Below are 72089 nucleotides of genomic sequence, written 5' to 3'. Positions count from 1 at the left end.
GACAACATTTTGGCCATGTGGCGAAATTCTCTGGGCATTACGCCTGTGTCTGTGTTGAGAGCTGCAGTAACTTGAAAAAGCCAAGAGCATGCCATGTCATGTTCACCTGGTTTGAGAGTGTTGAGCTTTATCTTATTTAAGGGGCTCCTTCACACACAGTACAAATAAGTACAAATCAGAGGGAATCGTGGCAGAACAGCTTGTATGAGTGAACCATGAAAACATCGAGCCAACTTTCATCTCATGAAATATTTGTATCATTGAACTCATAAACATTTAGATAGATAGAAAGATAGATAGACAGGACAGACAGACATACATACACAGTCTACAGGAATACCCAGATGTTTACAATTACCTCATCAAGTCTCCACGTAAGTATATTATACATTTTCATCAATAGTACTTTATTTCACCCTTTCAGCTAGTCAAATATGACTGTTGTTATGCAGGTCACATGATCACTGTCCAATTTCAAGAATGCTGCAGTACAGGAACAAAAACCTGAAAAAGGTAATTATGCATTTAAAGGTAAACACTCCTTTTGCTTATTCTAATTTATCGTCACTCACTCATCTACAACCGCTTAGTCTAATTAAGGGTTGCAGGGGGCTGGAGCCTATCCTAGCAGCCACAAAGCGTGAGGCAGGGTACACCCTAGTCAGGACGCCAGTCTGTCGCAGGGCCACATATAGACAAACAAACACATTCATATCCACACGCACATGTTCGGACAATTTTAAAGTTTCCAATCCACCTAATCTGCATGTTTTTGGATGTGGGAGGAAGCCGGAGCACCTGGAGAGAACCCGCACAAACTCCACACAGAAAGGTCACAGGTGGGAAACGAAACCCTGACCTTCTTGCTGTGAGTCAGTGCTAACCACTAAGCCACCGTGCTGCCCCTAATTTATCATGAAAAATGCAATAATAATAATAATAATAGCATCCGACTGTTCCCATTTTTTGTTTGGGGTCACCGCAGCGGATACAGACAGATCTGCATTGGTATTTGGTAGAAGTTTTATGCCAGATGCCCTTCCTGACGCAACTCCAGTGCAACCTGGAGAAACACACAGCCACTGGTGTCCCAAAGAGGTCTCCCATCCAAGTACTAACCAGGTCCCCCACTACTTAGCTTCTGAGACCTGACGGGATCAGGCTGACACAGAGCAGAACGGCTTCCAACTCACATTTACATGTTAATGGTACGAAATTAGTACTCAGGTCCCGGTTATTCAAAAAAAAAAAAAAAAAAAAAAAAAACTTCTAAAAAGATAGAAATAAAATAAAAGCTCAAATTAACTATGTTTAATACCAAATATATCACACAGAGGCCAATAATACCATAAGAAGAAGCATGTTTCCTGAGTGGTAGGGCTGCAACAACGAATTGATAAAATCGATAAAATTCGATGACAACAGGTGTTGGCAACACACTGCGTTGCGTCATTGATGCGTTGTGTCGAGCGATTATGGCGCTAGTAGCTGCTGGCCGCTTCTGACGCCAGTAGCGACCAGTGCACAGAGCAGATCAGACGCTGTTTCGTAGAACTACACAGTTAGAATATGGCAGATGCAAGTAGACAAAAGAAAGTTAAGACTTCAAAAGTGTGGGAGCATTTTACATTAAACAACGCAAAGACGCTTGTTAACTGCAACATTTGCAAGTCGGACCTCGCATGGCATGGGAGTACGATGGTAATGATGCAGCATCTCAAATGAAATCATATCGGAGTCATCAACGAGGAAGGGGAGAGCTCAGTGTCTGGGCAAGTTAACAAATGTTTGTTTATTTTTGTGTAAGCAGTCGTAACGTCTCAGTATGACAAGTCAGGCAGTGATATGAAGCCTGACGGTTGGATCTAGTCAGGACCAGGCTGTCTGCACGTCTCCCAGAGCAGTGAGGTGAGGGGCAGAGAGTGAGAGAAAAAGAAAAAGAATAGTAACAACACCGACAGTTTTTTTTTTTATTAATGTTGTCAAAGTCCTACCAACGACATTAACGCTTGTCCGATTGTCCGGGACAAGTGTAAAATGTGATCGGACAAGTAATAGCTCTAAATCGTTGTCCGACCGGACAAGTGGCATTTTTTATTTATTTATTTATTTTTCTAAAATCCAGCCAGGCTGTGCAGAACTGGCCGCTCCCCCTCCCCCACAGACACAGAGCCGAGCAGTGCTGCAGCGGAAAAAACTGTCAAAGTCTTCACATAAAACGAGCTGCTTCTGCTTGTATAGCTCCAGAAATTAATTTATAGGCTTTATTTTACTGTTGAAAGCCTTCATGTTTCCAAAGTTTGCTCAAATACGGTATGAGAGTGGAGTCTCTCGTTCCCTCACACACAGACAGACAGACAGAGATGTGGGATGAGTCACGTGTGTCATTGTGAAATGACCACCTAGTTTACAAGTTATACAGAGAATGTTGCACATATAATGAGTCAGGCTACAGTTTTTGATTTAGGTTTTATGGTTAACTGGTTATGCTAATTGCTCATTTGCAGCAATAAAAATACCTTTTTTTTCACCATATATTTTATAACATTTATATGTTTCAATGTTGTTTTATGGCAACTCAGCACTTTGATAAAGCAATGCCATTTTAAATAATTATTTTTGTTCTTTATTATAAACTGTTTCTTTATTATTTTATATTTCAACAGCCAAGGGACATTTGACAATTTGTTGATTTTCAAGTATTTTAAGTTTTCAAATAATGTTCTGTTGTTAAAGTGATGGAAGGAGAGAAAAATTGTTTCCCTGGCACATTTTTAAAAAATTCCCCGCTAATCCCATTAATCGTGTCGAAACCCCATCAGATTAATCGATTACCCAAATAATCCTTTGTTGCAGTCCTACTGAGTGGTATGATAGTTCATACATTTATTTCACAAGGAACAAATGCACAGGCCTAACTGTTCTCTGTGTGTATTGTCCACAACAAAAGCAACATACTTCCAACTCACAAAAGTGTGTCTTAACCAGATAGTGCTGAACTACAAAAGCTCTATGTGGAACCAAGAGCAATAAAAGCAGACAATCCATACAACACAAGACAAGAAGAACATTCACCCTCCCGATGTATCCAGAGATTATAAAACTCAATCACAAATACTGTACTATTGACAGCTACTTACTCACTGCTTAGGACTACACAACAGTTTGGTATCTGGCAGATTTAGGAGCCAATGTGTGGATTATTTAAAACATAAATACAGTATAAACACTGCTGAAAAAAGCCCGTAAACAGGACCTGACAGTCATGTTTCCACAAAGAAATTTGAAAATGTGCGTTTCTAATTTCAAGTTATTTGTGGTAAGGTCAAGAAGCATGAAGTCAAAAAAAAAAAAAAAAAAAAAAAAAGTGACAGTCGTGACTCGGTACAGACTGACAACTGAACAAACAACAGATAAACAGTAACGCGGACAGAAAAGTGAACTTATTTAACCATAACCCATTTAAACCAAACACTGCAACCCCAAAACATCACCACTTTAAGATGGTTTAAATCAAAGCGGCTTTAATTTAGGCTTCAATTTTTTTTTAATGCGTTTGATTCGACGTAACCGCTTCAATCTCACAAGCGCACAGACACACAAATCGCATTTCTTACTGTAGTGGAGTCTGTGAGACGAACACAGTCTGCTCCTTCTGGTCAGCTTCGTTTCAAGCAAGAAAATAAATAAATACAGACACATATACGAGGTCTATTAGAAAAGTATCCGACCTTATTTTTTTCAAAATCCATATGGATTTGAATCACGTGTGATTACATCAGACATACTTGAACCCTCGTGGGCATGCAAGAGTTTTTTCACGCCTGTCGGTTACGTCATTCGCCTGTGGGCAGTCTTTGAGTGAGGAGTCACCCACCCTCTCGTCGATTTTTTTCATTGTTTAGGAATGGCTCAGAGACTGCTGCTTTGTTTGATCAAAATTTTTTCAAAACTGTAAGGCACAACTGAGTGGACACCATTCGATAAATTCAGCTGGTTTTCAGTAAAAATTTTAACGGCTGATGAGAGATTTTTGTCTAACTGTCGCTTTAAGGACGGCCCACGGCGCCTGACGGCGATCTGCGCTTCGAGGCGGCAGTGTCTCACCGTTTCAAGTTGAAAACTTCCACATTTCAGGCTCTGTTAACCCATTAAGTCGTCAGAGAACAGAGAACTTTCAGAAGAACTCGGCATGAGGTGTTTATTCGAACATTCCATTGTTAACGGACATTTTGTAATGAAAGAACGTGCGGGCAGAGTCGCATGTCGGGCCGGACCCGACCGCGGGGGGTCGCGACAGGAAAAACACCTCCGTTGGAAACCTTAAAGGGCAAGTTGGAACATGCCCAAGCTGTTAAACAATTTCTCAGTTACTCACTTGTTGAAAGCCATCAAAAGCCACCTGAATTTTACAAATGGTTTTCAACACGGAGCTGTTTTTCCTGTCGCGGCGCACACAGATTCACGGAGTCATCACGGAAACGACTCGGCGAATTTGCGCGCACGTCTTTCATTAAAAAATGTCCTTAAACAGTGGAATGTCCACATAAAGTCCTCATGCCGGTCTCTCCTGAATCTTCTCTGTTCTCTCACGACGTCCTGGGTGAATTAAGCCTTAAATTAGGATGTTTTCAGGTCGAAACAGGCCGACAACGGCGCCTGGAAGCGCTGCAGGACGTCCCGGTCCGTGGGAAGTCCTTACACCGACAGAAACACCCCATAATCTCTCATCAGCCGTTAAACTTTTCACCGAAAACCAGCTTAATTTCTCGAATAGTATCCACTCGGATATTCCTCACAGATCCAGAAAAAATTTTGATAAAGCAACGCGCGCCATCTGGAGCAGCGTGTGAAACAAAGGAATTCAGCCAAGAGGGCGGGACCACATCTCACTCAAGGCCTGCCCACAGGGAAATGACGTCACCGACACGCGTGAAAAAACTCACGCATGCGCACGAGGGTTCAAGCATGATTGGTGTAATTGCATGTCAATGAAATCCATATAGTTTTTTTTTTTTATAAAACTGCTGGTTAGTTTTATAAGATACCTCGTACATATACTGTAACGGTAAAATATATACTGAGACGCCGCACAGCCGAGTTTTGACAGAGTCGGATTTGTCGCGAGCTGTCTGGAGCCACACCTCCTCATTGACGCCTCCTCAGGTCGGCGCAGAACACAGAAGTCAAACCGATTTCTAAGATCATCTAAACACGTCTGCACTGACAGAATATTCATAAACTATTCTGCTGAAAAAGTTGAAACTGCGGAATTATACCTTCTTTCTTTTTCTTTTCTTTTTTTGCGCAATCCTAAAGGGCCACCGCAGCTCCAGAGGAACATGAAACGGTTATATAAAGAAAAAAAAAAAAAGTCGAAAAATATTTCAGGTCCAACGTCACCTTGTGGTTCATGCCATAGGCGTAGCTACGGCAGTGGGTTTGGGGGCTTAAACTCACCCCGAAATATTCAACATACAGTGAGCTCGTCTTAATAATTAAATATAAATATTTGGGTGTACAGTGGGCAACGAGAACACATTCAATATTTAAACTTCACAAAATGTACTATTTTTCAGTTAATCCTATGACAGACAGACAAATAGATAGATGAGCCCATCCACTCCAGTTATTAACACAATAGCTCAAAAACAACAAATAAAATCATGTCAAATTAAAATGTAATGAACAGATCATTTACACACGTGGACAAAATTGTTGGCACCCCTATATTTTAGGTACACATTTTAATATATGATTGGAAATAATAAACAAAGCAATTTTGTTTAATTATTTTTTTTTAAATATCCAACGTTATTTGGCAACAAGAACAAAACAAAATATTTTCATGAAGTGAAACAAACAAACAAAAAAATACTAAAACTCCTTTCACACCGGACCAACGCAGAGTTGTGTAATGCAGCGTACCTACGCCAAGCTACACAGAGTTTATGCAGCCCTACGGGGGCAATATGCTGAGGGACACAAAGGAGTTTTCGAAATGGACCCAAAAATTTTCAACAATTTTCAATTTTTTTTTCATGGACTTTCCGCATAGAGCCCGGACACAGTGTTCCAGGCAAGTCTACGCAACAATCAGCTACTGTATGTAAATCTAGACAACACTCCGCAATTGTACACAATCCTACACCAGGTCGAAAAATCCTTTTAGGTTTTTTAATCAGTACATATATCTGCATTGATAGATTTCATTCATCCTGCTGGACTTTGCTGGCAGTGAAGCTTCAAAACCATGGAAGAAGAAGAAGTGGGCCAGCCAAGCTTCCACATTCACTAACTCCTCATGGACAGATCGCCAGCAAGAGGACATGTCCATGTCCATTCCTCATGGACGGATTGCCAGTGAGAGGACATGTCCACCATCCACACCCCATAGACAGAATGCCCGCACAATCGCTCACTGCAGCTCTCTTTTACCTCTTTTACCTCTTCAAGTTCTATTACGATTGTGGCACGTTAAATAAAGTCCATTAACTCCTGCTCACGGGTGGATCGCCAGTGAGAGGACATGTCCACTGTCCACTCCTCATGGACAGATCGTGTGTGCGATCATCTCCTCAAGTTCACTTGTGGCACATTAAGTAAAGTCCATTAACGTCTGGAAATAATGTATTCTGACTTTTTCCAATATATCAAATCCATCTGTGTGTCCAGGGAGTCTGTAAAAACAGTGTCATGGAACCAAGCTTCTCCCACCCTGCCAGCAAGGTTTTTCTTTTTTCCCTGCACGCAACTTACACAGTCTTTCCTGCATACTAGATACACAACTCTACGCAAGCATAGTGTGAAATGGGTTTAACATAAAATGTATGTTGGACACAGTTCTTAGCACCCTTCTTCACACCTTTTGATGAAGCTACAGTACATAATCACTTTTACAGCCAGTTTTCTTTAACGCCTTAAGCCCTAGAGCCTATTTCACCAAAATCACATACCCATACATTATGATTTATTTCTCAGCTTGTACAAGGTCAAAAATGCAAAAGTTTGGATCAGCTAAAAGACAGGTCCTAGGGGACGTTGTAGATGCAAAACAATTGAAAGTAAATAATACTTGGTAGGAGTAAATGAGGGTTTTTTTCCAAAAAAATGAATTCCGATTTATGTCTTTATTTGCTTTCAGCTGTGGTTAGCTGATATGTGATTGAAGTGGATACTTTTGTAGAGGAGACTTCGCTTGACATTATGATGTATAATAAGTGTATGTTGGTGTCAGCATTGGTCAGTTATGAGTATTCAAATGTTCCAAAACAAGGCAAGTCCCCAAATTTGGGGACTCTAGCCAAATGGCCTCTATGTGCATGCGTGGGTATGGCTTCAATCAGACAAAAATCAGGGAGAGCTGACATTTGCCATTTGGTATGCTTATGTATTTTGGGTCAAGGATGAAAGCTGCAAAAATGGAAAGTTGATAGGACAAATGTTTTTGGAGAAATTGGGAATTTTATCTAACTAGTAAACGACATTATACTCCAATGTACCACGGGAGGTCAGGGTTTTGAGGTTTTAAATAATATTATTGTGGTTCATGATAGTTTAACAGTGTTATTGGTGTTATTGATTTATTGTGTTTTTGTCGTTCAATTGGTTTAGTCAGTTTAGTTAAGTGTTTTGTTGCTCTTACCATTACTTAAGTCTTGTGTTGGTAGCATGAGTGAAAATTGTAGTGGTTTTAATGTCTTCAGCAGCTGTGCGTGCATGCAAGCAACTTCGATCACAGAGAAATTGTGGAGAGCTGACATTTGCCTTTTGGTATGCTTATGTATTTTCAGTCAAGGATGAATACTGCCAAAATGGAATGTTGATAGGACAAATATTTTTGGAGAAGCTATGGATTTTAGCTAACAACACTGAACAATGGGCGTTGCCAACTACATTATGGACGCCATTCCAGTAGGGGGGCGGTAACTCATATTAAAAGCGTGAGTGCGGTGAGGGATTTTACTTAGTAAGTTCAATGTAAGTACATATATAAATGTAAATACATTAAAAATACATGGATAACACAAGAAAGTGAAAACACTTATTTCCATTGTGGCCCATTTAAAAATCAAATAACAAAATAGAAGTAAAAATAAAATAGTAATAATAATAAGAAGAAGAAGAACAAAAATAACAGTGTGTTTATAATAACAAGAACCTAAACAATTTAGAAATACATCAAAACAGTAAATTAACATAAAGAATTACATAATTAACAGGAAATAAAAGGGTCAAGTTCCTCTTCTAAAAACTGTTGAGGTCTTAGGTTCTACAAACATTCTGGACTCACACACCATTCCAACTCATTATACAAGTTTTGCTTAATTTATTACTACCCTTGATAAAATGTCAGCTACCTATTTTATAAATACTACCCAATCTAGAGTCTGTGGATCCCCACGGGCAACATTCTAGTAAATATATATAAAACACCTAAATAGATCCTTGTCATTTGATTTGTGAGTTATATGTTACATGATACTGATCATTTCTCCCATTTGTAATTTTGCTCCATTTACGGTGCAATTTTGGTTCCATACATTTTGCACCATTGAGCGCCGGCACCACCTTAACCCAAAAACATGACTTATTGCGTTCGCAACCTTTGACAGGGTGACGAAACCTTAGTTTAAAAACAAATAGGGTGGGGTTTGTTTTGGTGACAGACAACAATTTGAACAAGCTTACTGACAGTGCTTATTCTTCTAAAAAAGCAAACAAAAAACCCCAAAACAAATCCAGTACGCCGTAAGCCGTCTGGAGTCACTTGCAGTATTCGCTGGAATGTCTCTAGCTGAAGTACAATGTTGTTAGAAGGAAAGGTGATGTAACACAGTGGTAAACATACCACTGTCCCAGCTTTTTTGAAACGTGTTGCAGGCATCAATTTCAAAATGAGCAAATATTTGCACAGAAACAATAAAGTTTATCAGTTTGAACATTAAATATCTTGTCTTTGTGGTGTATTCAATTGAATATAGGTTGAAGAGGATTTGCAAATCATTGTATTCTGTTTTTATTTACATTTTACAAGATGTCCCAACTTCACTGGAATTGGGGTTGTAGAAGCGTTGTTGGATGATGAGCTCGACAAACAAACAATTTTGAATTGGATTGTTATCTGTTTTTGCAAGTTGACTGAGAACAATTTTGGATTGGATTGCTATTTATTTACCCCCCGTCTGCATATATAGTAATGGTAAATACAACACTGGCAGAACCATTTATGAACATTAATATACATATATGCAATTTATTTTTGCAGGACAGAAGGTATGTAGTGCGTGAGTGAATGCGGTGTGTGTGTGACCCCCATCCGCCCTTCCCGATCAGCCTACAACATCCTATTCAAAGCTAGATATTAAATGGAGGTCTCCGTAAGTGGTCAAATTCCACGATATCACAGAGGGTTCAAACGAGACAGCGGTCTCCTATACCTGTAAATCAAATCAACTCAATTTTATTTATATAGCGCCAAATCACAACAAACAGTTGCCCCAAGGCACTTTATATTGTAAGGCAAAGCCATACAATAATTACGGAAAAACCGTAAATGCATAGAGGGTGATCTACAAATATTCCTTGAGTTGCACAATTTCCATTTCTTCTCAAAGACTCATATATGCACACACGCAAAGCCTCCTGGCAGATGCTATTAAAACATAAATATTGTTTTTGATTGATTGATTGATAGATAGAGGGGCTTTACTGAACATGTACAAATTGTACGTAAGACCATAGGATCTTAATAATTAACTAAACAACTGCAAATTATAAAGAACACAATGCTTATATGGCCGAGGGTATTTTAGCATTGTGTTATATTTAAAAAAAAAATTATATTACAGATGAAAACACAACATCATGGTTACCCATCCCTTTGACTGCACTATGTGTACTAGCAAGGTCATACGAAACGCTACTTCATGAAACACTGCTTCATGACACAGTTGGGGTGCATGTCTTAAACACTGTTTGATGAAGGTAAGTCGTAATTTGCACTAGCAAGGTCATACGAACCGCTACTTCATGAAACATTGCTTCATGACACAGTTGGGGTGCATGTCTTAAACACTGTTTGAAGAAGGTAAGTCGGAATTTGTTTCAGGAGATGTGCATCAACTTTGCCTACACAAATGTCTGGAGAGTTGATGCATCCTAGGATGCTATGGGTATGTAAAATCCATGAACCGTGTGACGCTCTGCCAGATGTACAAGAACATGTACTATTTGAACCAGAAAAAAAACTTACTGTTTGAACTGACAAATTTATATTTTGCTCCCCATGTTTTGACGTTTTGTGCTGCACTAATAAATTCAGCTACCTGCATCAGCTGGCAGCAGAATCTCATAGAGAAATTCTGCAGATATGTATGCTGATCAAATAAATGCGTGTGTGTGTGCAACAATGTCAAAGCCACGAAACAACAAAAATGCCATTGAACAATAAGGAAGACTAAATTATTTGTACCCGATGTGGAAAACGTCAGCAATATTTGCCTGAACCTTTACTTCGGGCAAAGCCCACTGTCGAAGCCAGCCTGAGCCTGTTGCAGCACAAAATGTTAATACAGGATGGCACCCCACATTTCCCTATGCATGAAAAACCCTCATGAACAAACAAGTTAAAACACATTAAAAATGCACCTAACGATTAAGACATCACGTAAAAAGGAAACAATATCTTCTTTTTTTTTGGAATGAATTTTCTAACCGAGCATACTGACGGCTCCCACTCATAACGGATAAAAAGTAGAATAGACCAAGAATGGCTGTGGTAAATGCTGGTGTGAATAAATGGACTGTTGTGACATTAATAAAATAATTGCAGAAATGACTTTCAGCTTTTACATTTTTTTTTCTTCTTGTTGGTAGACGGACAAGCAGCTGATATTTCTGGCTCATGCTGAGAAATACACCTGGAGCAGACAAACACTGAGGTACTTCTTTCAAAACACCTCCACTCTGTGCTTATTCACAAGCAATTTCCACAATAAGTAATTAAAGCATTTCCACACATCGTCTTCTACAACAAGGGTGTCTTATGTGGATACGTTTTCAGCAGGCTGTGATGATGAATCTGACTGAAAGGACAGAACAGGTCAGATTAAAAGACTTTATATTTAATCATTGTACTGCTTTGTAAAGTTCTCACTTCTGCTGCTACATTGATGAGTTCCTTACACCGGTAATGCATATGCTTCACATTTTTTCTTAATTTTTTGTGAAAGTGTTGCAGCGCCACATACAGGCCTGGCATATATACTACACCATTTTTAGTGATGCAGATAATTCTTTAAACAGTGCCATTTTTATGGAACATTTTTAGAAAACAATAAATTTGGTATCCGTTTCCGTGCAGACAGGTCCTTACTTTATCATTTTAGGTAAGATGTAAAGCTGAAGTTGCAGGAAATGGTGTCCACTGGTATTAAAACGGCAAAATGCTAGATTATGTTCCTGACAATGGGGGGGGGGGGGCTACTCCCTACAGACCACCCCTGGCGCCTGACCTCTAGCGTCATCATGCTCTAAATTTCTGGAGAGAGCCCTGACTAAACATACATGTGCAAGGTGAAAAGCCTCACTCACACAGAAGGCAGATGCATGGCCTGTTAATGGCATCCACTGGCGTGCTACACCCACTGGTATTCACCACCAGTACCACCAACTGCCGGCACGTGATCGCTGCCTGTGCCCACAGTTCAGAGGTGTGTAATGCAACATGTAAAGCCTGTGCATTGCCTGTTGCTTCATGGGCAGTGTCTTATCAACCTTGTCCCCGCCCCCCATTTTAACACAGATTTGGAGTTTCTGAACAACCTGGTGCTTTCCTGCCTCTCACATTTATGGCATGTACATTCCAGGTGCATATCCAGCCAGTTGGTGGTGTCTTAAGGGATGACTTCATGATGAGTGAATATGACCAAAACACTCATCACACCCTGGTAAGTGTTGGCAACTGTGTGGCATTGTGTGACATGTTTATGGTGAGAAGTGGTGTGTTTGTGGCGAATACTGACCAATCAGGTGGGGTGTGTTACACACACCTCAAAATGCCACAAGCACAGTTTGTGTAAGAGTGGCTAAAATGTCAAACCTGTCTGGCCAGTGACATTCAAATTTATGGGTCCTCAGTCTTTAAGCTCCAAAAATACTTGGAAAGAGCTTACAGACTCATGAAGTCCTTTGACCGAGATAGGTCAGGTACAAGTCTTCAAAATCCTGGTGCTTTCTGTCTTGCTGTATGGTTACAAGACTTGGACACAAACTAGTGACCTAAAGTGAAGGCTGCAAGCCTTTAGTACAAGGTCTCCTTGAAGAATCCTTGGGAAATTATTTTATATATAAATAGCTGGAATAACTTTCTATCAAACAAACAGTTACTTAGGGGGACTCAGATTCAGAATATTATTTGCATCATGAGGGTACGTCAGTGACAACATTTTGGCCATGTGGCGAAATTCTCTGGGCATGCTCCATTACGCCTGTGTCTGTGTTGAGAGCTGCAGTAACTTGAAAAAGCCAAGAGCATGCCATGTCATGTTCACCTGGTTTGAGAGTGTTGAGCTTTATCTTATTTAAGGGGCTCCTTCACACACAGTACAAATAAGTACAAATCAGAGGGAATCGTGGCAAAACAGCTCGTATGAGTGAACCATGAAAACATCGAGCCAACTTTCATCTCATGAAATATTTGTATCATTGAACTCATAAACATTTAGATAGATAGACAGACAGACATACACACAGACAGGACAGACAGGACAGACATACATACACACAGACAGGACAGACAGGACAGACATACATACACACAGACAGACAGACAGGACAGACATACATACACAGTCTACAGTAATACCCAGATGTTTACAATTACCTCATCAAGTCTCCACGTAAGTATATTATACATTTACATCAATAGTACTTTATTTCACCCTTTCAGCTAGTCAAATATGACTGTTATGCAGGTCACATGATCACTGTCCAAGTTCAAGAATGCTGCAGTACAGGAACAAAAACCTGATAAAGGTAATTATGCTTATCTTCGGACAATTTTAAAGTTTCCAATCCACCTAATCTGCATGTTTTTGGATGTGGGAGGAAGCCGGAGCACCTGGAGAGAACCCACACAAACTCCACAGAGAAAGGTCACAGGTGGGAAACGAAACCCTGACCTTCTTGCTGTGAGTCAACAGTGCTAACTGCTAAGCCACCGTGCTGCCCCTAATTTATCATGAAAAATGCAATAATAATAATAATAATAATCATAATAATAATAATAGCATCCGACTGTTCCCATTTTTTTGTTTGGGGTCACCGCAGCGGATACAGACAGATCCGCATTGGTATTTGGCAGACGTTTTACGCCAGATGCCCTTGCTGACGCAACTTCAGTGCAACCTGGAGAAACACAGCCACCGGTGTCCCAAAGAGGTCTCCCATCCAAGTACTAACCAGGTCCCCCACTACTTAGCTTCTGAGACTTGATGGGATCAGGCTGACACAGAGCAGAACGGCTGCCAACTCAAAGTCCTACCATCGACATTAACGCTTGTCCGATTGTCCGGGACAAGTGTAAAATGTGATCGGACAAGTAATAGCTCTAAATCGTTGTCCGACCAGACAAGTGGCAATTTTTATTTATTTATTTTTGGTTTAAAACGTTCAACTTCTTCTCACACCTCGCGAGAAAGCGTCTTCGGTTTTTCCTGCCACTCTCCACGCAGCGGACAATTGGAAAACATGATATCACAGGGTTCTCCCCAGACAATGGAACAACGACGCTGCGCCACAGTGTTCTGACAGCACCGTCACAGGTAGTTTGGTAGTGCTATCAGGTAGTTTTTCTAAAATCCAGCCAGGCTGTGCAGAACTGGCCGCTCCCCCTCCCCCGCAGACACAGAGCCGAGCAGCGCTGCAGCAGAAAAAAACTGTCAAAAGTCTTTACATAAAACGAGCTGCTTCTGCTTGTATAGCTCCAGAAATTAATTTATAGGCTTTATTTTACTGTTGAAAGCCTTCATGTTTCCAAAGTTTGCTAAAATACGGTATGAGAGTGGAGTCTCTCGTTCCCTCACACACAGACAGACAGACAGAGATGTGGGATGAGTCACGTGTGTCCTTGTGAAATGACCACCTAGTTTACAAGTTATACAGAGAATGTTGCACATATAATGAGTCAGGCTACAGTTTTTGATTTAGGTTTTATGGTTAACTGGTTATGCTAATTGCTCATTTGCAGCAATAAAAATACCTTTTTTTTCACCATATATTTTATAACATTTATATGTTTCAATGTTGTTTTATGGCAACTCAGCACTTTGATAAAGCAATGCCATTTGAAATAATTATTTTTGTTCTTTATTATAAACTGTTTCTTTATTATTTTATATTTCAACAGCCAAGGGACATTTGACAATTTGTTGATTTTCAAGTATTTTAAGTTTTCAAATAATGTTCTGTTGTTAAATAAAGTGATGGAAGGAGAGAAAAATTGTTTCCCTGGCACATTTTTAAAAAAATTCCCTGCTAATCCCATTAATCGTGTCGAAACCCCATCAGATTAATCGATTACCCAAATAATCCTTTGTTGCAGTCCTACTGAGTGGTATGATAGTTCATACATTTATTTCACAAGGAACAAATGCACAGGCCTAACTGTTCTCTGTGTGCATTGTCCACAACAAAAGCAACATACTTCCAACTCACAAAAGTGTGTCATAACCAGATAGTGCTGAACTACAAAAGCTCTATGTGGAACCAAGAGCAATAAAAGCAGACAATCCATACAACACAAGACAAGAAGAACATTCACCCTCCCGATGTATCCAGAGATTATAAAACTCAATCACAAATACTGTACTATTGACAGCTACTTACTCACTGCTTAGGACTACACAACAGTTTGGTATCTGGCAGATTTAGGAGCCAATGTGTGGATTATTTAAAACATAAATACAGTATAAACACTGCTGAAAAAAGCCCGTAAACAGGATCTGACAGTCATGTTTCCACAAAGAAATTTGAAAATGTGTGTTTCTAATTTCAAGTTATTTGTGGTAAGGTAAAGAAGCATGAAGTCTAAAAAAAAAAAAAAATGACAGTCGTTGTGACTCGGCACAGACTGACAACTGAACAAACAACAGATAACAAACAGTAACGCGGACAGAGAAGTGAACTTATTTAACCATAACCCATTTAAACCAAACACTGCAACCCCAAAACATCACCACTTTAAGATGGTTTAAATCAAAGCGGCTTTAGTTTAGGCTTCTATTTTTTTTTTTTTTATGCGTTTGATTCGACGTAACCGCTTCAATCTCACAAGCGCACAGACACACAAATCGCATTTCTTACTGTTGTAGAGTATGTGAGACGAACACAGTCTGCTCCTTCTGGTCAGCTTCGTTTCAAGCAAGAAAATAAATAAATACAGACACATATACTGTAACGGTAAAATATATACTGAGACGCCGCACAGCCGAGTTTTGACAGAGTCGAATTTGTCGCGAGCTGTCTGGAGCCACACCTCCTCATCGACGCCTCCTCAGGTCGGCGCAGAACACAGAAGTCAAACCGATTTTTAAGATCATCTAAACACGTCTGCACTGACAGAATATTCATAAACTACTCTGCCGAAAAAGTTGAAACTGCGGAATTATTCCTTCTTTCTTTTTCTTTTCTTTTTTTTTGTTGCGCAATCCTAAAGGGCCACCGCAGCTCCAGAGGAACATGAAACGGTTATATAAAGAAAAAAAAAAAAAGTCGGAAAATATTTCAGGTCCAACGTCACCTTGTGGTTCATGCCATAGGCGTAGCTACGGCAGTGGGTTTGGGGGCTTAAACACCCCCCGAAATATTCAACATACAGTGAGCTCGTCTTAATAATTAAATATAAATATTTGGGTGTACAGTGGGCGATGAGAACACATTCAATATTTAAACTTCACAAAATGTACTATTTTTCAGTTAATCCTATGACAGACAGACAAATAGATAGATGAGCCCATCCACTCCAGTTATTAACACAATAGCTCAAAAACAACAAATTAAAATGTAATGAACAGATCATTTACACACGTGGACAAAATTGTTGGCACCCCTATATTTTAGGTACACATTTTAATATATGTTTGGAAATAATAAACAAAGCAATTTTGTTTAATGAATTTTTTTAAATATCCAACGTTATTTGGCAACAAGAACAAAACAAAATATTTTCATGAAGTGAAACAAACAAACAAAAAAATACTAAAACTCCTTTCACACCGGACCAACGCAGAGTTGCGTAATGCAGCGTACCTACGCCAAGCTACACAGAGTTTATGCAGCCCTACGGGGGCAATATGCTGAGGGACACAAAGGAGTTTTCGAAATGGACCCAAAAATTTTCAACAATTTTCAATTTTTTTAGGTTTTTTAATCAGTACATATATCTGCATTGATAGATTTCATTCATCCTGCTGGACTTTGCTGGCAGTGAAGCTTCAAAACCATGGAAGAAGAAGAGGTGGGCCAGCCAAGCTTCCACATTCACTAACTCCTCATGGACAGATCACCAGCAAGAGGACATGTCCATGTCCATTCCTCATGGACAGATTGCCAGTGAGAGGACATGTCCACCATCCACACCCCATGGACAGAATGCCCGCACAATCGCTCTTCAAGTTCTATTACGATTGTGGCACGTTAAATAAAGTCCATTAACTCCTGCTCACGGGTGGATCGCCAGTGAGAGGACATGTCCACTGTCCACTCCTCATGGACAGATCGTGTGTGCGATCATCTCCTCAAGTTCTCTGGTGGCACATTAAGTAAAGTCCATTAACGTCTGGAAATAATGTATTCTGACTTTTTCCAATATATCAAATCCATCTGTGTGTCCAGGGAGTCTGTAAAAACAGTGTCATGGAACCAAGCTTCTCCCACCCTGCCAGCAAGGTTTTTCTTTTTTCCCTGCACGCAACTTACACAGTCTTTCCTGCATACTAGATACACAACTCTAGGCAAGCATAGTGTGAAATGGGTTTAACATAAAATGTATGCTGGACACAGTTCTTAGCACCCTTCTTCACACCTTTTGATGAAGCTACAGTACATCATCACTTTTACAGCCAGTTTTCTTTAACCCCTTAAGCCCTAGAGCCTATTTCACCAAAATCATATACCCATACATTATGATTTATTTCTCAGCTTGTACAAGGTCAAAAATGCAAAAGTTTGGATCAGCTAAAAGACGGGTCCTAGGGGACGTTGTAGATGCAAAAAAATTGAAAGTAAATAATACTTGGTAGGAGTAAATTAGGTTTTTTTCCTAAAAAATGAATTCCGATTTATGTCTTTATTTGCTTTCAGCTGTGGTTAGCTGATATGTGATTGAAGTGGATACTTTTGTAGAGGAGACTTCGCTTGACATTATGATGTATAATAAGTGTATGTTGGTGTCAGCATTGGTTAGTTATGAGTATTCAAATGTTCCAAAACAGGGCAAGTCCCCAAATTTGGGGACTCTAGCCAAATGGCCTCTATGTGCATGCGTGGGTAGGGCTTCAATCAGACAAAAATCAGGGAGAGCTGACATTTGCCATTTGGTATGGTTATGTATTTTGGGTCAAGGATGAAAGCTGTGAAAAGAGAAAGTTGATAGGACAAATGTTTTTGGAGAAATTGGGAATTTTATCTAACTAGTAAACGACATTATACTCCAATGTACCACGGGAGGTCAGGGTTTTGAGGTTTTAAATAATATTATTGTGGTTCATGATAGTTTAACAGTGTTATTGATTTATTGTGTTTTTGTCGTTCAATTGGTTTAGTCAGTTTAGTTAAGTGTTATGTTGCTCTTACCATTACTTAAGTCTTGTGTTGGTAGCATGAGTGAAAATTGTAGTGGTTTTAATGTCTTCAGCAGCTGTGCGTGCATGCAAGCAACTTCGATCACAGAGAAACTGTGGAGAGCTGACATTTGCCATTTGGTATGCTTATGTATTTTCAGTCAAGGATGAACACTGCCAAAATGGAATGTTGATAGGACAAATATTTTTGGAGAAGCTATGGATTTTAGCTAACAACACTGAACAATGGGCGTTGCCAACTACATTATGGACTACATTATGGACGCCATTCCAGTAGGGGGGCGGTAAGTCATATTAAAAGCATGAGTGCGGTGAGGGATTTTACTTAGTAAGTTCAATGTAAGTACATATATAAATGTAAATACATGAAAAATGCATGGATAACACAAGAAAGTGAAAACACTTATTTCCATTGTGGCCCATTTAAAAATCAAATAACAAAATAGAAGTAAAAATAAAATAGTAATAATAATAAGAAGAAGAAGAACAAAAATAACAGTGTGTTTATAATAACAAGAACCTAAACAATTTAGAAATACATCAAAACAGTAAATTAACATAAAAAATTACATAATTAACAGGAAATAAAAGGGTCAAGTTCCTCTTCTAAAAACTGTTGAGGTCTTAGGTTCTACAAACATTCTGGACTCACACACCATTCCAACTCATTATACAAGTTTTGCTTAATTTATTACTACCCTTGATAAAATGTCAGCTACCTATTTTATAAATACTACCCAATCTAGAGTCTGTGGATCCCCACGGGCAACATTCTAGTAAATATATATAAAACACCTAAATAGATCCTTGTCATTTGATTTGTGAGTTATATGTTACATGATACTGATCATTTCTCCCATTTGTAATTTTGCTCCATTTACGGTGCAATTTTGGTTCCATACATTTTGCACCATTGAGCGCCGGCACCACCTTAACCCAAAAACATGACTTATTGCGTTCGCAACCTTTGACACGGCGACGAAACCTTAGTTTAAAAACAAATAGGGTGGGGTTTGTTTTGGTGATAGACAACAATTTGAACAAGCTTACTGACAGTGCTTATTCTTCTAAAAAACAAAACAAAAAAACCCCAAACAAATACAGTACGCCGTAAGCCGTCTGGAGTCACTTGCAGTATTCGCTGGAATGTCTCTAGCTGATGTACAATGTTGTTAGAAGGAAAGGTGATGTAACACAGTGGTAAACATACCACTGTCCCAGCTTTTTTGAAACGTGTTGCAGGCATCAATTTCAAAATGAGCAAATATTTGCACAGAAACAATAAAGTTTATCAGTTTGAACATTAAATATCTTGTCTTTGTGGTGTATTCAGTTGAATATAGGTTGAAGAGGATTTGCAAATCATTGTATTCTGTTTTTATTTACATTTTACACGATGTCCCAACTTCACTGGAATTGGGGTTGTAGAAGCGTTGTTGGATAATGAGCTCGACAAACAAACAATTTTGAATTGGATTGTTATCTGTTTTTGCAAGTTGACTGAGAACAATTTTGGATTGGATTGCTATTTATTTACCCCCCGTCTACATATATAGTAATGGTAAATGCAACACTGGCAGAACCATTTATGGACATTAATACACATATATGCAATTTATTCTTGCAGGACCCAGATCACAGGTATATATGCGATCACTACTGTGGCTGGTGTGTTGGGCCAAGATAAAAGTACAGAATCCTACCATAAGACATGGACCACTCCGGCACATCAGAAGCCATACGGCCAACCGCAAGCGACAAAGGAAATGGGTCCAGGACCCAGGAGGAACCAGGAGAAAAAGGGAAGCGGAAGGGCACAGGGGCCAGGAAGGGCAGCCACCAGAGCCACCGGGGCAGCACGACGGACCAACAAGGGAGTGGCCCGATGGCGCCGGAACGTACCCCGACATTGCCCTCCCCAACGGAGGCACAGGAAGCAACCCCATACACACACAGGAAAATTTCTGATAAGTTAAAAACTGTGTTGGTGAAATGTGCACAAGTTCCCTATCCCCTAACTTTCCTAAGTTTCCTCATACAAAATCACTTGTTAACAAAAGTAGCCTTGCCCAAGAGCTGCAAAAATACATTCCATTGGTCTCCATCTCATCTTCAGCTGCTTATCTGGGATCACGTTGCGGGGGCAACAGCTCTAGCAGTGGACCCCAGACTTCCCTTTCCCATGCCACATTGACCACCTCTGACTGGGTGATCCCGAGGCATTCCCAAGCCAGTGTGGAGATATAATCTCTCTCCATCTAGTCCTGGGTCTTCCCCGGGGTCTCCTGCCTGGAACACCTCCCTAGGAAGGCGCCCAGGAGATATCCTTACCAGATGCCCAAATCACAGCTGGCTCCTTTCAATGTGAAGGAGCAGCAGTTCTACTCCAAACTCCCCACGGATGACCGAACTTCTCACCCTATCTCTAAGGAAGCCCATTTCAGCCACTTGTACCCGCAAACTTGTTCTTTCGGTCATGACCCAACCCTCATGACCATAGGTGAGAGTGGGAATGAAGATTGACCAGTAGATTGAGAGCTTTGCCTTTTGGCTCAGCTCCTATTTATCACAACAATATGGTAGAGTGAATGCAAGACCGCCCCTGCTGCGCTGATCCTCTAGCTAATCTCACGCCCCCTTGTCCCCTCACTTGTGAACAAGAACCCGAGGTAGTTGAATTCCTTCACTTGGGGCAAGACCGTATTCCCTACCTGTAGTAGGCAATCCATCGGTTTCCTGCTGAGAACCTTGGCCTCAGATTTAGAGGTGCTGATCCTCATCCCAGCTGCTTCACACTCGGCTGTGAACCGATCCAGTGAGTGTTGGAGGTCAGCGGCCAATGAAGCCAACAGAGCCACATCATCTGCAAAAAGCAGTGACCCTGAGCCCGCCAAACCGGAAACCCTCCTCCCCCCAACTACACCTCGATATCCTGACAAGAGGCCAATCCCCACCGGAAACGAGTTCAACTTACTGCCGAGCACCCGAACACAGCTTTCGCTTTGTGAGTACAGAGAATGGATGGCCCTGAGAAGGGACTCCCTCGTTCCATACTCCCGCAGCACCTCCCACAGTATCTCCCGGGGTACCCGATCATACGTCTCCTTCAAGTCCACAAAACACATGTAGACTGAATGGGCATACTACCAGGCACCCTCCAGGATCCTTGTTAGAGTGAAGAGCTGGTCAGTTGTTCCACGACCAGCACGGAACCCGTATTGTTTCTCTTCAATCACAAGTTCGACTGTCGGCCGAACCCTCCTTTCCAGCACCCTGGAGTAGACTTTACCAGGGAGGCTGAGTAGTGTGATGCTCCTGTAGTTGGCACACACTCTCTGGTCCCCCTTTTAAAATATGGGGACCACCACCCCAGTTTGCCACTCCTTCTGCACTTTCCCAGACCCCAGCGCAATGTTGAAGAGATGTCTTATCCAAGACAATCCCTCCACACCCAGAGCCTTCAGCATTTCTGGAGGGATCTCTTCAACCCCTGGAGACTTGCCACTGTGGAGTTGTTTGACTACCTCAGTGACTTCCACCAGGGAAATTGATGAAAATCCTCCATCAGCTTCTAGCTCTGACCCTACTATAGAGGGTGTTGAATTCCTCAAAGTGTTCCTTCCAGCGCTGGATTACATCCTCAGTTGAGGTCAACAGAGTCCCATCCTTACTGTAGACAGCTTGGATGGTTCCCTGTTTTCCCCACCTGAGGTGCCACACAGTCTGCCAGATGCACCTTGGTGCCGACTGAAAGTCCTTCTCCATGGTTGCTCCCAACTCCCTCACTCACCTGCTGCTTTGTCTCCCCCACAACAGAGGCTGCTGCCTTTTGGGCCTGTCGGCACCTGCAGCTGGTGAACCCACAGGGTGGCGATGGAAGGTCCACGCTGCCTTTTCGGGCTGTGCCCGACTGGGCTCCATGGCAAGCCCAGCCACCAGGTGCTCACTGACGGGTCCTACATCCAGGCCTGGCTCCCAATGAGGGCCTTGAGCTTCCTCCAGGCCGGGTCACATTTCCACTACCTCATTCTATCATGGTGTCTTGTGAACCATTCTTAGTCTGGCCTCTCGTCTTTGACCAATTTGCCATGGGAGACGCTACCAGGAGCCCAAAGGCTCCAGACATCACAGCTCTCGGGTTCATAGCGGCACTCAAACCTCTCCACCATAAGGTGATGGTTCCCGGAGAGGCTTCCATTGGTGCATGGCAAAAATTATATTTACACACAACCTTAAGACATGATTTATGCTGCATCCCTGGAGTGGTAATGCATTTACTAATAAGTGAAAATCCTCCATCAGGTCTTTATCGACTTGTGTGACACTATTTTTGAGTGGGGAGCAAGAAAGTGTGGCAGCTGTTGTGAGGTTTTTCTCTGGCATGTTTGTGATTGTGTAAGAGTATCTCATTAAGTACATCTTGAATCTCTGGATCATAGATGGCAGGGCATCCAGAGCCTGTCCTCCTAACAGATTAATGAATGGCTTTTGAACTGTCTCCAACTCAAACTGTAGACCAAAAATGAAGTTGCTAAATCTCTCGCAGCCCAGGTGCGACTGCCTCTTTTTCCAGCTGTGTGTAGCGTTGCTCTGTGGCTGTCAGCAACCTGGAAGCGTAAGCAACTGGTGATCACATCTCTTCGTTTCTCTGTAGCATCACTGCCCCTAGACCATAGCATGATACATCAGCTAGGGTCATATGCAGAACATATATATATATCATATTGTATGAAAAACAGAAAAAAGAGGAAATTTCACACTTTTATAGTTATCTTTAGAATGAAAGTGTGTTAAGAAATTTGTTCTAGTAGTCTATGATGACTTTTTCCACCTTTTTTCAGCATCATTATATGCAAATATTGCCGTGTTGTGCTTGTCCCACACCCAGACTTTTGATCTTCAATGATAAAAATGAATGGTAAAGAAACGTTTTTTTCTAATGTTTTAAAATATCTCTAAATAAAATATCAGTAAAATAATCAAAACATAATTGGGGTATTCAATGTCATACAACTGTTGTGATTTTTTTTAAACAAAATGTAGTTGTCCCACACTATTGCCCTAATTTCCATCACAACACTGTAATGTCCCTTTAAACAGTTTGTTTGAAAGATTGTTTGGGTAGTTTCTATGGAGATAAACAGTGACATCAGAGCACATGTATATAGCGCCAAATCACAACAAACAGTTGCCCCAAGGCGCTTTATATTGTAAGGCAATGGTGTGGTGGAAATTACATTTACAAGGCCAATAGTGCCCGTAGTTAAAGAATCACCCATATATATATATATATATATATATATATATGTATATGACAACACAAAAACTTTTTTTTTCACACTCATGGTTAGTGGTTTGGTGAAGCCATTTCCAATCCATCTCCAATCACAGCCACGTAAGCCTGTAACATCTTCTGGGTTGTCTGGGTGTCTTGGTGGCTTTCCTCACTCTTCTACTTCTTGCACTGTCACTCAGTTTTTGAGAACTGCCTACTCCATGCAGATTTACCATAGAGTGCCATATTGTTTGTATTTCTTTGTAATTGATGTAAATAAAGTCCGAAACACATTCAGTGGCAGCTTTACCATCAGAGAGCCTCATCCACAACTACCACAAAAGACTCCAAGCTGTTGTTGATATTAAAGGGGGCAATACACAGTATTAAGAACAGGGGTATGTAAACTTTTTATCAGGTTATTTTGGTTAGTTCTCTTGTCATTTTGATTTAAAAAGAGGAAACAGTTGTTTGACAATAAATGGCTTCACCCAACCACTAACCATGAGTGAAAAAAAGTTTTTGCGTTGTCATTCATATTCTCTTTACAATGGCCCAAAAACTAAAAACTCTGCCAGGGTATGTAAACCTTTGAGCACAACTGTATACATACATATATATATATATATATATATATATATATATATATATATATATATATATATATATATCAATTATGTATTTTATCTTCTGTCGATTTTGCATGTTTGCCAAAATCTTGTGATACATGACCCCATCTATTGTCCCTTCAATACGGTGCAGTCATCCTATCCCCTTTGCAGAAAAGCACCCCCCAAAAAATGATGTTTCCACCCCCATGCTTCACGGTTGGAATGGTGTTCTTGGGGTTGTTCTCATCCTCCAAGCACGGCAAGTGGAGTTGATACCAAAAAGCTCAATTTTGGTCTCATCTGACCACATGACCTTCTCTCATGCCTCCCCTGGATCATCCAGATAATCAGTGATGAACTTCAAACAGGCCTGGACACATGCTGACTTGAGCAGAGGGATTTTAAATGGCGTAATGTGTTACTAATGTAATCTTTGTGACTGTGGTCCCAGCTCTCTTCAGGTCATTGACCAGGTCCTCCTGTGTCGATCTGGGCTTTCTTAGAATCAGCCTTACCCCGATGCGAGATCTTGCATGGAGCCCCAGACCGAGGAAGACTGACAGTCATCTTGTGTGTCTTCCATTTTCTAATAATTACACCACCAGTTGTTGTCTTCTTACCAAGCTGCTTGCTTATTGTCCTGTAGTCCATCCCAGCCTTGTGCAGGTCTACAGTTTTGTCTCTGGTGTCCTTAGACAACTCTTTGGTCTTGGCCATGGTGGACAGGTTGGAGTGTGATTGACTGAGTGTGTGGACAGGTGTCTTTTATACAGGTAACAAGTTCAAACAGGTGCAATTAATACAGGTAAAGAGTGCAGAATAGGATGGCTTCTTAAAGAAAAACTAACAGGCCTGTGAGCGCTAGAATTCTTGCTGGTTGGTAGGTGATCAAATACTTATTTCTTACAATAAAATGCAAATTAATTATTAAAAAAATCATACAATGTGATTTTCTGATTTTTTTTTAGATTTGGTCTCTCACAGTTGAAGTGTACCTAGGATAAAAATTACAGACCTCTCAAACTTGCAAAATCGACTGTGGATCAAATACTTCTTTTTGCCTCACTGTGTGTGTGTGTGTGTGTGTGTGTGTGTGTGTGTGTGTGTGTGTGTGTGTGTGTGTGTGTGTGTGTGTGTGTGTGTGTGTGTGTGTGTGTGTGTGTGTATAAATATACAGGGGTGGGTAGGATTACTTTGAAATTTAATACAAAAGTAATCAGATTACAAGTAATCCAAATGTATGTACATACATACATGTAATCCACATGTATTCTTTCAAAGTAATCCTACCCAACATTGTATATATATGTATATATATATATATACAAGGTCTGTTAGAAAAGTATCTGACCTTTTTATTTTTTGCAAAAACCTGATGGATTTGAATCACGTGTGCTTGCATGAGCCAACCTTGAACCTTCGTGCGCATGCGTGAATTTTTTCACGCCTGTCGATTGCGTCATTTGCTTGTAAGCAGCCTTTGTGTGAGGATGGGTAGAGTCTCTCGTCGTTTTTTCTTTGCAAGGAAATGGCGGAATAAAAAGAGTTGCAGCGAAATTCATGCCGATGGCTTTGGCATGAAGCTGCTGACGGAGCAAAAGCGCCTTCATGTTGACGTCTCACAAGACATGCTGTGACATGCCCACCTCTTTCACAATTTCTCGGATAGTCACACGACTGAAAAGCCACCGAAAGCCGTCTGGATCTTCCGAATGGTGGAAGAGGTGGGCATCATTTTTCAGAGTCCAGCATGTCCTGTGAGACTTCAACACGGAGGTGCTTTTGCTCCGTCAGCAGCTTCGTGCTGCTGACGTCATGGCCAAATCTTCTGTCACAGTGGAATGTGCCAAAAAAGTGCTGATGTCCATCTCTTCCGCAATTTCTCAGATAGTCACACGACGGTCCTGCATCACCACAGCGTTCACTTTGGAAATGATCTGGTCATTTCAGCATGTTGATGGCTGACCGGAACATGGCTCACTCTCCACCGTTGTGCGGACATCTTTAAACCGGTTGTACCGCTCCTTAATCTGTGTGATGCCCAGAGGATCGTTACCGAAAGCCGTCTGAATAATCCGAATGGTTTCCACCTGGCTGTCGCTCAGTTTCTGGCAAAATTTGATGTAGTCGCGCTGCTCCAGTCGTTCCACCATTTCCTTGCAAAGAAAATCCGACGAGAGACTCCACCCATCCTCATACAAAGGCTGCTTACCAGCAAATGACGCAATCGACAGGCATGAAAAAATTCACGCATGTGCACGAAGGTTCAAGGTTGGCTCATGCAAACACACGTGATTCAAATCCATCAGGTTTTTGCAAAAAATAAAAAGGTCGGATACTTTTCTAACAGACCTCGTATATATATATATATATATATATATATATATATATATATATATATATATATATATATATATATATATACATGATGTTTTATTTTGTCACCTTGTTATTTCCTGTGTCCTGCTTCTTCGTTTCATGAGTTTAATGTGATTGTCATTTGTCTGCCTGTTTTTGTTCTTTTCAATTCATTAGTTGATAAAACTGACCATATTAATATTACAAAATTCACAAGGAAAATAACAAAGGAAACAATGGAAAAGCTTAGAGCGGATTTAAGACAGCAAAATTGAAGTGACATTTACATTAAGGATGTTGATCAATCTTACGAATTATTCATTTCTATTATTTCCAATTTATATAACAGACATTGCTCTTGTGTGTTAAAAAATGGAAAAAAGCTAAGCAAAGATAAACCTTGGATCACTAAGGGACTTCAGAATGCATGTAAAAAGAAAATTTTTTTGTATAAGCAGTTTTTAAAATCTAAAACAATTGAAGCTGAGATAAGATATAAGTCATATAAAAACAAACTAACATACATTATGCGATCATGTAAAAAGCAGTATTATAGTGATTTATTGGAAAAAAATAAAATGAATATAAAGGATACTTGGAGGTTGTTAAATGAAATCATAAATAAGAAAAAAGATGTAAAAGAATATCCTGCCTATTTTTATGCAAATACTGACACAATTGTTAAAGAAAACAAAGCTATTGCAGATCATTTTACTGGTTATTTTGTTAATGTGGGTAAAAACTTAGCAAATTCAATTGTTCCTTCCAAAACGTGCTCCTTGAATTACAGCAAAACAATAGAAACAGTTCGTGATTCAATGTTTATTAGAGGAACGGATGAAAAAGAAATTATTGATATAGTTCACAAACTTAAAGGGAAAAATCAACTGATAGTGACCGTTTTGATATGTTTTTGGTTAAAAATATTATTGATTGCATTGTTAAGCCTTTAACATATATCTGTAATTTGTCATTAATGACTGGGAAATTTCCTTTCAAAATGAAAATAGCTAAAGTGATCCCATTGTTCAAATCTGGTGACAAGCATGTCTTTTGCAATTATAGGCCAATCTCCCTCTTACCACAATTTTCCAAAATTCTGGAAAAGGTATTTGAAATTAGGTTAAACGATTTTTTAACTAAACATCATATCCTTAGCGAGCAGCAATACGGTTTTAGAATGAATCGCACTACTTCGCTGGCTGTGATTGGATTTCGTTGAACAAATTACCAACGCGATTGAAAATAAGCAATATACTGTAGGGGTTTTTTTTTTTATTTACAGAAAGCATTTGATACTATAGATCATACCTTGCTATTGGACAAATTACAGAAGTATGGTATCAGGGGATTGGCACATGACTGTACAGCGAGCTACTTAGACAGTAGGTATCAGTGTGTCCACTTTGGTGGGACAAATTCTGAGTTTTTGAAGATTACTTGTGGGGTGCCCCAGGGTTCAGTCCTTGGGCCACTGTTGTTCCTTTTATATATTAATGATATATGTTTGGTTTCTAAGTATGTAAGTTGTATTTTATTTGCGGACGATACGACTGTGTTTTGTAGTGGGGATCATTTGGGACAGCTCCTGGACAAGATGGAGAACGAATTACATAAATTTAAAAAATGGTTTGATTTAAATAAATTATCGCTCCATTTTGGTAAAACTAAGTGTATGATATTTGGGAATCAGTCCAGGAATTTAAGCAAAAAAATATTACTACATGATATTGAAATTGTAACAGATACAAAATTTCTTGGTGTTCATATTGATGATAGATTAAGCTGGAAAACACATTAACTATGTTAAAACTAAAATGTCAAAAGCCATTGCAATTCTGCACAAAACCCAGGACTTCCTCTCCCAACATGCATTGACCACTTTATATCATGCATTACTTGTTCCATATTTCACATATTGTGTCGAGGTTTGGGGAAATACATACAGAACTAATACTAAACCAGTTTTTCTGTTGCAAAAGAAAGCTATAACAATTATCAGTAATAAACCATATCGAGAGCCAACAAATTCGTTATTTGCTTGTCTGCAAATTTTTAAATTCTGGGACTTGGTTGATTATATTACAATATAGATTATGTATAAAGTTAAAAATAAGCTTTTGCCTCTATATGTCCAGAATCTGTTTAAAATGAGAGACTCCAGCTACAGTTTGAGAGGAACATTATTATTTGAGAAAATGAAGATCCGTACTACTGTTAAAAGTCATTGTGTTTCCGTCAGGGGTGTTAATATTTGGAATAATTTTCCTGATAATATTAAAATACTTGGTACATTGGTTGGTTTTAAAAGGCTTTACAAAAAGAATATATTTACCCGTTATAGGTTGAAGGATTAGGTTTACATTTTGTCACTGTTCACTCTTACTTGTTTGGTTGTGCATTGAAATTTTGTGATTAAGTTAAATTGTTTATGTACTTTTTTCCTTTTCTGTTCTCTCTTTTCTTGTACAGCTATTATGACCATATGTATATACACTCAACAAAAATATAAACGCAACACTTTTGGTTTTGCTCCCATTTTGTATGAGATGAACTCAAAGATCTAAAACTTTTTCCACATATACAATATCACCATTTCCCTCAAATATTGTTCACAAACCATTCTAAATCTGTGATAGTGAGCACTTCTCCTTTGCTGAGATAATCCATCCCACCTCACAGGTGTGCCATATCAGGATACTGATTAGACACCATGATTAGTGCACAGGTGTGCCTTAGACTGTCCACAATAAAAGGCCACTCTGAAAGGTGCAGTTTTATCACACAGCACAATGCCACAGATGTCGCAAGATTTGAGGGAGCGTACAGTCGGCATGCTGACAGCAGGAATGTCAACCAGAGCTGTTGCTCGTGTATTGAATGCTCATTTCTCTACCATAAGCCGTCTCCAAAGGCGTTTCAGAGAATTTGGCAGTACATCCAACCAGCCTCACAACCGCAGATCACGTGTAACCACAACAGCCCAGGACCTCCACATCCAGCATGTTCACCTCCAAGATCGTCTGAGACCAGCCACTCGGACAGCTGCTGAAACAATCGGTTTGCATAACCAAAGAATTTCTGCACAAACTGTCAGAAACCGTCTCAGGGAAGCTCATCTGCATGCTCGTCGTCCTCATTGGGGTCTCAACCTGACTCCAGGTCGTCGTCGTAACCGAATTGAGTGGGCAAATGCTCACATTCACTGGCATTTGGCACGTTGGAGAGATGTTCTCTTCACGGATGAATCCCGGTTCACACTGTCCAGGGCAGATGGCAGACAGCGTGTGTGGCGTCGTGTGGATGAGCGGATTTCTGATGTCAATGTTGTGGATCGAGTGGCCCATGGTGGCGGTGGGGTTATGGTATGGGCAGGCGTCTGTTATGGATGAAGAACACAGGTGCATTTTATTGATGGCATTTTGAATGCACAGAGATACCGTGACGAGATCCTGAGGCCCATTGTTGTGCCATACATCCAAGAACATCACCTCATGTTGCAGCAGGATAATGCACGGCCCCATGTTGGAAGGATCTATACACAATTCTTGGAAGCTGAAAATGTCCCAGTTCTTGCATGGCCGGCATACTCACCGGACATGTCACCCATTGAGCATGTTTGGGATGCTCTGGACCGGCGTATACGACAGCGTGTACCAGTTCCTGCCAATATCCAGCAACTTCGCACAGCCATTGAAGAGGAGTGGACCAACATTCCACAGGCCACAATTGACAACCTGATCAACTCTATGCGAAGGAGATGTGTTGCACTGCATGAGGCAAATGGTGGTCACACCAGATACTGACTGGTATCCCCCCCCAATAAAACAAAACTGCACCTTTCAGAGTGGCCTTTTATTGTAGGACAGTCTAAGGCACACCTGTGCACTAATCATGGTGTCTAATCAGCATCTTGATATGGCACACCTGTGAGGTGGGATGGATTATCTCAGCAAAGGAGAAGTGCTCACTATCACAGATTTAGACTGGTTTGTGAACAATATTTGAGGGAAATGGTGATATTGTGTATGTGGAAAAAGTTTTAGATCTTTGAGTTCATCTCATACAAAATGGGAGCAAAACCAAAAGTGTTGCGTTTATATTTTTGTTGAGTGTATGTATATATATATATATATATATATATATATATATATATATATATATATATATATATATATATATATATATATGTATATATATATATATATATATATATATATATATATATATATATATATATATATATATATATACATTCTTTATTTTTAATGGTACAAGGGGAGGGTACTTATAAGCTTTGCGCCTTCACCCTTTCCGCCACACGGGTTTTCGTACGTTGTTTCTTTTATGTTTTGTTATTGCCTTTGTTGTTGCTCAGCTGTGTGCCGGATAAATAAATAATTTCAATTCAAATAAATTCAATTCAATTCATCATTTTTCTCCATCATAAATCCTGTGAATCATCTGTGCCCAGTGACTTTTTTTTTTGACAGCTACTGTGATCATTTGACGTATAGGTTGTCAGAAACAGCCAGAGACCAGATTTAAACTTCAAAGTGTGGATATAACACTCTCTGTGGACAGCAGAGGATTTTAGAGAAAGGATTGGTATTTTCCTTTTAAAAATGTCCAGTTCAATAATTTCTTTTTTATGGTCCTCGACATGAAGACCGCTTCCTGCTACGTCATCTGCATGTAGCCAATCAGAGGATGCCTTTTCAGAGCTCTAGCCCATGGTGCTGAAGAATGCAGCTGCTTTCTTCTTACTCATGTTTTCTCTGCACAAGATTGTTTCGATTTCAGCGCTTTACCGATTAAAGATTACTAGTTTGTAACGATGTGACAGCTTAACGGTCATGTCTTTCAAACTGGACATTTTTTGCTGCAGCACGTCGTGCTCATGACAGAGTCCCAGCGAAGGTAAAAAAAACTAAACAAAACACGCATTATTATGCTTTTACCCCATTTTAATAGCAGATTTAAAGGCTTTCATTGCAATTTTTGATGCTGTGACACACGAACATGATTTTGATTATAATATCTTTCTGACATTAGGTCATTATCGTGACTTGATGTTAGGCTAGTGAAGATAAGCAGAGCTATAAACAGTGGACTTTTGAATCTGGTCGTGTTAACAATTAACATCAGACATATTCGGGGTGTTTAACCTGTGTCATGAGACAAGAAACACAAAGCCACATTCACATTTTAGGTCAGTATTCGCACAAGTCCATGGCTAACTGTCTGATTTCTCATGCTATGTACAAAAGCATATTAATTAGTCATAATTACTTACTTTGATTGCAAATTATGCACATGGTGACTCATGACTGGCTGGATCTGTATCCAACCCTGAGTTTAGGATGTCTTTTAAAGGGGTCATATGCACATAGCTTTTTAATGTACCTTTTGTAATTAAATATGTTTGGCCTTATGTTAAACATCCCCAACTCTTACAACTCTGTAACAGCACAAGCAGAAAAAAAATCTCCTTGAAAAAAAATTAGGTATGAAACAGATCGTTTCAGACATTTGTGACGTATGTCATAAGTCCGTATTGTGATTGGCTGATTTTATATATACGTATGTGTGTATATATATATATGTATGTATGCACACACGCGCGCGCGCGCACACACACACACACACACATATATATATTAGGGCTCCCACGACTAGTCACAACTACGTTGACTATTAAAACCGTCGACTACTAAATTAGTTGTCAATGTAGTCGTTTATTTTATTTAAGTCTTTGTTTTTCTCTCAATTCATAGTTTTAGGCAGCGAACCGTCCTGCCGTCATTTGAACGTTCAAATTTTGATAAAGACGACCAATTAAAACAGTGGCCATCTTGTTCAGAGCCTTTCTAAAATAAGCAGGAGGTGTGTGTGTGTGTGTGTGTGTGTGTGTGTGTGTGTGTGTGTGTGTGTGTGTGTGTGTGTGTGTGTGTGTGTGTGTGTGTGTGTGGAGTCAACTGGCTGCAGACTGTGAGAGAGGGAGGGAGCGGGTGGGGCACGGAGATTCCGGAGGCACGAGACGTTGAGACGTTACATCCTGCTGAAAACCATCAGTGCACGTGAGACAGCCAGCACGGAGCAGAGAGAGAGGATTTTAACCCAAGCCCGAGTGAACATGTTTTAAAAAACCAAACCGTGGCGCTGCCTTTCCTTCTCTCTGCACTTTCTCTACTGGTGCGGATCCGACGGCACCATCCTGTTCACACCATGTGCGCGTCATACACTGAATTTATGAGATCATGAGATGAAAAACGGTCAAATATCCTTTAAAAATCTTTTAAAAAATTACAATATACGAGGTCTGTTAGAAAAGTATCGGACCTCTTAATTTTTTCAAAAACCATATGGAATTGAATCATGTGTGATTGCATCGGTCAAGCTTGAACCTTTGTGCGCATGCGTGAGTTTTTTCACGCCTGTCGGTTGCGTCATTCGCCTGTGAGCAGGCTTTGAGTGAGCACTGGTCCAGTCCGCTCGTCGTTAAGGAAATGGCGGAATGATTTGGAGCTTTGCTCATCAATTTTTTCCTGAAACTGTGAGAGACCTCCAGGTGGACAGCATTCGGAAAATTAATATGGCTTTCAGGGGCGATTTTATGGGGATTACACAGATTAAGGAGTGCTCCAGCCGGTTTAAAGACCGCCCACAGCGTCTGAGAGCACGGTGCGCTCCGAGCGCCGATTGACAGGTTGACACCCCGCTGAAACAACCAGATCATTTCCAACGTGAAGGCTTTGTTGATCCGGGACGTCGTCTGACTTTCACAAAAAGGCAGAAGGCGTGGACATCAGCACTTTTTCGGCACATTCCACTGTTACAGGAGTTTTTTTCATGGAAAAAGAAGCGGATGAATGCGCCACCGTGCCGCTCATGGCGCGGGACAAAACCACCTCCGTGTTGGTCTCTCAAGACAGCTTTCAGGTGGGTTTCAGACGGCTTCCGGTTGCTTTTCAGTCGTGTGAATATCCGAGAAATTGAGCATGAGCTGGACATGCCCCACCATGTCCTGTGAGGCTTCATCACGGTGTTGCTTTGCGCCATGCGGCTCCGCCGCGACGCGCAGGATTCCTCTGCTCCTCTTTCCATGACAAAAACTCCTGTAACAGTGGAATGTGCCATTCATTTCTAAACTGGACGCTGTCTTGATCCGGTATGTCGTCTGACTAGCACAGGAATTGCGGAAGACGTGGACATCAGCACTTTTTCGGCACATTGAGACAGATGTGCGGAGGAATCCCGCGCGTCGCGGCGGAGCCTCACACGACATGTTGGGGCATGTCCAGCTCATGCTCCTTAACGACGAGAGGGGTGGACCAGTGCTCACTCAAAGCCTGCTCACAGGCGAATGACGCAACCGACAGGCGTGAAAAAACTCACGCATGCGCACGAAGGATCAAGCTTGGCTGATGTAATCACACGTGATTCAAATCCATATGGTTTTTGAAAAAAATAAAAAAGGTCTGATACTTTTCTAACAGACCTCGTATAAATGAACTGAGCAAAAATTATGCATACACGGGTTAAAAAACCCTGATGTGGAGAAGCTGTGCAGTGATGTTCAGAGGCACAGATCACAAAAGCAAGTGAGAACTCTGAACTTTAACAGCTGTTATTTTCCAAAGGTATTTATTTGTTCAGTCTTGAGCTTAATGTAGTGTTTAAGCTGATGAGAAAAAAGGATGACTTCATCACACTAAAATGAACTGGAGTCAGAATATAAATACAAGCTGCTGATTTTTGTTATTTTTCAAAGTTATTAAGCTGCAGCTATATGTTTTATTTATTTCAAAGTGAGTTGCCTCTTATTTTATTCTGATTTATTTATACAAAAAATATGGGGAGTCAAATCAGTGTGATATTGTTCTGTTCAGTTTATATCAAAGTTTTCATGCACATGTCCGTGTATTTTTTCCTTCTTTGTAAGAGTTTGGTGTTTGCATTTGCTCCACAAAGTTTTAAAACACAATAAAATGTTCACACTTTTCTTTATAGCAGTTCTGTAATTTCAGAAATGCAACAGAAACAGCCACAAATCCGAAAAAGTTGAGATTATATATAAAATGAAGATGAAAATAAAATTGTTGCACTATTCCCAGTTTCTCCATTCACAGAAGCCAAAAGTTCTTCCAGAGTTGCCTTGGTGGCTTCCCTCACTTGTCTCCTTCCAGCATGGGCATTTAGTTTTTGAGAACTGCCTACCTGACACAGATTTACTATAAAGTACCACAATGTTTATTTCTGAATGATTGATATAAATGAAGTCTAAGAAATAGTCACTGATTTGGAAATGTTCATATTTTCATCCCCTGATGTTTCTCTGAAAATGCTGCAGGCCTTAAATTTAGGAAATTACGTATGATCCGACTAGTCGACTAATTGCAAAAATAATTGTTAACTAGGACTGCAAGCAGTCATATACGGGCCCTCGTTCCGCGCGACCGCCTACCCAGGGCAGTGCGTCCCCTTGTGACCAGATGTGGGCATGTGTCTACAGGGGCAACCACTCATCACACAGTTAAAATTTCAAGCAAATCACACAATGCATGAAGGAGTTATGACATGTTGATGGTTCATCCACTAGGAGGCACTCAGTGTACAAATAGAGGGGTCAGGTGTGTTCAGGGGCCAACCGTCATCACACATGTGAAGTTTCAAGTCAGTCAGGCAAAGCATGAAGGAGTTATCATGAATTGATGTTCCATGGCGAAGGGCTAAAATGGTGGCGCCATAACGGCCACACCTTTCAACATAGAGAAAAGCTTTCAGTAACTTTTGATCAGTATCATCTCTGGACACTGTGAGAGAAATTTGAAGTGCATTGGACAAAATCCCTAGGAGGAGTTCGTTCAAATACAACGTGTGGAAATCACGCCAAAATGAGAAGAAAATTCAAAATGGCTGACTTCCTGTTTGGAGTAGACACATGTGCAAGAGACTTTTTTGTATGTCTATGCAAGTTACACGTGTACCAATTTTCATTTCCCTACTCCAAAAAAAAAAAAACCCTATGGGGAGGGTTTTTTGAAAGTTTCAAGGGGGCGCTATTGAGGCATTTTGCCCCACCCTGGGCAACGCCCCTATGAATTGTAAAAGGTTGTCATGCTTGACAACCTCTTACAATTCCAAAAACCAGGAAATATGTCGGGTTTGACCTTGCCTGGACATACAAGAAATGACACTTGAGACAAGAACTCAGAAAGAGAGTTGAGATATCTTTTCTGAGCTTTGCAAAGGGGAGACACAGCAGAGCTGGCAGCTTCTACGTGCAGTTCTCCAACTGTGACATCCTCTGCGAGGCTCTTTTATTGTGTGTAAAAAACAAAGATAAGGGTGGGGGCTACATGAGTCCACAGGGCGTGTGGTTCCAACATGTGCTATTAGTCACGTGCAGTTACGTATGCAATCAACTGAAACATTCCGATCTTAGGTACAGAGTGAGTGGTTTTGCTGAAGCTTGCTAAAACTGCAAACAGGCTGACCTGGCTCCTGTTTGTACTTTTTGTTTGCTATCTATCTGGGAATATCTGAGAGAAACAGTTTGCAGAATTTAAGATACAAAAGGCGGTATTGTATCACTTCCTGTTCCGGAGCACAGCGGTGTTTTGCTGTATCTGTTAGCTGTTTAATCTGCGCAGTTAGATTGATCTAGTTAACTAGATAACGAATTGTTTGACAGTGTAATCTTCACGTGCCTTAACTAAAGCACTCCCTCTGCTGAATCAGCTCTAAATTATTTACACATTATTCACTTTGTGTGTTTTTAGGACTCCGCTAGCTTAGCGCAGCTACTAGCTCTTAGCTGGTTTAGCATGGCGGCTTCTCCTGTCTCTCCTGCACTTTTCTGCTCTGGGTGTGAAATGTTTAGTTATTCCTTGGCCTCCTTTAGCAGTAATGGTACTTGTAATAAGTGTAGCTTATTCGTAGCTTTGGAGGCCAGGCTGGGCGAATTGGAGACTCGGCTCCGCACCGTGGAAAATTCTACAGCTAGCCAGGCCCCTGTAGTCGGTGCGGACCAAGGTAGCTTAGCCGCCATTAGTTCCCTTCCAGCAGATCCCGAGCAGCCGGGAAAGCAGGCCAACTGGGTGACTGTGAGGAGGAAGCGTAGCCCTAAACAGAAGCCCCGTGTACACCGCCAACCTGTTCACATTTCTAACCGTTTTTCCCCACTCGGCGACACACCCACCGAGGATCAAACTCCGGTTATTGGCGACTCTGTTTTGAGAAATGTGAAGTTAGCGACACCAGCAACCATAGTCAATTGTCTTCCGGGGGCCAGAGCAGGCGACATTGAAGGAAATTTGAAACTGCTGGCTAAGGCTAAGCATAAATTTGGTAAGTTTGTAATTCACGTCGGCAGTAATGACACCCGGTTACGCCAATCGGAGGTCACTAAAATTAACATTGAATCGGTGTGTAACTTTGCAAAAACAATGTTGACTCTGTAGTTTTCTCTGGGCCCCTCCCCAATCGGACCGGGAGTGACATGTTTAGCCGCATGTTCTCCTTGAATTGCTGGCTGTCTGAGTGGTGTCCAAAAAATGAGGTGGGCTTCATAGATAATTGGCAAAGCTTCTGGGGAAAACCTGGTCTTGTTAGGAGAGACGGCATCCATCCCACTTTGGATGGAGCAGCTCTCATTTCTAGAAATCTGGCCAATTTTCTTAAATCCTCCAAACCGTGACTATCCAGGGTTGGGACCAGGAAGCAGAGTTGTAGTCTTACACACCTCTCTGCAGCTTCTCTCCCCCTGCCATCCCCTCATTACCCCATCCCCGTAGAGACGGTGCCTGCTCCCAGACCACCAATAACCAGTAAAAATCTATTTAAGCATAAAAATTCAAAAAGAAAAAATAATATAGCACCTTCAACTGCAACACAGACTAAAACAGTTAAATGTGGTCTATTAAACATTAGGTCTCTCTCTTCTAAGTCCCTGTTAGTAAATGATATAATAATTGATCAACATATTGATTTATTCTGCCTTACAGAAACCTGGTTACAGCAGGATGAATATGTTAGTTTAAATGAGTCAGCACCCCCGAGTCACACTAACTGCCAGAATGCTCGTAGCACGGGCCGAGATGGAGGATTAGCAGCAATCTTCCATTCCAGCTTATTAATTAATCAAAAACCCAGACAGAGCTTTAATTCATTTGAAAGCATGACTCTTAGTGTTGTCCATCCAAATTGGAAGTCCCAAAAAACAGTTTTATTTGTTATTATCTATCGTCCACCTGGTCGTTACTGTGAGTTTCTCTGTGAATTTTCAGACCTTTTGTCTGACTTAGTGCTTAGCTCAGATAAGATAATTATAGTGGGCGATTTTAACATCCACACAGATGCTGAGAATGACAGCCTCAACACTGCATTTAATCTATTATTAGACTCAATTGGCTTTGCTCAAAATGTAAATGAGTCCACCCACCACTTTAATCATATCTTAGATCTTGTTCTGACTTATGGTATGGAAATTGAAGACTTAACAGTATTCCCTGAAAACTCCCTTCTGTCTGATCATTTCTTAATAACATTTACATTTACTCTGATGGACTACCCAGCAGTGGGGAATAAGTTTCATTACACTAGAAGTCTTTCAGAAAGCGCTGTAACTAGGTTTAAGGATATGATTCCTTCTTTATGTTCTCCAATGCCATATACCAACACAGGGCAGAGTAGCTACCTAAACTCTGTGAGTGAGATAGATTATCTCGTCAATAGTTTTATATCCTCATTGAGGACAACTTTGGATGCTGTAGCTCCTCTGAAAAAGAGAGCCTTAAATCAGAAGTGCCTGACTCTGTGGTATAACTCACAAACTCGCAGCTTAAAGCAGATAACCCGTAAGTTGGAGAGGAAATGGCGTCTCACTAATTTAGAAGATCTTCACTTAGCCTGGAAAAAGAGTCTGTTGCTCTATAAAAAAGCCCTCCGTAAAGGTAGGACATCTTACTACTCATCACTAATTGAAGAAAATAAGAACAACCCATAGCGCCGCCAATACTTTTGATCAGTATTGTCTCTGGATGATCTGGAAGAAATTTGAAGTGCATTGGACAAAATCCCTAGGAGGAGTTTGTTCAAATACAACGTGTGGAAATCATGCCAAAATGACAAGAAAATTCAAAATGGCCGTGTTCCTGTTTGAAGTAGACCCATGGTGCAAGAGACTTTTTTTTGTACGTCTATGCAAGTCACGTGTACCAGTTTTCATCTCCCTACTCCAAAAAACCCCTATGGGGAGGGTTTTTTGAACGTTTCAAGGGGGCGCTATTGAGGCATTTTGCCCCACCCATGGGCGACACCCCTATGAATTGTAAGAGGTCATCGTTGTGTATCAATTTTCATGGTGGTATGACAAAATTAAAGCCGTCAAAAGGAAGAACGTGATTTCATGGCGAAGGGGCGATATTGGGCAGGTCGCCACATGGACGCCGTTACTCATAACTTCACGGCGTTCATCGCCTACATCACCAACTTGTTTTGCATGTTTTAGAAGTGGAATGAAGTTGATTGGGTTAACTATGTGACATCAGGACCTGTCAAAGTAAAAATAGGACATTTCCTGTTACCACCAGGGGCGCTATGGCAAAAGTGGGAAGTTAATATATGCAGATGTTCAGGGAGGAGCCCTCATCATGTCCAGCAAGTTTGAAGGATCTACGATGAAGTATGTGGGCATGACAGCCGTTTAAAGTGAGACGGCATGCTCCGAAAAGCTCGCCAAAGTTTGACAAACCCTAGCAGCCACGGCTTTTGACCTAATTACATTCTTTTGATAACTTTTGATTGCTATTGGGTCATGATGATGTTGACCAAATTTGAAGAGGATTGGATGAAAACCCTAGGACGAGTTCGTTCAAATGTAGTGGAAATGGCCAAAAATGGCAAAAATTACCTCAAAATCGAAACTTAAAATCAAAATGTCTGACTTTGTCGACATTTCACCATGACAGTAACAGACTTTTTTGTGCATCCCAGCATGGTAAATATGTGTACCGAATTTTGTGAGGCTACGACGAAAAAAAACCCTGTGCGGAGGGTTTTTGAAAATGTCTAGGGGGCGCTATTTTGGGATTTTGCTGCGACCTTGTACGCGACCCCCAAAATATCGAATTTCGGATCCAGCCGGACAACTTTGGAAAGTTTGGTGAGTTTTTGAGCATGGGAAAGGGCTGAAATGTTGATTTTAAAAGTGAGAATAATAATAATAATAATAAACAGCGCAATTACAATAGGGTCCTCGTAGGATGTTGTCCTACTCGGGCCCTAACTATCAAAATAGTCGTTTGTGGCAGCCCATACATATATATGGCTCACAATGATTAATTTTCTAGCATAACTGTTTATAATAGTTTAAGCAGATCTTATACCTGGCTGTATTTTCCTCGTGCCCATTCCTATAGAGAAAGGGCAACAACGTCACGACTAGGGTTGGGTATCGAGAACCGCTTTTTTTCGAGAATTGTTAAGAAATGATTCGATGCAGCGACATCAATAGCCTTTTTGCTTAATGATTCCCTTATCGGTCCTTCAAAGCAGTCCTCGTGTTTGAGGGTGTTTGTCGGGAAAATTATAATTTCTCTATGTTGATTGCAGACCCTGCAGCAGCTCTGCTTGAAGCTTGAACCAATGAAGCAGTGCTCTGACCCGCTGCTTCGTTGGTTCTCTGCTTCGCTGCTTTTCAGAAGCGGCAAGTCTGTTTCTTAACCCCTTTCAAAGCCATTTAAAGATTTCAGTCAACTGGGACTCTTGTCTTTTTGCAGGCAAGAAATGAGAATCGTCCTCTGTTCTGTTTACACAGCTCCAAACACTGCGCCGCTCTCTGCCGAGTCAAGTTAGAGTCCGGCCGGAATTAATAACTTCAAAACAAATTGCCGTTTTAAATCAAATGACACCTCTTTCCAAACGTTGTAATACAAACAATAAACTCCAGTCGACCACAGCATTTTTTTTCCTCCCAAAATGAGACGTCCTGCATTCTTTATGAATTACATTGATGCTGACTTGCAGTGTAGCCAGCTGAGCTCAGCTCAGATGTATGGAGTGACATTTATGCCATTAATGTCTGAAAGGAAATGTTTTGACAAAAACTACAGATTTTGTTTATTTATGTCCAGAGATCAAGGATCCAGTGACCAATTTCATATTTATTTCGTTTAAGACTCAATAAAATGTTTTTGACATAGAAAACCTGTAAAGCCTACTTTTAGTACACAGAAAATTCATAAGAGGTATTGATAAGAAATCAGATTGTTAAACGGAATCAATAATGGCTTCAATATCAATAAAATCTTATCAATATCCACCCCTAATCACGATTCATTGCATTCTGGGATTGCTGGTGCCATTTTCCCAATCACTCTCATCAAGACACACTGCGGCGGTGATGAGGACAAATGAACAAACTAAACGCAAAATTAAATAAATAAAAGCCACAATGTTCTGCAGCAGCGAGTCTGCTCTGTGTGAACCTGATCTCATCAGATCAGACACTAAGCAGTGTGGGACTTTATCAGTACTTCTTCAGAACACCAGAGGAAGTGTGCGTTTCTCAAGATAAAACTGGAGTTGTGTCAGGAAGGACATCCGGTGTAAAACTTGTACCAACTGCTTATGCAGATCTGGGTGTATCTGCTGTGGCGAACCCCAAACAAAATGAGTGTGGACAAAAGCATAAAAACACCATTCTGCGATGAAATCCACAGCAAGTTAAAGTACAAAGAGAAGTTCAACTACGAGCATTACTTGGCCAAAATGAAGATGGGTGAAGCAGTTGATATGTGTGAGGTGGTCTGCTGTTTCTTTTATTTTGTGAGCTACCAAAGACATTTTCACCTCCCATGTTTGTGGTGTGAGCGTCTGCATATACATTTTGGAATTTTAAATATCTCCATACCCATATTTGATTCCCTGGTGACTGGATGTGAGATCTGCAGATTTTAAATGTAGCAACTAGAAGACCATCTTGTGCGCCGAGGTAGGTCATTGCTTGCTCAATCTCTCTCACTTTTACACACAAACATCTTGTTGTTGTAAACACTTTGGACACAGCAGTGCAACTTATTATAATACTTATTTTTCTGTTTATTATGCCTTAGGTTTTGCAGTCTCAATGACTGAATGAACCTCCCCTCAATCCCTGGGTAGTACTGAGCTCCAGTGGCCAGGTGGAGTGTGCACTCTGTACATGCATGCCTGGAATAGCAGAATCCTGCACATGTGTGTTGGTGCTCTGTTGTTTAAAATTTTAGCTGTAGGGCAGACAAAATTTCAGTCTGTTGGATGATGCCCACTAGTGTGTCTCTTAGTCTTGTCCATCCAAATTGGAAGTCTCAAAAACCAGTTTTATTTGTTATTATCTATCGTCCACCTGGTCGTTACTGTGAGTTTCTTTGTGATTTTTCAGACCTTTTGGCTGACTTAGTGCTTAGCTCAGATAAGACAGTTATAGTGGGTGATTTTAACATCCACATAGATGCTGAGAATGACAGCCTCAACACTGCATTTAATCTATTATTAGACTCAGTTGGCTTCGCTCAAAATGTAAATGAGCCCACCCACCACTTTAACCACACTTTAGATCTTGTTCTGACATATGGCATAGAAATTGAAGACTTAACAGTATTCCCTGAAAACCCGTTTTTGTCTGATAATTTCTTAATAACATTTACATTTACTTTAATGGACTACCCAGCAGTGGGGAATAAGTTTCATTACAGTAGAAGTCTTTCTGAAAGCACTGTAACTAGGTTTAAGGATATGATTCCTTCTTTGTTATGTTCTTCAATGCCATATACCAACACAGGGCAGAGTAGCTTTACATCCTCATTGAGCACAACTTTGGATGCTGTAGCTCCTCTGAAAAAGAGAGTCTTAAATCAGAAGTGCCTGACTCCGTGGTATAACCCACAAACTTGCAGCTTAAAGCAGATAACCCATAAGCTGGAGAGGAAATGGTGTCTCACTAATTTAGAAGATCTTCATTTAGCCTAGAAAAAGAGTCTGTTGCTCCATAAAAAAGCCCTCCGTAAAGCTAGGACATCTTACTATTCATCACTAATTGAAAAAAAATAAGAACAACCCCAGGTTTCTTTTCAGCACTGTAGCCAAGCTGACAAAGAGTCAGAGCTCTATTGAGCCGAGTATTCCTTTAACTTTAACTAGTAATGACTTCATGACTTTCTTTGCAAATAAAATTTTAACTATTAGAGAAAAAGTTATTCATAACCATCCCAAAGACATATCTTTATGTTCGGCTGCTTTCAGTAATGCCGGTATTTGGTTAGACTCTTTCTCTCCGATTGTTCTGTCTGAGTTACTTTCATTAGTCACTTCCTCCAAACCATCAACATGTCTATTAGACCCCATTCCTACCAGGCTGCTCAAGGAAGCCCTACCATTAATTAATGCTTCGATCTTAAATATGATCAATCCATCTTTATTAGTTGGCTGTGTACCACAGGCTTTTAAGGTGGCAGTAATGAAACCATTACTTAAATAGCCATCACTTGACTCAGCTATCTTAGCTAATTATAGGCCAATCTCCAACCTTTCTTTTCTCTCAAAAATTCTTGAAAGGGTAGTTGTAAAACAGCTAACTGATCATCTGCAGAGGAATGGTCTATTTGAAGAGTTTCAGTCAGGTTTTAGAATTCATCATAGTACAGAAACAGCATTAGTGAAGGTTACAAATGATCTTCTTATGGCCTCAGACAGTGGACTCATCTCTGTGCTCATCCTGTTAGACCTCAGTGCAGCTTTTGATACTGTTGACCATAAAATTTTATTACAGAGATTAGAGCATACCATAGGTATTAAAGGCACTGCGCTGCAGTGGTTTGAATCATATTTATCTAATAGATTACAATTTGTTCATGTAAATGGGGAGTCTTCTTCATGGACTAAGGTTAATTATGGAGGTTCTGTGCTAGGACTGATTTTATTCACTTTATACATGCTTTCCTTAGGCAGTATTATTAGAAAGCATTGCTTACATTTTCATTGTTACGCAGCTGATACCCAGCTTTATCTATCCATGAAGTCAGAGGACACACACCAATTAGTTAAACTGCAGCAATGTCTTTCAGCCATAAACACATGGATGACTTCTAATTTCCTGCTTTTAAATTCAGATAAAACTGAAATTATTATACTTGGTCCCACAAATCTTAGAAACATGGTGTCTAACCAGATCCTTACTCTGGATGGCATTACCCTGACCTCCAGTAATACTGTGAGAAATCTTGGAGTCATTTTTGATCAGGATATGTCCTTCAATGCGCATATTAAGCAAATATGTAGGACTGCTTTTTTGCATTTGCACAGTATCTCTAAAATTAGAAAGGTCTTGTCTCAGAGTGATACTGAAAAGCTAATTCATGCATTTATTTCTTCTAGGCTGGATTATTGTAATTCATTATTATCAGGTTGTCCTAAAAGTTCCCTGAAAAGCCTTCAGTTAATTCAAAATGCTGCAGCTAGAGTACTGACGGGGACTAGAAGGAGAGAGCATATCTCACCCATATTGGCTTCTCTTCATTGGCTCCCTGTTAATTCCAGAATAGAATTTAAAATTCTTCTTCTTACTTATAAGGTTTTGAATAATCAGGTCCCATCTTATCTTAGGGACCTCATAGTACCATATCACCCCAATAGAGCGCTTCGCTCTCAGACTGCAGGCTTACTTGTAGTTCCTAGGGTTTGTAAGAGTAGAATGGGAGGCAGAGCCTTCAACTTTCAGGCTCCTCTCCTGTGGAACCAGCTCCCAATTCGGATCAGGGAGACAGACACCCTCTCTACTTTTAAGATTAAGCTTAAAACTTTCCTTTTTGCTAAAGCTTATAGTTAGGGTTGGATCAGGTGACCCTGAACCATCCCTTAGTTATGCTGCTATAGACTTAGACTGCTGGGGGGTTCCCATGATGCACTGAGTGTTTCTTTCTCTTTTTGCTCTGTATGCACCACTCTGCATTTAATCATTAGTGATTGATCTCTGCTCTCTTCCACAGCATGTCTTTTTCCTGGTTCTCTCCCTCAGCCCCAACCAGTCCCAGCAGAAGACTGCCCCTCCCTGAACCTGGTTCTGCTGGAGGTTTCTTCCTGTTAAAAGGGAGTTTTTCCTTCCCACTGTCACCAAGTGCTTGCTCATAGGGGGTCGTTTTGACCGTTGGGGTTTTTCTGTAATTATTGTATGGCTTTTGCCTTACAATAAAGCGCCTTGGGGCAACTGTTTGTTGTGATTTGGCGCTATATAAATAAAATTGATTTGATTTTGAAAAGGAAGACATCAGGTGTTGTGCCACCACCTGGTGAACACTGGCACCTGTTGGACAGTTTATTAATATACATCTATATCAGATGATGAATTTCATATTTAAAGGCTCCAGTCAACACAGGGTCTGTATGTCCACTAGCACATTGTGTATCCAGTGTGGCTTAACTATCCAAAGGAATTTAGAGCTTGTAGTCCTTCCAACTTTTTATTCCTTAATAGAAATGTTACACACGTCACATTCTGTGCAGCGTTTTGGAGAAAGTGGGAAACTGTATTCAAACAGCCTTAATGAGATTAATCTTTAAAACTCATCTTGATTCCTGGCATGAGATTTAGCTTTTGCAGCATATACAAATAATACAGGGATAAAGACAACCATTAACTGAAACAGCTTTATGATCTTATTTCTCTCAGATATGACCATCAAATGTTTCCTGTGCCTTGTTTCTTGTCATAGACATGCTATAACTGGGAATTCACGGTGCTGAACACAGTGTCATCATGAAAGGCTGCGGCTCCAGGGGGACCTTTGCTGTGGGCTTCATTGTAGGAGCCTGCAGCATGTACGTCTTCCTGCACCAGGTGTGGTTTGAGAAGAATTATCCCATGTCAGAGACTCACGATACACCCACAGGGATGGCACCAACCAGCTGGAGGAAGGATGGCGCTGCTCTCATCAACCTGCTTCACCCTCATCATGCAGGTGCTTCGTGCTGTTTCACAGTGTTTTTGTATTGGTCTTAAACCAGTGGTCTGAAGCTGCTTCCAGAAGGGCCAGAGAGAGGGTGCAGGTTTTTTTTTTTTTTTTTTTGCAACAAGGTCCAACTTACCTTCCTCTGTGCTGTGTCCTTCAAAGGCAGGCTGACTTTTTATTGAAAAAATACATCTGCAGGGTACAGTGTGTTCTCTAAACCTGCATTCGTCATCTTGATTAACATTTTTTTGAGTCCTTTTTGTCAGTGGTTCCACCCCTGGTTCTCAGAGACCCTTAACCTGCACATTTTTCATCTCTCCCTGTTCTCCTTCAGGTGTGCTCATGAGCTAATGTATAGTTCATAAATTGGTAGGGGATTCTTTGTACTTGAAGGATGTCCCAGAGAGGACCCCAGTTAGTTGAATCAAATGTTCTGCAAAAATCAACATGGGTTGATTTGCTGTGTGTCACTGTGCTGAATGATAAATTTAACACCAGTATTAACAGAGGCAAACCTACCTGAATGGTAAAGGAAGAAATGCTGAGCAGTTTGTATCCTTCCATCTCTCACAATATCCCAAACGAAATTGTTGAATCCTGAAAAAAAGAAGCAAAAAAACAAACAATTGTTACATGTCATTGTCCCCATGTAGTGTTCCTGGGGATGTCCTTATCATATTTCCTTTTTTTTCTTTTTTTTAATTAAATTTGATCCAGGTCAGTCATTAAATACTGAGTAATCTGCCAATACCAAGTCCCAATCCAATACTTGTATTTTCTGAGATCTTGCACAGAGCACACTGCAAACACATTAAACTCAATCCATTGTATATGGCTGACATTTAAATAGCCTTGAGCCAAGCTGCTACTTAATGTATGTATGTTTGTTTATTTTACAAAAAATAAACAAATCCTGGCCCTGCGGATGGGCCTCGACTCTTGTCTGGGGGCCGGGCCCCGCCCTTGTATGGCTCGGTGGTCCCTACCTTGTGATTTGGATTCGGTTGCGGTGGCTCCTTTGCCCCCCATCCTTGCCGCCGCTCGCTCCCGCCTTCAGGGGCCGTGTGGTTTTGCGGCTTCCCCTATTGGTGGGCCTATGCCGGCGCCCTGTGTGCTTCCCATGGTATGGGGCTGCTTCCCGTGCCTCCGTGAGGAGGGATGGTGTCGGGGTGTGTTCCAGCGCCGTCGGGCCGCTCCCCTGTTGGTTTGCCGTGCTGCCCCGGTGGCTCTGGGGGCTGCCCTTCCTGTCCCCTGTGCCCTTCCGCTGTTCTTTTTCCTCTTGGTTTCCCCCGGGGCCCTGCGTCCTTGCAGGGCACATGGCTTCTGACGTGCCGGAGTGGTCCATGTCATATGGTAAGGTTCTGTACTCTTGTCTTGGCCCAACACACCAGCCACAGTAGTGATCGGATATTTAGCTGTGATCTGGGTCTCTGTGTGTGGATGGTTGCATGTTTGTGGCCGTCACCACAATTCGGTTTTTGGGTGCTCTTAAGGGGATTATCACTCTGGTGTCCTAGATTAGGGTATGGATGCTCACTATTAGACAACAGACTGTTGCTGTCACTGTTTGTTCATGTGTGGTTGTTTGTCATGGTATGTTGTATGGTTGGGGCCCCGTCTCCTCGGTGTCTCACGTCACAGTTATTGTCTTCACCACTCATCTCTCGTTCTTGTCTGTCTTTGTGTTGTTTTGGTGGTCAGCCCTTCCTGATAGAAGTTGTCGGTTGGCTTTGAGTAGGATGTTGTAGGCTGATTGGGAAGGGCGGATGGGGGTCACAGACACACCACATTCACTCATGCACTAAAATTGCATATATGGGTATTAATGTTCATAAATGGTTCTGCCAGTGTGGCATTTACCATTAATATACAAGGGCTGTCAATAAAGTATAGGTCCTTTTTATTTTTTTCAAAAACTATATGGATTTCATTCATATGTTTTTACGTCAGACATGCTTGAACCCTCGTGCGCATGTGAGTTTTTCCACGCCTGTCGGTGACATCATTTGCCTGTGAGCACGCCTTGTGGGAGGAGTCGTCCAGCCCCTCGTCGGAAGAAGTCGGTTTCAGCATTTTATCCGGATATTCCACTGTTAAAGGAGATTTTTTTTAATGAAAGACGTGCGGACGGGTGCGCGCGTTGGGACGCAGCCGGCGCGGTGCAGCGGCACAGGAAAAACACCTCTGTGTTGATAACCATTTGTAAAATCCAGGCGGCTTTTGATGGCTTTCAGTGGAGTGAGTATCTGAGAAATTGTTTAACAGTTGGGCATGTTCCAACTTGTCCTTAAGGCTTCCAACAGAGGTGTTTTTCCTGTGGCGGAGCGTCGCGGCGGCTGTGAGCCAACGCTGCAATCCGTCCGCACGTCTTTCATTAAAAAAATCTCCTTTAACAGTGGAATATCCGGATAAAATGCTGAAACCGACTTCTTCTGTAACTTCTCTGTTCTCTCACGACGTCCTGGATCAATAGAGCCTGAAATGTGGAGGTTTTCAGCTTGAAACAGGCTGACAATGGCACCTGGGAGCGCTGCGCGACGTCTCGCTCCGTGGGAAGTCCTTAAAGTGACAGTATCACCTCAAAATCTCTCATCAGCCATTAAAATTTTCACCGAAAACCATCTTAATTTTTCGAACCGTGTCCACTTCGATGTGCCTCACAGGTTTAGAAAAAATTTTGATCAAACAAAGCGCCAGTCTCTCAGCAACTTCTCAGACAAAGGAATTCCGACGAGGGGCTGGACGACTCCTCCCACAAGGAGTGCTCACAGGCGAATGACGTCACCGACAGGCGTGGAAAAACTCACGCATGCGCACGAAGGTTCAAGTATGTCTGACGTAAAAACATATGAATGAAATCCATATAGTTTTTGAAAAAAATAAAAAGGACCTATACTTTATTGACAGACCTCGTATATGCAGACGGGGGGGAAAAAAAAATTAACCAGCCTGGTAGCAGTAAAAACACTTCCCAATATTTATTACATCCACCAAGAATATAATAAAATCACCTGCGTTTATTTGTCTGTCTGTCTGTTAGCAGGATTACGTCAAAACTACTACACAGATTTTGATGAGATTTTCACCACAGATAGATATTAGGCTGTGGAAGAACCCATAAAAGTTTGGAGTTGATCCGGATTCTGAATCAAAGGAAATATCTCAACCTTGCTAGTCGTAAAACATGACATCAAGTAGAAGGGCACTTGGTAGAGAGCATACCGCCATCACGCCACATATCAATATCAAAGGATGTGGATTCACAAAAGGGCAAACTAATACATTATGCTATATTCCAGAGTTTAATCCGGATCATCACCAGATTTTAATCGATTGATCCTGGACATATTTCCCATCATTCCACCAAATTTGATTCAAATGCATTCAAAACCATTTGAGTTATCCTGTTAACAGACAAATGCCGGTGAAACCATAACCTCCTTGGCGGAGGTAACTAAATGTGCCAAATAATAAATATAATTAGTCACAAAACTTTCTCATTTTAATTTCCTGCACTTTTAGTTGAAATCATTATGCAAACTTTGATTTTTTTTTTTTTTTTTTTTTACCACCCTTGAAAAGTTTCGGCTATCTATTTTATTGACACTACCCAATCTAGAGCCCGTGGATCCCCCCAGGCAATGCACTGGTTTATGTTTAAAGCGCAACCCGACTGACCGGGAATAATTGACCAACCTGAATGTTAATACGTTTTGATCCATTTTTACTCAAGGTCATCACATATGACCATCGGATATTGCAAAGGCTTTGCGTCCGTCCGTTTGTCCATACTCAGCATAAGTCCAGTCCTATTACTGCCACAGTCTTCAAATTCACAGGAAGCATTCTTGAGACATAGACCTAGGACAAGTTAAAAGATGGCTAACCTGGAGGTACAACCCCAATTCCAATGAAGTTGGGACATTGTGTAAAATGTAAACAAAAACAGAATACAGTGATTTGCAAATCCTCTTCAACCTATAATCAACTGAATATATCAGTCGCAAAGACAAGATATTTAATGTTCAAACTGATAAACTTTTTTATTTTTGTGCAAATATTTGCTCATTTTGAAATGGATGCCTGCAACACATTTCAAAAAAGCTGGGATGGGGCAACAGTGCTCAAAGAACACCTGTTTGGAACATTCCACAGGTGAACAGGTTAATTGGAAACAGGTTAGTGTCATGATTGGGTATAAAAGGGACATCCTCAAAAGGCTCAGCCATTCACAAGCAAAGATGGGGCGAGGATCACCACTTTGTGAACAAATGCGTAAAAAATAGTCCAACAGTTTACGAACAATGTTTCTCAACGTTCACTTGCAAGGAATTTAGGGACTCCATCATCTACATTACATAATATAATCAGAAGATTCAGAGAATCTGCCGTGAGAGGGTGCGATGGATTTGCACAGCGCACACTCTTTCAGCCACTGGTGTGTGCAGATAGTTGTAGCAACAGGTGTACGAGGCCTTAGAGCAGGGGTGGGCAATTAATTTTTACAAGGGGCCACATAGGGAACCTGAATTATGTCCGAGGGCCACACCATCGATAACTTGGCTGTCTCCATTACAAATTTTACAAATAATTACCTATTTAATAGCTTTTATGGGTAATTTTTATTCTTGTAATAATATGTAAATATTTAAGTATACCTAAATAAGCCTCTCTAATGATTTGCAACACACAAGCTTGACATTTTTAATATATGTAATAATAATGACAGACCTCATGAGGGCCGAACAGAGACATGCAAAGGGCCGCATGTGGCCCCCGGGCCGCAGTTTGCCCAGGTCTGCCTTAGAGGCAGGTACGAATCCACACATTTTGCATACAATTCCTGCTTCGTGCGCACTTCGACCAAACTTCGCACTATATGTGAAGGGGCCCTAAGAAATGCAAACACTGTGATAGCGAGACTAGTGAGGGAGGCCATCAAGACAACTATAACTTTGAAGCAGTTAGCGGCTTCTGTGGCTGTTATTGAGCAAACTGGGCATGTTGCAGCTGTTGTCTGTTGCATCACCAGCTACAGCTTCATAGTGCATTAACTGTGAAGTACATAAAACATTTTGTGTTGTTTAAATAACTGCACATTTCTTCAAATATTATGACTATAAAAAAATTTTCATTTGAATTTGTTTCTCAACCTATTTTAAATTCTGTTCTTTGAGTTAATGTTAAATTGCATTTCATTCATGAACAGGAAATGCAAAGCAGAGAAATACTTGTTACAGGGTCTGTGATACTCTATAATAACTGCTTACAAATTCATTAAAATTCTTTTAAGATTAGTAAAATGACTTATTGTTATAAAACTTGACTTATCCACAATAACTGTGCTCCAGAATGACTTTCATAATTTATTATTTTGATTATGTAATTAAAATCACATTGTTAAAATGTGTATGGTTACATTTTCAACATTCTGCATTTATAAACACATTTAAGATTCACAATTGATGTCATTGTGCTCCTTCCAAACATTGACATCACACACTAACAAGTCTGATGTGTAATAAGACACAGTTTCTATTGTTCATCCAGTGGAAGCTGTGAAAGGACCAAATGCGAGACACCAGCGCAAACTCTGTGCCACAAGGAGACAATGGATTCAAACCTCTGCCTTGAGGAAAAGCAGAGGGCATCAACATAATGACATCTATTTTCTTCATTTTCAACTTCAAGTATGCCAAATAGCTGTGTCCTCCTATTAGTGCACCAGATAAGAGAATATTTACAGAGGAATCCTTCAAATGGTAAGGCAAGCACCAAATTTGTTACAAATACTCCTTAGACATTACTCTTTTGAAAAAAGCAGAATGTCCACTTGAATTTTAGGGGTCAATTGAAGAATTACACAGGGGTCAAAATTAAAAGATGCTCCAATCATATTGGAAGGTATTCCATATTTGTCTGATCATAAAGATTTCAAAAAGGTATAGTTTGGACTGTCTATGACTGAATTCTATGGAGTTATGGGGTAAAAAATACAGAAAAACATATAGGATAACATTCAGTCACAGATAGTCTAAACTATATCTTTTTGGAATCTCTGTGATCAGACATATAGTGGTATAGTTTTCAGTGTGATAAGGAAATAAAGAGCCTCATCCACAACTACCACAAAAGACTCCAAGCTGTCATTGATGATATGTAAATTTTTGATCAGGGTCATTTGAGTAGTTTATGTTGTCATTATGATTTAAAAAGAGTTAATAGTTGTTTGACAATAAATGGCTTCACACATCCACTAACCATGAGTGAAAAAGGTTTTTGTCATTTTATCATTCATATTCTCTGAAAAATGGCCAAAAAAAATATCTAAAATTCTGTCAGGGTATGTAAACGTATGAACATACACACACACACACACATATATATATATCTGTTAGAAAAGTATCCGACCTTTTTATTTTTTTCAAAAACCATATGGATTTGAATCACGTGTGATTGCAAGCTTGAACCTTCGTGCGCATGCGTGAGTTTTTTCACGCCTATCGGTTGCGTCATTCGCCTGTGAGCAGGCTTTGTGTGAGCACTGGTCCACCCCTCTCGTCGTTTTTTTATTGCGAATAAATGTCTGAACGATTTGGAGCTTTGCTGCATCAATTTTTTTCCAGAAACTGTGAGAGATATCCAGGTGGACAGCGTTCGGAAAATTAATATGGCTTTCAGGGACGATTTTATGGGGATTACACAGATTAAGGAGTGATCCAGACAGTTTAAAGACCGCCCACAACTGCTGAGAGAGCGCCGCGCTCCGAGCGCCGATCGACAGGCTCAAACCCCGCTGAAACAACCAAATCATTTCCAACGTGAAGGCTTTGTTGATCCGGGACGTCGTCTGACTTTCACAAAAAGGCAGAAGGCATGGACATCAGCACTTTTTTCGGCACATTCCACTGTTACAGGAGTTTTTTTTCATGTAAAGAAAAGCAGAGGGACGCGCCACGGAGCCGTTCATAACGCGGCACAAAACCACCTTTGTGTTGGTCTCACAGGACGGCTTTCAGGTGGATTTCAGACAGCTGTCGGTTGCTTTTCAGTCGTGTGATTATCCGAGAAATTGAGCATGAGCTGGACATGCCCCAACATGTCCTGTGAGGCTTCATCACGGCGTTGCTTCGCGCCATGCGGCTCCACCGCCACGCGCGGAATTCCGCTCCTCTTTCCATGACAAAAACTGCTGTAACAGTGGAATGTGCAGTTCATTTCTAAACTGGACGCTGTCTTGATCCAGTATGTCGTCTGACTAGCACAGGAATTGTGAAAAGACGTGGACATCAGCACTTTTTCGGCACATTGAGACAGACGTGCAGAGGAGAAATTAATTAAAAGATTTAAAAAAACACAGTAAAAGAATAAAAACATAAGTAAAAAGAATAAAAGAATACACGCAATAACATAAAATACTAGCAATAAAACGGAAAAAAGATTTCTTCAATTTAGATTTAAAAATCTCCACAGAGTCTGACTGTCATACGTGCGCAGGCAGACAATGGTCTTAGGCCTTTTTCAGCAGTTTCAACTATTTCAACATCTCTCTTGGCCTCACAGTTACTCTACTTCATGTTGCAAGTTACATGTTCGCACCATAAACGACTGCAAAGGCTGTCATTTCCTCATCTGGGAACAATGGGATGTTGTCATTCACTGGTGTCTGTGGGATACCGTGTTGTGCAAATATTGAATTTAAATGTTTAACCGCATCTGTGAATCTTGTTAGAATGACTTGAGCTATTTATTCATATCTGGAGAAATAATCTACCACCAGCAGATGAGTACAGTCTTTTAGAGTGAATAAATCTGCACCTAGTTTTTGCCACAGCCTATCTGGAAATGGTTCTTTGACATTTACTCTGACCTCAATACATTCCCTGCATGTTATTCTGCATTGTACCACCCCCTGGTGGCCCTCCTGTATCTTCTGGAGGCCGTCACTTCTCATGTTCATAGGTAATAACAAATGTGACTCGCAGAAGAAGTCCATCATACACACTGAGAAATGTATTGACTTGTTTAGTGTGACACCTGCTTTCTGTGCTCACTCCAGGACGGTGTGTACCCTGGCGTCATGCTGTTCCTTCATGGTTCCCCAGATAAGCATATCACACATGCAGCTGACAGCCCTCTCAAGGCCTAGGGCTGAGGAGAAAAAGCACAGACTGTTGAAGTGATAATGTCCAAACAGTGTGATGAAGGTGGTGTAGAGAGATGATTTTTTTTTTTTTTTTTTTGGACAAAGAAATTTGTCAAAACCCCTTGTTTGCGTCTACTTTCATGAAATACTGTGCTCCTGTGAGTGTGCCTAAAATTTGATCAGATGGGAGGATGAATTTTTCCCAGCACGCTGACTCATTTAGGGATGTCATGTCCACACATGCAGACTTGTTGGTTGCCCCTTTTTGGAGGCTATGAGCATGCCACAGTATGAGTCTGTTTGGTTTTTCACCCTGACTGATGACCCCTACATTTTTCACCCTTCCAACTCTTTCTTCACTTTCCCCATCAGTGGCAATGGCTTGAGCTTCTGCACCACCCCAAGTCCACCACAGAGTTCAGGATATTTCTTCCTTAGTGTGTCCTTGTCTGTTGAGCCAACTCTGGCTATGAGGTTCCGTCTCATTGAATTTCAGTTTCCAATTTATTTAATTTTATGTAGCGCCAAAACATAACAAAGCTGCTTTAAGCCGCTCCACACGAATAAGGTCTAACCTTACCAACCCCCAGAGCAAGCACCCAGGCGACAGTGGTAAGGAAAAACTTGCTCTGATACTGAGGAAGAAACCTCAAGTCGAGCAGACTCAAAGGGGTGACCCACTCCTTAGGCCATTCTAACAGTTGTAATGGTTTTACGAAGCTGAAGAAACAGAAAATCAAAGCAACATCAAAAACAATAGTGCAATTGTTGCGATGACCACGCAACCATTTACACCACAGGCAGGGGGTCATCCAGCACCCTGGGGTACAGGGCGTGTGTTCCTCCGTCACACAGTCATTGGGCCTGTCACTGCGGCAAAGTGTATTCCAAATGCAGACTGCAGTGTGCTATATCAGCTTCAGGCATGGTATCTCGTGGTCAGTTAGCGCTCTGTGGTGTGCAGCTGTCAGTCTTGCATGATGATGTCCATATCTCGGACAGAGGAAAAAAGAGCAGAATCACTCAGCTGGAAAACTACACCTAAGGTATAATTCACCAGCAGTAAATCGACAGGAAAGCAGAGAAAATACTAAGGTGATCGCCAGCCACTAGCCCTAGCTTCACTAACAGACCCAGAATTTATATGAAGTGAGGCCAAAACCTGTTCCATTGCTAATAATATGAATTAAAAGGGTAAGAAGCATAGTACCATGCTATACCAGTAGTAGAAAAGCTTGAATCTTCAACTGGACTGGGTTGCTTGATGCGAGATTCAAGCTTCTCTACTATGAAAACCACCTGGACAACTGAGAGCCTTCACAGAAACAAAGCTATACCAGTATGCTAACCATACAAGAGGGAAAATAGATGTCTTAAGTCTGGACTTGAATGGCTCAGAATCTGACTGTTTTATCTCTGTAGGGAGATCACTCCACAGAGTAGGGGCACAATAAGAGAAGGCTCCGTGGCCGGCAGACTTTTTATTCATCCTAAGGACACAAAGTAGTACTGCGCCCTGAGAACGCAGAGCCCGAGACGGTACATAGGGTTTCATTAGGTCAGTTAAGTAGAGAGGTGCTAGTCCATGAATAATTTTGTAGGTTGGTAACAGAACCTTAAAATCCGACCTCACAGAGACAGGAGGCCAGTGAAGAGATGCCAAAATGGGTGTAATGTTGGCAAACTTTCTGCTTCCTATCAACATTCTGGCAGCAGCATTTTGAACCAATTAGAGACCTCTAATGCGTAATATCCCTAATGTGTAGGTCAAAGGACAACGTGGGTTCGAAAATCACTCCAAGGTTCCTCACTTTGTCATTGATGTATGATATACGAGCCTAGGTTAAGCGTTAGCTAATCAAACTTATGCTAATGTCTCACAGGACCAAGAACCATCATTTTGGTCTTGTCCGAGTTTTAAAGTGAGAAATTGCTAACATCCAACTTTTCACTGAGCAAGGCAATCCTCTAAGGCAGGGGTGGGCAACTTGTTCCAGAAAGGGCCAAGAGGGTGCAGGTTTTCTTTGCAGCCACTGTGAAATCACCTGGTGGAGTCAGTGGCTGCAAAGAAAACCTGCACCCTCTTGGCCCTTTCTGAAACAAGTTGCCCAGCCCTGCTCTAAGGACTTTGTATATGAGAATACCAGCAGTTATCGGCATGGACAACTGTGTGTCATCAGTATAGCAATGAAGAGTAATCCCACAACGCTGCAGTATGTGCCCAAGGGGTGCTATATAAAGGGAGAAAAGCAGGGGCCTAAGACAGACCCCTGTGGAACCTCATATTTCATGTCAACAAGGTTTAGAGGTAGTGTTATTGTACATAACACTTCTTTTAGTGAAGCTTAGGGCTAGTGGCCGGTGATCACCTTATTTTTTCTTCTGTTTTCCTTGTTGCATAATGCTGACAAATGACACTGTATTTGTTGTCTTTCTGGCACCTGATTCTGTTTTTTTCTCTTTGTTTGAGGTGCAGCTCCATCCAGACATGGGAGTGGGTGTTTTCTTCTGCAGGTCTCCTGTCTTGTGCACCAGCATGGACTCCCAGTATCTCCCAAAATTTCCTGTATATTCGTATTGTCAGTTGTGTCGGTAGCGTGGCCCAAGCCCCTCTGAGTCTGGTCTGCTTGAGGTTTCTTTCTCAAATCATCAGAGAGAGTTTTTCCTTACCACTGTCACCTGTTTGCTTGCTCTAGGGGTTGGTAAGGTTAGACCTTACTTGTTTGAAGCGCCTTGAGGCAACTTTGTTGTAATTTGGTGCTATATAAATGAGAATAAATTGAATGAGAGCGACTGGTTAGGTATGATGTCGACCATGCAAGGACATTCCCAGCAATCCCAAAATGATTCTCCAGCCTATAAAGTAGAATACGGTGATCCACTGTATCAAACACAGCACTAAGATCTAACAGCACCAGAACCATAGTGATGTCTGAATCCATCGCAAGCAGAAGATCATTTACCACTTTAGTGAGAGCCGTCTCTGTGGAATGATACGTTCTAAATGCAGACTGCAGTGGCTCAATGAGGACTGAATCTGGTTTTCTCAGTAGCACCACCTGCAGATCTCGCACTATGGTTGCTTCTCTGTATAAGAGAGAGTTTCTAATCTGGAGCTGACCCCAAGACAAACAGTTCTACTCCATCAGGACCATAGAGAGGTTTCTGGACTTCATCTAGCTTTCAGTCTATCTGAATATTCTTAAACAGCTGCAACATTTGACCCTGGTATCTATCGTAAAGATGACTTTGGTGCCTTTTATGTTGCTCTTGGCCATCCATGGCTCTTCACCAGAAACCAGCTCTCATACAAGCAGTTCATTATTGTCCTCAGCAACCTCATTCACTGTGCTGGAACATCGACCTGTTTTCCTCAAATTTCTTCTTTTACATCTGTCTTTTACGTCTGTCTTTTACGCGACACTCTTGCCTGGGGCACCGGAATGCTGGATTGGGCAAGTGATTTTCCACATTTTGGACATGTTTTATGCTCCGTTTTGCTCTGCACAGTTTTTTCTTTATCCCCCCCCCCCTCCTAGTTTTTGTTTGTTCTAGTATCTGTTCCTTCATTTTATGTTTGTAGTGTTTCCCTCTCTTGGATTGCACAGCATCCATATTGTCTATACTGTCATTCATGTCTCCTCTCAGGTCAGACTTGATTTCTTCGGACTGTTGAGTCATTGTTATAGCTTTTGTGAGGTTAGGCCTCTGTGAAGCTGCATCTTCTATAACAGTGATGAATATTTAAGACCTGCTTACCAGTGTGTCTCTCAAAAGTTCATCATCTAAATTTCCATTCTCGTAGCTCTCCGTCAGTCCACTGGATCTGCAGACTGCTGGACTCGTTTGTTAAACTTGGCCGGTTCATATAGAAGTTCTTCTCTGGGACAAAGTGTACATCAAATCTTTTTGACTGCTTCATACCACTGCCACGGCTTGCTTGTTAAATCAAAGCCTCTTAGCATGTTATCAGCCTCATGCCGCACTCAGTACACCAGTGTTTGATTGGCTTCAGATGAGTTGTTCAGGTTACACTCAAATCTTCTGATCTACTTCTCCCATTCTAGTGGCTTTGAGATGTCAGTGGATACTTGTTAGTTTTGTCAGATGAATCAAAATATATTCGTCAGCAATCATTTCATTCAGGACTAAGACAAGACTGCATCAGTGTTCTACACTGACGAAGTCAATACTGACATGCATTATTGTTGACGGAAAAAAGACTAGACTAAAAGCCACCCAGTTAGACAGCTGCATTTCCTGAACTACTGCTGTCACCTTGTGGCTGCAACACAGCTACATGGAGCGAGCAGATCTTATAGCAGGAAAGACTTGACATCTGGGCCCCTTTTAAATATCATGAGACTGACTGAAAACTAAATGTCTAATTGTATCTGACGGGAAGACTTGTGGATTTAAAATTTTGGAGAAAAACACCACAAACCTTCAATCATTCAACAAGTATATTTTGTTAGGTCACTATAAAATTTATTTCAGGTTTGTGAAACACCACATTAACTGAAATGGTTATCAGAAATAATCTCCTTTTTTTAAATCAAAGACTAAAATGTCTTGACTGAAATGAAGCTAAAATACATTGCATTCTATTTTGACTAAAACTAGACTAAAATAACCAGGGCCCGTATACAAAAAGCAGCCTAAGGCTAAAAATAGCTTCTAGTGATATTATTCTAAGAAAGTTTTTAGAATTTCTCGAATTCTTAGAATTTTCCCTTGGTAAGCTGAAAGTTGTCCGCAAAGCATCTTATGCCTTAAGAGGGCTCCTAAGGTGCCAAACTGGTAAGAGTAGTGAGGAGGACTTTTAAGAAGCCTAAGAGTGTCTTAAGCAGACAAGCTGGTGGAAAAGACAGAGGAAACAGAGACATTCTCCGTATGTAGGATGACAGTGAGTCAGTAACACACTACCTGCTTGATCTACGAAATTATTTTATGTTAATTTACTGTCTTGATGTATTTATAAATTGTTTAGGTTCTTGTTATCATATGCACACATTATATTATCATTATTATTATTATCAGTATTATTGATATTTTATTTTTTATTACTTCTATTTTGTCATTTGGTTTTTAAAAGGACAGCAATGGAAATAAGTTTTTTCACTTTCTTGTGTCATGCATGCAGTTTTAACGTATTTACAATTATATTTTGTACTTACATTGAACTTATTAATAAACACGCACTCACACACTATGTAGATAATTGGCATGTGAATGAGATGTTCAAACATCTTCAAGCTGTGTAACAATTCATTTTGTGGTGGACTGCGTGAAATAAAGAGAAAGCTTTTTGGCACTCTTTTTGGCACTCTGACACTAGGAGGCGGTCTTATTTTTTAGATAAAACAACACAGGGACGGCATCAAACACGATACACTTTTCACTTATGGTGAAAACATGGTGACACTTAACTCACTAAACCAATTGAACTACAAAAATACAATAAATCAACAACACTAACAACATTTTTAAGCTAACATGAACCACAGTAGCAACATTTAAAACCCCAAAACCCAGAACTTCCATAATGCATTGCACCACAAGAAGTTACAGGTTTAGCAACTGGACCGGCGATTGCTCCAATTTAATTTTGCTTACTTTTTGGTTGATTTTACTGTTCATTCATATGTATGAGCACAGAGTGCATTTATTTTTTTATTTCCCCTTCCCTTTCCATGACAACCAATCACAGCTCTTACAGGACCACGTCATCAACAACAGGGTCAACCCCACCTCCGCACTAAGCTAGGAGTTTCTGTCTCCTTCTTGCTCAGACTTGCTCTCAGACACCTGCTGGCGCACTCTTAGGCTAAGATTCCTTGCCAGGAAATTTTAGGCTAAGTTAGGAGCTCTTTGAGAGGAATTTGAGATTTTTGTGCAGACTTTTTTGCCCAGACTTGTAGTCGACTAAAACCTGACTTTAAAAAAGCTGTATGTGAATGACTAAATATGGCTGAAAATAAAAAGGACATTTGACACGACTAACACTAAATAAAAACACAGTTGACAAAATTAACATTAGTGGGTACCAGAGGTTTGATGGTGAGCGTCACTGTTGGAGGTGCCACAGTTGCTAACAACTGTGCACCCAAAGTCCCTGTTGTGTCTGTGCCACTTGGTTGACCGTGTTAGTGGATAATTCACGAGCTGAGCATGTATTTCCATCACTCAAAAGAAGGTCACGTCTATAGCTATAGTTGCCCATATGCCTTCTTTATTTTTCGGAAAATCCTTCTCTGCCATTCCACCATGAAGTCGTATACCTGCTGCTGTAACAGACAAAATTTGAAACATGCACAGTTTGTCTAGTCATAGCCACAGAAGCCTGGGTGGCTGCCTTGCAGAACCCATGGTGCTACAGATGTGCTGGTGTCCATTAACCATCTTTTTTTTTTCTTTTTTTCATTGTATTACACATTAAAATATTCTCTTGCTGCAATCAAAGCCTCTTAGCATGTCATCAGCCTCATGCCCCACTCAGTACACCTGTGTTTTATTGACTTCAGATGAGTTGTTCAGGTTACACTAAAATCTTCTGATCTCCTTCTCCCTTTCTAGTCACTTTGAGATGTCAGTGGATAATTGTGTAGTTTCGTATTGAGTTTACTTCCTGTCTTCCTTTTAAACATTGTGCACATCTTTGAAGGCAACAGGCAAAAGTTGTACTATCACTAGTGTCTCCATTCACAGCCTCAGATGCCTATAATTCATTTAGAGTTATCATGGGTATTCATGTACAGTCATTCAGTTTTGAAGAAATGTTTACCCCAGGCATACTGAATATCATACTCTTTGGCATTTCTTAATAATTGAGGTAAATGAAGTCCAAGACAACATAAGTGTTTCGTAAATGTTCATGTATCCATTCCTAGACTAAAGAAAAATGGCTGCAAAGGTGATGATTTTATTACAATTAAAAGTGATATTTACTGTTAATCATCATAATAGCAGGGGTGGTGGTTCGTGTGTTTGGCTTCAGTGCAGAAGGCTCCAGGTTCAAACCCCACCCCTTCCACATTCTCCATGTAATGTGGAGTTGCATCAGGAAGGGCATCCAGTGTAAAAATTGTGCCAAATCAACATATGTAGATCCACCTTGGACAGTGGTGGGCACAGTTCCAATAACAGATAATTATTGAAGATAATGTTTTCATTATCATATTATCTTTTTAGATAACTTTAAAAACCATTATCGGACTAATTATCTTCCGATAAATTCTTGTCCGATAACTTTTAGACCGATAACATAGTAAACAAAGCTGAACAGCGACAGACATTTTTAAAATTTAAAATCATTGAGCAACTGCCTGTTAAAAGTTTCCTAACAGATGTATAGTTCTACCCTCTGCAAACAGAAAAGAGCTGCTTCTATTAGAAACTGCTCTATCCTCTGCAGGCAAAGGAGAACCAGTCACAAAAAATAAAAAAATTTCTTTTAACACCATATTGATATGCTGGCAATATCACCCAAGTCATCCAGAGGCATACATTTTTAACTTATGGTTCAAATTTTAACCCAACTAATTTCGGACAAGTTATTTAAAATTACTGTCACATCTGAAGTTTTATGTTTAAGTGAAAATATCAGATATATGTTTTAGTTTTAAAATAATGCACAAATTTTTAAGGTTTTAGTGAACACATGCTGTGCCCAGCAGTGCATTATGGGTAGGATAGGGTAATCGCAGTACGTTCACGACACGACAAATGCATTTCAGACACTCTGTTCAGGGTCCACGGACAACAGCATTAAACACTAGTGCCTTAAACTCTCGTGAATATATTCTCTGGGTTTATAGACGTTATTGTATTTGCGTTTGTTAAATTCCACACATCTTAAATGTAGCACACACGGATTACCAGGTAGGGGTCAATGAAGAATTACACGGGGGTAAAAATACCACATTTGTGTCTGCTCACAAAGATTCAACACAGTCAAAACTATTCCATTTATTAAATCCTACTAGTTCAACCAGTAATTTGCACCACTAACTTTTGACCCCTGTACAAACTGAAACTGACCTTTGTCACCATTCTTGCTGTTTTTAACCCATAACTCCATAACATTCAGTCATAGATAGTCCAAACTATACCTTTTTGGAATATTTATGATCGGACAAATGATGTGTTATACTTTTTAATATGATTAGAACATTTTTAAATTTTGACCCCTACCTGGCCGCCATATTGGATTTTCAAGTGGCCAGCACTTTTTACTCAAACACTGATTTATGAAGACTATTCATGTCAAGTCTGATGCTCGTATCACCAAGTGAACAATTCTGGCCAAAGACATACTTACCTGCTCCACTAAAAGAAGAACGTGTAATGAACTACTGGAGAAATGGTACAGTACAGATGGGTTGATATTGTCATGTCTTGTTTCTGCAGGTGAAGACAGCCGAGTTGCAGATGGCCTGTACCAGAAGGTCCGTGTTCTCTGCTGGGTGATGACGGGGCCATATAACCTGCAGACCAGGGCCCGTCATGTCAGGTCCACATGGAGTCGGCACTGCAACGTAGTGGTATTTATGAGTTCTGTGGCTGACTCAGACTTCCCCACTGTTGGTTTGGGCACGAAGGAGGGCCGTGACCAACTTTACTGGAAGACAATCCGAGCCTTCCATTATGTCTTTGAGCACTATGCAAATCATGCAGACTGGTTCCTCAAAGCAGATGATGACACCTATGTGGTCGTGGACAACCTGCGCTGGATTTTGTCAAACCACACCCCTGAAGAACCCATCTACTTTGGAAAGCGCTTCAAACCTTATGCCAAGCAAGGCTATATGAGTGGAGGGGCAGGCTATGTGCTCAGCAGAGAGGCCCTCAGGAGGTTTGTGGAAGGTTTTCGGACCAAGGTTTGCACCCACAGCACTCCTGTAGAGGACCTAGCGATGGGACAGTGTTTGGAAAAGGTGGGTGTTGTTGCCGGGGACTCCAGAGACACTTTGCAGCGAGAAACCTTTCACCCGTTTGTGCCGGAACACCATCTTACTGGAAAGTTCTCCAAGAGCTTCTGGTACTGGAGCTATTGTTACTATCCAATTGTGGAGGCAAGTCCCTTTATGTATGTTTTATCTGTGAACTAGTCGTGGTGTAGTGTTGTGAAAAGGTATCTACCAATTCTTTAAACTTGAGCTGAAAGCAGCTAAAGCTTTTCACCATTCCTGAAAATACAAAGTCTTTCAGAATGTCCCAGGATAAGAAAGACTCTTAATTATCATTGGCTTGTTCAGAATCAGAAAGTTGGGTTATGAAGACACACTTTTAGTTGTAAAATTTTTAACAGTTAGTGTATACTGAAAGTGACAATTATTATTTCCCTACCTGTGTATCTGGGTGATGACCAGGTGTGAGATTGCGTAGACATGCGATTGCTGCAGTCCAGGTTTGTAGAGAAGTCCCTGGATTCCAAGGTGTAATGGGTTGAGATTTCATATCTGTACTTTTGCATGACATGGCGCAGCCGATCTGCTCTGTGTAATCCTGAGCCCATCAGATCTCAGAAGCTAACCAGTGCATCATCTGGTTAGTACTTGGATGGGAGACCTCTTTGGAACACCAGCGACTGTGTGTTTCTCCAGGTAAAATTGGAGTTGCGTCAGCAAGGGCATCCGGCGTAAAACTTGCCAAATACCAGTGCGGATCTGGCTCTATCTGCTGTGGCGACCCCGAACAAAAAAGGGAGCAGCCGAATGGACAACAACTTTTGCATGACATGAATGCCCCCTGCTGGCAAATAAATAACTTAATATACATGACATACTTATCATAGCACATGATATAAGGCAGTGGTATCCAAACTATTCCAGAAAGGGCCGAGAGGGTGCAGGTTTTCTTTTCAGCCATTGACTTCAGCAGGTGATTTCACTGATTAACATCACTTGGACCAGGTGGGATGAGTTCATCAGTGAAATCACCTGCTGGAGTCAGTGGCTGCAAAGAAAACCTGCACCCTCTCGGCCCTTTCTGGAATAGTTTGGAGACCACTGATATAAGGGGTTGCAGGGTAGCAGATGATACGAGCTCCATGACACTGAACCACAGACCTAATGAATGATGCACAAAAATTCAGAAAATCTATATAACATTATGCAACCACATGTAGAATGAAACCCTATGGGTGTGTAGTGATGTACATTCTACAGCATTGAAATGCCCCCTGGTGGTGATTATGTGAAGTAATGTACATAAACGTATTACAAATGATAAACTGAAAGTTATGATGGCCCTTTTGTTGGCCTGTTATGGTCAACGTGAATGCTTTTCACAGACATGGATACATACAATAGCAGGGAATGTAGTTGATAAGGAGCTGGCCTGACAATCTGTGGACCAGGGTTTGAATTCTGCTCATTACCTGTATGTGTCCTTGGACAAGATACTTATTCTGCATCGTCTGTCTACCACCTTGGCTGGGGAAAGAACCAGCGTTGGACTGGCCCCCGTCCAGGCGGAGCCGTAGTCTCTCATCCACTTTATGTGATGGAATCAAAGATAAGTGGGGGTTTCCACCTCAAGCACCGCACTTAACTAGCCTGATCTAAGACTGTGTTGATATTGAGCATTTTGAAATGTATGTTTGTGTTGTGCAACACTGTGAGACATACCATGTTTCAAAATTCTATTTTTTTTCCCAAAATTTTCAATTTTCAAAGAATTTTCTATTCCCTTGACATATTGTGTCATGTTGGGAAAAATACATCTTGTTTACATTTTGCTGGGGTATCATGAATATCTGTGGCAATACATAAGGGGAAAAATGCCATGCAACTCAAAGCCCAACGGACACCACCCAGAAACGTCCAATATGCTGTCAGGCATTCTTCCTCTGCCTGACAGCATGCTGCAGCTGTTCTTCATAATCATTGTCCATTTTTCATAAGAATACATAATGTACCTTATATCTGGCTCACAATATGCTAAACTGTTATGAGAGTGTAACACAAAGGTCAGTTTTTCAAGTTACATGTTTTTATTGCAAACTAGTTTGAAATTGTAGTACACATATTTCTTTCATAAACCACAAAGCTCAAGATAACTCATTAACTATTAACTTAAAAAATTTCACTTTTCCATTATGGAAAAGTGAAATTAATAAGAGTATGGACCCTTGCGGATGTTAATTTTGACGGACAATTCTCAGGTTGTTTTCAACTTGTTATAATTTCTTAATACGCGTATCTTTTATACAAATTGACGATGTATATCGGAGAATACATATTTCAAAGTAGAATGCCCATCTAAGTGTAAATGTTAGCTATAGTTTATGCGACCTTTAACCATCTATATCTCCCACTTCGTTTTGACAGACGGCGTAACATCCGCAAGGGTCATTTTTAATTTAATTTTTTTGTACTTAAAATTGACTCAAGGGCCTTTTATTTACTTTTAATTTTTCATTTCATGGGTTTTCTGTTGACTAACGCACAATGCAATTGCCTTGAGGTTGGTTTGAAAAAGTATGACCTGGTTGAAAAAGTGAGGTCCAATCGTGTTATAATATGTGATGAAAAAAAGTGGATTTTCCAAACTTCTTTTCAATTTTTCTTTATTTTATGAGCAACGAAATACACTCAAATTATGCATACTATATATACATTAGTTACATTAGTGTTAACAATAACAAACATTTCTATTCAACAATCCATATTTAATAAACACATTCATGAAGTACCTCAGGTGTAAAATAACGGTTTAGCATATTTTGAGCCATCTATAAACAGAGCAGGTAGCTTAGTTTATGAAGAGCTAATTGCCTATCTGTAGACCTGGCTTCAAATCCTGCTCGTGCTACATGCATGTGTCCTTGGACAAAACACTTCATCTGCATTGTCTCATTTATCCAGTTGTATATGGGGACCCGCCTTTGTGGGGAAGTAACTGGTGTCCTGTCCAGGGAGTGTCCTAAACTCTCATCCACTTCACACTACGGAATCTGGGCAGGTGCACAGCACAATTCCAAAGATTTCCGTAAAATGCCACATCTCCTAATCTGTCTCCAGATTAGCAGATTTGTCATACATTCTACTACCATGCGAACACAGTGGCGACATCATAGTGACTTCTTGTCAACAGCTTTACACATCATTGTATGCCATACTGGCATTGTAACCTACTCGTATTTGTGAGATTTTGTACTGGTGTCACAGTTCATGCTGATTCTTGCCAGTGTTTTCAGCTCTCGAATGAGGTCATGATGACTGTGTCTTGTGATGTAGCGATGACATTACGGCAGTGTATTATCTGTTTCTGGACTACGTGGTGGGAGAGGTACTTTTCAAGCCACATGGCCGTGAACTGTGATGAACTACAATTTGTTGCAGTTTGGTTTATAGATCATGGCAGTTTATGAAAATGGAAACTCTGTTTCACTGAGCTACAGTCCAGTAAGGTCACCCACAGGAGATTATTCTTGCCAGCGTTGGACTCTGGACACTGTACTTCCTCTGTGATTCTAGTCAGGACCAAGCTAAGAAGTCAGAGCAGCTGCTAAACTGCAGGAAGCAGACCTAGAAAAAAATCTGATCTTAAATCTGCATCTGGCTAAAATCTAATAAATTTCCTTTGATCCAAGTCTCAACTCTCCACCAAATTACAATGAAATCTAGTTGTGTTTGTGACTTGTACCACCAAACAACCAAGTAGACGAACAAATGGGGCTGAATACGTTATGTACTCTGCAGAGGTAATGAAATGTAATATGTAGGCAGTATATGTTGAATAAAACATGTTGATGTTGCTGTGAACTGCACATCAGAGGGATATACTGTAATAACTACACAAAAGAATATTTGATGATTTGGCCCATTCAAATTGTGTGCGTGACCCTTTTGTAGAACAAATTAATTGAAATACCAATGAGCTCCCTTTTTAAAGTGAACAATTGCAGCAGGAACATTGTCCTGTCAACAAAAGGTAAATTGGTCAATTTGTTGCTGATAATGCAACTGATTTGTGTTTTGTCATTAAAATGAGACAGGTAATTTGCTGATCCTGTCAGACTGTGAGTGCAGCAGCAAAAGATTTGTTGAAAAACAGTTTAATACAAAAGTAATTTTGTTCCTTATCGCAGAGTACAAATGGAAATGTTGGTTTCAGAGCTGTCACTGTATGTTGAAGATAAACAAGTGATAGAGTACAAAAAACATTAGAGGTGCTATACTACATGCTATTTTTAATACAACATACGAGGTCTGTTAGAAAAGTATCGGACCTTTTGATTTTTTTCAAAAACCATATGGATTTGAATCACGTGTGATTGCATCAGACAAGCTTGAACCTTCGTGCGCATGCGTGAGTTTTTTCACGCCTGTCGGTTGCGTCATTTGCCTGTGAGCAGGCTTTGTGTGAGCACTGGTCCACCCGCTCGTCGTTTTTTTATTGCGAATAAATGTCTGAATGATTTGGAGCTTTGCTGCATCAATTTCTTTCCAGAAACTGTGAGAGACCTCCATGTGGACACCGTTCGGAAAATTAATATGGCTTTCAGGGACAATTTTATGGGGATTATACAGATTAAGGAGTGTTACTGCCGCTTTAAGGATGGCCCACAACTGCTGAGAGCGTGGCGTGCTCCCAGCGCCGATCGACATGCTCAGACCCCGCTGAAACAACCAGATCATTTCCAATGTGAAGGCTTTGTTGATCCGGGACCTCGTCTGACTTTCACAAAAAGGCAGAAGGCGTGGATGTCAGCACTTTTTCGGCACATTCCACTGTTACAGGAGTTTTTTTCATGGAAAGAAAAGTGGAGGGACGCGCCACGGAGCCGTTCATTATGCGGGACAAAACCACCTCGGTGTTGGTCTCACAGGACGGCTTTGAGATGGCTTTCAGATGGATTCCGGTTGCTTTTCAGTCATGTGATTATCCGATTGTGATTGTGCATGAGCTGGACATGCCCCAACATGTCCTGGAAGGCTTCATCACGGCGTTGCTTTGCTCCTCTTTCCATGACAAACACTCCTGTAACAGTGGAATGTGCCGTTCATTTCTAAACTGGACGCTGTCTTGATCCGGTATGTCGTCTGACTAGCACAGGAATTGTGAAAAGACGTGGACATCAGCACTTTTTCAGCACATTAAGACAGATGTGCGGAGGAGTACCACGCGTCGCGGTGGAGCCGCATGGTGCAATGTCGATCGGCGCTCGGAGCACGGCGCGCTCTCAGCAGTTGTGGGCCGTCCTTAAAGCGGCAGTAACACTCCTTAATCTGTATAATCCCCATAAAATCGTCCCTGAAAGCCATATTAATTTTCCGAACGGTGTCCACCTGGAGGTCTCTCACAGTTTCTGGAAAAAAATTGATGCAGCAAAGCTCCAAATCGTTCAGACATTTATTTGCAATAAAAATCCGACGAGAGGGGTGGACCAGTGCTCACACAAAGCCTGCTCACAGGCGAATGACGCAACCGACAGGTGTGAAAAAACTCACGCATGCGCACAAAGGTTCAAGCTTGGCTGATGCAATCACACGTGATTCAAATCCATATGGTTTTTGAAAAAATAAAAAGGTCGGATACTTTTCTAACAGACCACGTACACCACCGTGGGATTTGCAAAAAAAGAAGAGGGGAGGGGGTTTATTTAGTATAAATGGATTCATTATTGTTGATTCATTATTGTTAGGGCCAAGTGGTTGGTGCACTTGATTTCGATGCAGAAGGTTCCCAGTTCAAACCACACCCCTACCACGATTTCCATCCAGCATAAAAATTGGGTCAAGAGTAGTCAAAGGGACTTATTTTGATTGTTGGGGTCTTTGTGCCAACAACATTATCAGTCTTTGTACTTTGTAAAATTAAAGCCACATTTACTTTTAAATTTCCCATTTGAAAAAAAAGTGTACCGTTCTGTATTTGTTAGCATGATGAAGTGATTGTGTCTATACTAAGTAACTGTGTCTATACTATCATGCACTCATTGCTAAAGCTGTTCGATTGATGTATGAAATGAGTCGTTAGTTGGCGCCGTAACTGTGTGTCATTGTCCCTCAGGGTCCACAATGCTGTTCAGATTTGGCAGTATCCTTTCACTATGTAGAAGCAGAACTGATGTACACGCTGGAGTACTACACCTACCACCTGAGAGCGTACGGCTACAGGCCACGCTATCAACCGCTCGTCCACCACCGTGTGGGTCCACAGAGAGCAGGATGGGAAGGACACCAGGAGGTGACGGATGGAAGGCGTCGCCCCACTGTAGACTTGTCTGTCCATGGAAACCAAACCAAAGGAGAGAAAGACCGTCCAAACTCATGAATCATGAACAACAGAACTGTGCTCACGCAAGGCCGGTAGCGCTGATTCTGTGCCTCAAGTGGAGACGAACTGATACAGATGTGAAAACTCAATTCATTTTGAGCTTTTATGTGCTTTCTTGTAAAATTAAAACATTCAGACTTCTTACAAAAGTTTTAGAAATGAAGTTCTTCCATGTTGATGAAAAACCTGTACAATGTGAAATAAATTAAATACGAGGTCCATTAGAAAAGTATCCGACCTTTTTATTTTTTTCAAAAACCTGATGGATTTGAATCACGTGTGCTTGGATGAGCCCACCTTGAACCTTCATGCGCATGAGTGAGTTTTTTCACGCCTGTCGATTGCGTCATTTGCTTGCAAGCAGCCTTTGTGTGAGGATGGGTGTAGTCTCTCGTTGTTTTTTCTTTGCAAGGAAATGGCGGAATGACTGGAGCAGCGTGACTGCATCAAATTTTGCCAGAAACTGGGCGACAGCCAGGTGGAAACCATTCGGATTATTCAGACGGCTTTCGGTGACGATCCTCTGGGCATCACACAGATTAAGGAGCGGTACAACCGGTTTAAAGACGGCTGCACAACGGTGGCGAGCGAGCCACGCTCCGGTCGGCCATCAACATGCTGAAATGACTGGATCATTTCCAAAGTAAACGCTGTGGTGATGTGGGACCGTCGTGTGACTATCCGAGAAATTGCGGAAAAGGTGGACATCAGCACTTTTTCGGCACATTCCACTGTGACAGAAGATTTTGCCATGAAAAGAGTTGCAGTGAAATTCATCGGCACGAAGCTGATGGCGCAGTAAAAGCGCCACCGTGTTGAAGCCTCACAGGACATGCTGTGACATGCCCACCTTGTCCACAATTTCTCGGATAGTCACACAACTGAAAAGCCAACGAAAGCCGTCTGAATCTTCCGAATGGTACCTTTAGCAGTAATGGTACTTGTAATAAGTGTAGCTTATTCGTAGCTTTGGAGGCCAGGCTGGGCGAATTGGAGATTCGGCTCCGCACCTTCGAAAATCCTACAGCTAGCCAGGCCCCTGTAGTTGGTGCGGACCAAGGTAGCTTAGCCGCCGTTAGTTGTCCCCCAGCAGATCCCGAGCAGCCGGGAAAGCAGGCCGGCTGGGTGACTGTGAGGAGGAAGCGTAGTCCTAAACAGAAGCCCCCTGTACACCACCAACCCATTCACATCTCTAACCGTTTTTCCCCACTCGGCGACACACCCGCCGAGGAACAAACTCTGGTTATTGGCGACTCTGTTTTGAGAAATGTGAAGTTAGCGACACCAGCAACCATAGTCAATTGTCTTCCGGGGGCCAGCGCAGGCAACATTGAAGGAAATTTGAAACTGCTGCTTTGGATGGAGCAGCTCTCATTTCTAGAAATCTGGCCAATTTTATTAAACCCTCCAAACCGTGACTATCCAGGGTTGGGACCAGGAAGCAGAGTTGTAGTCTTACACACCTCTCTGCAGCTTCTCTCCCCCTGCCATCCCCCCAATACCCCATCCCCACGGTGCCTGCTCCCAGACCACCAACTGTTGTGAAAGTGTAGGAACACGGACCCACAACAGGGGTCGCAAATGAACGGACAATGGAGGAAGTCAAATAACAACACTTTACTGTTGTGAATAAGCACAACAAACACAACAGATTACAACAATAGACAAGTCAATTCACAAAATGTGTCACGTGGGCAGGCTCGAAGATAAGAGACGTCTGTCCAAAGCAGAACCGGAACCACACGATTTCCTCCGCCACAGAACCCCGGGAATACTGGAGCCGCCAAGTCCCGAACTCCCAGGTGGCCACTGCCTCCGCGTGTCGGATCTGGTACTGCTGGCGAGGAACAAAAACAGTTAAATGTGGGTGCGTTTGCACCCAGCAACCCGTATGGCGGGAAAACCACCTCCACCTCTCGTCGGAAGAATGTCTGCTATTTAACGCACAAAAGTAACAAAGTGTTAATGTCAACAAAGACAACACAGTCGGCTGAGTACGGTACCTCCTAGGTAGAGCGATATCTCGGCAAAGAGGTGGAGATGTCGTCTTGCTGATATACCACTGCTGATCAGATGACTGGTGACAGCTGTCGTAGGCGATAAGTGACAGCTGTCACCCCGGCTGCTCCTGTGAGGCGGCAGCGCCCTCTGGTGCCTGGAGCCCGCACTCCAGACAGGGCGCCCTCTGGTGGTGGTGGGCAAGCAGTACCTCCTCTTCAGCGGCCCACACAACACCACAACCAGTAAAAATCTATTTAAGCATAAAAATTCAAAAAGAAAAAAATAATATAGCACCTCAACTGCACCACAGACCTAAAACAGTTAAATGTGGTTTATTAAACATTAGGTCTCTCTCTTCTAAGTCCCTGTTAGTAAATGATATAATAATTGATCAACATATTGATTTATTCTGCCTTACAGAAACCTGGTTACAGCAGGATGAATATGTTAGTTTAAATGAGTCACACCCCCGAGTCACATTAACTGTCAGAATGCTCATAGCACGGGCCCGAGGGGGAGGATTAGCAGCAATCTTCCATTCCAGCTTATTAATTAATCAAAAACCCAGACAGAACTTTAATTCATTTGAAAGCTTGACTCTTAGTCTTGTCCATCCAAATTGGAAGTCCCAAAATCCAGTTTTATTTGTTGTTATCTATCGTCCACCTGGTCGTTACTGTGAGTTTCTCTGTGAATTTTCAGACCTTTTGTCTGACTTAGTGCTTAGCTCAGATAAGATAATTATAGTGGGCGATTTTAACATCCACATAGATGCTGAGAATGACAGCCTCAACACTGCATTTAATCTATTATTAGACTCAATTGGCTTCGCTCAAAATGTAAATGAGTCCACTCACCACTTTAACCATACTTTAGATCTTGTTCTGACTTATGGTATGGAAACTGAAGACTTAACAGTATTCCCTGAAAACCCCCTTCTGTCTGATCATTTCTTAATAACATTTACATTTACTTTAATGGACTACCCAGCAGTGGGGAATAAGTTTCATTACAGTAGAAGTCTTTGGAAAGTGCTGTAACTAGGTTTAAGGATATGATTCCTTCTTTATGTTCTCCAATGCCATATACCAACACAGTGCAGAGTAGCTACCTAAACGCTGTGAGTGAGATAGATTATGTCGTCAATAGTTTTACATCCTCATTGAGCACAACTTTGGATGCTGTAGCTCCTCTGAAAAAGAGAGCCTTAAATCAGAAGTGCCTGACTCCATGGTATAACTCACAAACTCGCAGCGTAAAGCAGATAACCCATACGTTGGAGAGGAAATGGCGTCTCACTAATTTAGAAGATCTTCACTTAGCCTGGAAAGAGTCTGTTGCTCTATAAAAAAGCCCTCCGTAAAGCTAGGACATCTTACTACTCATCACTAATTGAAGAAAATAAGAACAACCCCAGGTTTCTTTTCAGCACTGTAGCCAGGCTGACAAAGAGTCAGACCTCTATTGAGCCGAGTATTCCTTTAACTTTAACTAGTAATGACTTCATGACTTTCTTTGCTAATAAAATTTTAACTATTAGAGAAAAAATTACTCATA

The 72089-nt window shown here is 41.1% G+C and overlaps 2 protein-coding genes across 2 annotated transcripts in view; one reads left to right on the top strand and one right to left on the bottom strand.

Moving 5' to 3' along the window:
- The window catches only part of b4galnt1a (beta-1,4-N-acetyl-galactosaminyl transferase 1a), a 130316-nt gene extending 125199 nt beyond the window's left edge, over positions 1-5117 (bottom strand). The window contains exons 1-2 of the mRNA XM_034171488.1: positions 5056-5117; positions 3618-3700 (exon numbers count right to left, since the gene is read on the bottom strand). The gene's annotated coding sequence lies outside the window, so the exon portion shown is untranslated. The remainder of the gene's footprint in view (positions 1-3617; positions 3701-5055) is intronic.
- A 25754-nt stretch (positions 5118-30871) lies between these two features.
- On the top strand, positions 30872-68743 carry LOC117512360 (glycoprotein-N-acetylgalactosamine 3-beta-galactosyltransferase 1-A-like). The gene is made up of 4 exons (XM_034172393.1): positions 30872-31028; positions 44861-45106; positions 61653-62317; positions 68265-68743. The coding sequence occupies exons 2-4, from the start codon at positions 44905-44907 to the stop codon at positions 68526-68528; spliced, it is 1131 nt and encodes a 376-aa protein (XP_034028284.1). The 5' UTR covers positions 30872-31028; positions 44861-44904; the 3' UTR covers positions 68529-68743.
- Positions 68744-72089: the final 3346 nt, after the last annotated feature.

Source organism: Thalassophryne amazonica, chromosome 6 (assembly GCF_902500255.1).
Source record: "Thalassophryne amazonica chromosome 6, fThaAma1.1, whole genome shotgun sequence".
Lineage (NCBI taxonomy): Eukaryota > Metazoa > Chordata > Actinopteri > Batrachoidiformes > Batrachoididae > Thalassophryne > Thalassophryne amazonica.
The sequence above is the reverse complement of the archived record's forward strand: the minus strand, read 5'-3'. Positions and strand labels throughout refer to the sequence as shown.

Coding starts and splice junctions, on each gene's coding strand:
- LOC117512360 (XM_034172393.1), top strand. CDS start 44,905: ATGAAAGGCTGCGGCTCCAGGGGGACCTTTGCTGTGGGCTTCATTGTA. Junction 45,107..61,652: donor GCTTCACCCTCATCATGCAG/GTGCTTCGTGCT, acceptor TTGTTTCTGCAG/GTGAAGACAGCCGAGTTGCA. Junction 62,318..68,264: donor GTTACTATCCAATTGTGGAG/GCAAGTCCCTTT, acceptor ATTGTCCCTCAG/GGTCCACAATGCTGTTCAGA.